We start from the raw sequence: 50,593 nt of genomic DNA on the forward strand, positions 1-50,593 counted from the left end.
TAAGTAGATTTAACTTCGCGTTCTTTATAAATTAGTTAGGAGGGCTCGAATGGAAATGTTAATCCTTTTGACAAAAGGAATATTCGATTTTTCACTAATTCGGATTACCCAGATACATAAGTAAATGAGACAACCTTAGTGAGTTACTGTTGTATGTTAATTTTGTTTGAAAGGGCTATTTATTTAGAATTCGATTTTGGGAATTGGATAAGAACTCTCCTCCAATCTCTATTAAAATTTTTAAGCTTGAGGATCGGATAAGAACTCTCCTCCGACCTTTTTTAAATTATTCGTTAAAATTCTAAGTGGGAATCGGATAAGAACTCTCCTCCGATCTCTTTAATATTTATTAAAGTTTTAGATTTGAGGATCGGATAAGAACTCTCCTCCGATCTCTTTTGAGTATTTATTAAAATTTGGGTTGAGAACAGGATAAGAACTCTCTTTCGATCTCTTTTAAATGTTTTTTTTTAATTTTAAATTGAGAACCAGATAATAACTCTCCTCCGGTCTCTTTTGAATATTTGTTAAAATTTTGGTTGAGAACCGGATAAGAACTCTCCTCCGATCTCTTTTGGGTATTTATTAAAAAATTTTAAGCTTGAGGATCGGATAAGAACTCTCCTCCGACCTCTTTTAAATTATTTGTTAAAATTTTCTGTGAGAATCGGATAAGAACTCTCCTCCGATCTCTTTAATATTTATTAAAATTTTTAGCTTGAAGATCGGATAAGAACTCTCCTCCGATCTCTCATATTTTAATGGGGGTCGGATAAGGACTTTTCCGATCGATTGAAGTTTGATTACAGCTACACATCATAAGAGCTTAAGACCAAGGGTTCTGATATTCACGGGTGCCAGGGATCGGAATAAGACTTCTTTTAACTCCTTGATACCTCGTGACTAGACAGGATCTTGGCGAATTTTACCGACCTCCTGAGTGGTCGCCTAGCCAATACCCTTTTGATACCCGATCTGTTCTATTCATTTAGCTAATATTTAGTTTTATTTCGCTTTGTGACGTTTTCCCAATCGCTTTCTATGTTGGTCTAATACTTTACTATTTTCCTGACTTGTTATCCAGACCGTCTATTATTTCAAAGAAACACTTAAAACACAGTTACCTACATTTTGTCTAACTACTTCTACGCTATTCGGGACCGGAACTCCTGTATTAAGAAGTAATAAAGGTTAACAAAAGGATGAACTGATTAACAAAGAAATAAACTCGAGAATGACCTTCTTCGCATTTTTTAACTTGGTGAAAATCACAAACACATAAATAAAGGAAATAAAACGAGCACTTGATAGAGCAGCAATATAAACACTCACCTGTAAGGAGCCAAATCTACTAAAATAACTACGGAATCACAAAATGTGATAGAATTTGCAGTTGATAGCCGGAGGACTAAGGTTCGCTTTGAGATGAAGGACACTTTGCCGAAATACCGTCAGGTTGAAATAACCGAGTTTGAATGAATTTAAGTTTGAACAGCTTGAGTGAAAATGAAGACAGAAAGTAAGAGTGTCACAGAATAATGAGCAGGCGAAAATGGAGAGTTTGATATTCAAAATCCTTTTGCAAGAAAACACTTTAGAAAACCGGTTTCAAAAGCTTTTTCTTATGAACGCTAAAAAATAGCGAGTAATGAATTAAGTTTGAGTTCTTCCACTATATTCACCGGTCTTTTTTTCTCACTGAGCAGATTTTCATGCAGTATTTATAGGAACAGTGCTTCCTGAACAGTCGGGATCTATTTTGAGGAGATGGAGGTCGAGGATTTCAAAGGACATGATCCGAGGCTCACGAATTAAAGAGAATCGAGCAGGCAGTGAGATCCCCTTCAGAATATTTGTCCTTTTCCTCTTCTAATCTGACGGTCCCAAATTCTATTGTCCGGGGCGATCCTAGGGCTAGGAGTGAAAGGCGCTGGTCTTGTCGTCTTCTTCTTCGATCCAAGGGCCCTGGACTCGTCCTTACAAGTCGGATCAACGGTGGAGATTGGAAGGTACAGCGCTGTCATGATATATTCTGGCACCTGTCAGTAATGCGGGCGATTCTGGGGCGTGCGGTTGAGATTTCACCTGCAACGCTTTAACTACCTCGGCTCTGATTATGACGACAGCGGTAGGCGTCTTATTCTCTTTGTTTTCCGCTCTCTCTTCCTTTTCGGTCTTTTCAACATGCTACTTTTCCGATCTCTCATACCGAACCCTTCTTTTCCGATCTCTCCTACTCTAGTCCTTTCATCCGATTTAGTTGAGTCAAAGCATTAATTTCCCTCAATTCCCGAAGCGACCGCTTCGTTTCTTGCTTAGCAATAAATGCTCGGATTTTCCTATATATATACCTTCAACCGGGAAGGCCTCCGTATTTGATTTTCTCCTCTTCCTTCTGACATGTCCTGTTCTAGCTGCCCCGGGAACAATTCCGGCCATGGTGGCCACCTTTGATCTTTTTCCGGTTGCCTTCTTTGTTCCTAGCCTGAAAATTTACGATCCCGGTGATCGAAGAATCGTGATGACCTTATCTGATGACAGTGAGAGAACTGGACTAATTAACCGATCTGGATCGAAGACCCTGATCGTACCGATCTTGAGTCATTCGACTGGTATAATCGGCCAACCGATTTCGGGCGAAAAGACTGCTAATATTTCCCTTAACACCGGTGACTGCTCCTTGGCGTTCATCTGGCTTTTCACCACACTGGGTGTTCCGACAGCGGCTCAGTTTCGAGCGGTAACTTTGATGATGACCTCTCTCATTCTCATGAGAGTCATAGTCCCCCCCATCTATGCTGTACATCTATCCGATGTCAACAGTAGGTCTCCTGGTCAAACACATCTTTTGACTCAGCCACGAGACTAGGCTTTGAAATAGGCCTTTTAGATGGGATGTTCCACCGATCTCTAAAGATTGCCCAAATGATGTAATTTTGCTTTCAATGTAATCCGATCTCTAGAGATCGCCCAAATGATGTAATTTTGCTTTCAATGTAATCCGATCTCTAGAGATCTCCCAAATGATGTAATCAGATCTTTTCAAAAATAAAATTTATTTTGACAACTGTCATTTTATTATTATTGCATTGATTATTTTCCGATCTCTGATGTGTTTATCCGATCTGGCTCCTAACTGAACAACCCTTAACTGATCCGTACTTCCAAACATTCGCTTTAATTAGCCGATCCCTAACTAGCCAGTCTCTCCTTATGGAATTTTGGAATATTCGTGAGACGTGTCAGAACAGCTGGCGAGTCCCACTAACCGATGCACTGCCTGGAACATCGTGAGCATTAAATGCTCGGACGAGTATAAATAGGGGTGGGGTTAGCTAGTTGCTCCCTTATGTCATTTTCAGTCTCTCGCGACAACTTCAAAATTCTCTCGTTTTCTCAAGCTCTTCCAACACCGATCAAGCTCCGGTAAGGGTTTTGATCCTTCTTTTAGTTTAAATTCTTTATTTCCTTTGAAAATGAGCGGCGCCGAGGGTCAGAGAGCGATGAGCCCTCCCTCCATTCAGTTCTCGTTGTCGTCTGATGAAGTAGAAGTGGTCGGGCCAAGCGCGCGACCCGAACCTCCTAGGGTCTCCGTTCCAGCTCGGGGGCAAGCAGCATCATCAAGGCATGTACCTTCTTTAGGGAGGGAAAATCTTCCCATGGACGAATTGCCATCGGTCCTTCAAGAAACCGATCTGCAGTCGTTCAGCCAGGAGTATAACATTCGGCCTGATTCCTACGAATTGATTAGGTGTCACGACGATCTTCGTGCCGATCACTTCTTTAAGGGGGAAGATATGATCATGGTCTACGAAGAATAATTAAAAGCCGGCCTGTGGTTCCCTTTGGACGACTTCTTCAAGGAAGTTTTAAAATATCACCAAGTGTGCATCGCCCAAGTTCACCCGAACTCGTGGTGGATCTTAGTAGCCTTCCGAGGCCTATGTCGAGCTAAGGAGCTCCGACCTACAGCTAAGGTATTCGCTGAACTGCACAGGCTAACTCGTCGAAAGGACGACGAGTATTGATTCTTCCAAGCGAAACCCCATTGTGGGCTTTTTATCGACCTGCCTTCCTCCCTGAAGAATTGGAAGAACCGCTTCTTTATCTTGAGGAGCAAAATTTCGAATGGTTTTGAGGGCTTCCCTCGGAGCTGGCTGCATCAGGGTCCCTTGCTAACGAAGTACATCGCCCTAAATAGGGAAGAGGGTGCAACGGTAATGGAGTTGAAGGAGCAGGCGTCCAGAGAGAAGTTCTCTTGTTTGGATGCAGTGACGGCCGAGCTGCACCATTGGACTATGCAGCTGGTCACCGGCCAAGATCGCGGGCTTCAGCTCTCTGACCTCGGCATCGGTATTTTCTATATCTCAGATCTTTGGACCTTAGTGATCTCACTGACCTCTTCTTTGTGCAGGTATAGCAAGCGGCGAAGCCTCCAAGGAGAGCCGGAAGTGGAAGAGAAGATCTCGCGGAAGGTATGGGAGATGAAGCATTCCGAGCTGCTTCAAACGCTCGGTCATGAACCCGAGGAAATACAGGAAGGTTCGTCTCGACCTTCTGAACCGCTGATCATAGAAGTGGTCCGGTCCCCTCCCCGTCAAGAAGAGTCGCCTCCACCTCCTCCAGTCGTTTCAAGTGCGGAAGGGGGTCCTTCTCAACATGCCCCAAGGACTCTCTCCCGCGGTGCACAAGTGCTGATCCATTCCTTGGAGAAGAACCAGACTGTTCGGGAGAATCCGGGTTTGGCTAAGGTCCTGGGGGCTTCTATCTGCCTTCGGGAGGATCGGGATAGGCTGTCCTCAGACAACCTTGATGATATCCTGACCCGATCTATGAGCTTGAACGTGGAGTGCTTGGTGAACCAGCACATCGTCCGGGAGAAGGCTCACCGCCTGGGTATGAAGGTCGAGAAAATGGGTCATGAGGTGTCTTCTCTCCGATCCCAACTTTTTTCCGCTCAGGACTACATATCTCAAATTGAGGGGCGAATGAAGTTCTATGAGGACAAGCTGGCCGATCAAGCTCATGTTCTGGCCGAGCGAGATCGTGTTCTTGAAGAAGTCCAAGCGCTCCGGGCTGGCGAAGTTGCTCACCTCACTGAAGAGCTCAAAGCAAAGGAGGAAGAGATAGTGACAAGAGAGGCCGGTGCTTATGTGAATGCCCACAGGGATCTCTTGGCCGAGCTCAGGAAGCGATATCCCAAGGAGGACTTCACTTTGATGGTAGACCTGGCTCCCCAAGATGAAGGTGAGGATAGCGAGGAGGAGGCTGAGGGTGAGAGAGGAAATGAGCAAAATGTAGATCAGGCTGGGGGTGATCCTCCAGCCGAATGACTTGTATAAATTCTGAAATGAAATGAAATGAAATGCCTTTTTGTTCAGTGAATGGTTGTGATCGGAAAATCTCTAAATTATTTAAGCACTTGGTTGTCTGAGCATATCGAAACAATTAAAAGTGATTATTAACCTAAGTGTGAGAGATCGGAAAACATAATAAGCATGAGATCGATAGGGAACCAACGCTAAACGGGACTTGATTAAAATTGGAAATTTGGCTTAAACACTTAAGATCAGGATCATCATTAAACCGGATCGGAACCTTAACCTGATTATTCCTAAACTTTTAAATGAGAGATCGGCAATAAGACTGGTGGCACGAAGGCCTAGTGTTAGTTGAACCTCATTTGACAAGGGAGATCGGAAACATAATTGACTGATTAGGGGACTTGACAATTGGTTTGAGAGGTCGGTGAGTGATTTGAGAGACCGGTAAAGCTTTAACTGATATGAGGACTTAGCATTGATTCAATTTCTCGTGAGGAGAGATCGGAAGTGTGGTTGGCTGGCAAAGGGAGACTTAGTGCTAGGGATCGGTTTCAAAGTTTATTGATCCTGGGGATCGGCCAAAATATGGTGTCGACACTATGAGTAGCTTTCCTGTAGCACCTAATCTAGGCATCTTGTTCGAGATCTTCACTCTTCCTATGACCTCAGTGGTCAATACCTATAAATCTTCTCACTCCCATGATACTTCAAATTTTTCAATCTCTTTTGTGTCATTATTAAAGTCTTAGACTAACCTCTATCCATCTTATGTAACTAGTCAGGTAGAGTCTCCTCCAAGGGCCAAGTGTATCATTTATCAACATTGGAAAGTAAACTGGGTCTCTCCTTCTAGGTAACAAAAGTGTTTATATTCCCTGACAACTCAATCCAATGCGACTTTATCAATTCTCACTCCTTCTCTGGAATGGAAATATCTAGACTTCTTCCTATAGCTTCTTAGTATGTGGCCTACTTCTGACACATTGGCACTCAGATCGAGGCTCTACTACTCCTTTAATCTATCATCTCATAATAACTTGTTTTAAACATCTTTTAGTGTGTTCCTAGCATACCTATTCCTCCTTATCCTCATCACTATAACTAGCTCTACCGAGCTTTCTTCCTATCCTTTGGATCTTACCCACTTCCTTTTCCTATTTCTGTTATTGTTGATATCTTTTCAACCTGCTGCACTTATTCCTAAATCTTAATCCTATTTCACCCTTACACCTTTTCCTTCAAGAATGTCCATCCCATCATCAACTTTAACTTTCACTTTATTTCTTAGTCTTATCTTGATTACTAGTTCTATTACTTCGGGAATTCTAACCTTACGATTTACTCCCACTAGCACATTCTTCACCTTTTGTAACACTTATAATTAACCATAGAAAATTTTTTTTGTATCCCCTTTCCCAACTTATCTATCAGAACATTATCATTCCCTACCAGCCTTAGTAGGAAATTGCTCATCCTGGATGGATAGGAGCCCCATAAAATATAAGTTTCATCTGAACTAACACAGCTGTGGGAAATATGTGTCATGCCTTAATTCCAAACAAGATACTTCATCTAGCTTGTCGCAATGGGATTTTGCGGTCGCCTGGACGATCACTCACCGAAGTGGGAAAGAGTGAGGAGTCGCCACCTTAGTTTTAAGGGAAACTAAAGAAAACCATTTGAGAAGTTAAATTAAAAATGAAACCACTTCAAAACAGAGATTCTAAGTTCGGGGTCCGTAAACGGGTGGGGAAGGTGTTAGGCACCCCACCTCGTCCCTTAATAAGGGTAAGTAGATTTAATTCTGCGTCCTTTATAAATTAGTTAGGAGGGCTTAGACAGCAATGTTAATCCTTTTGGTAGAAGGAATATTTGATTTTTCACTAAATTTGGATCACCCAGATACATAAGTAAATGAGACAACCTTAGTGAACGGGTGTGAGAATCGGATAAGAACTCTCCTCCGACCTCTTTTAAGTTATTTATTAAAGTTTTGAGGTGAGACCGGATAAGAACTCTCCTCCGATCCCCTTTAAGTTATTTATTTAAAATTGAGGATGAGATCGGATAAGAACTCTCTTCCGATCTCTTTTAGACGTTTATTAAAATTTGGGGTTGAGACCGGATAGGAACTCTTCTCCGATCTCTTTTAAGTTATTTATTAAAATTTTGAGAGGAGACCGGATAAGAACCCTCCTCCGATCCCCTTTAAGTTATTTATTTAAAATTTTGAGGATGAGACCAGGATAAGAACTCTCCTCAGGTCTCTCTTAAGTTATTTATTTGAAGTTTTGAGGATGAGACCGGATAAGAACTCTCCTCCGATCTCTTTCGATGTTTATTAAAATTTGAGGTTGAGACCAGGATAAGAACTCTCCTCCGATCCCTATTTAATGTTTATTAAAATTTTGAAGGAGACCAGGATAAGAATCCTCCTCCGATCTCTTTTAAGTTATTTATTAAAATTTTGGGAGGAGACCGGATAAGAACCCTCCTCCGATCTCCTTTAGAGTTATTTATTAAAATTTTGAGAGGAGACCGGATAAGAACCCTCCTCCGATCTCCTTTAGAGTTATTCGTTAATGTTTTGAGTTGAGACCGGATAAGAACTCTCTTAGATCCCTACCTAATGTTTATCAAAATTTTGAAGGGAGACCGGATAAGAACCCTCCTCCGATCTCCTTTAAGAGTTGACTTAAAACTTTTAGGCAAGGATAGGATAAGGACTCTTCCGACCCCTTCTATTTTGATGAGACTCGGACAAAGACTTTTCCGACCTTTAAAAATTTAACCACAGCTACGGGTCTTAAGAACCTAAAACTAAGAATTCTGACCTTCAAAAATGCCGGGGATAAGGTTTATGGATATCCTGTGGCTGAACGGGGAACACTAGACTTGATTCACTGACCTTTTCATGTAGTCATTTTACCAATATCTATTAATGACCGATCCACTCTGTTTCGTTTACTTTGGTCTTATTCCATTTCATGACATCTTTGTCGAATTGCTGTTTACGTCGGCCTAATAGTTCGGCTATCTTCCTGACGTGTTATTCAGGTCCTCTTTTAAAGGAGACCTCTAAGTTGCAGAGACCTACGTTTAACCAACCATTTTCATACTACAAAGAGTTAGAAAAGCGGTTTTCAGAAATGACGGAGATCAATAAAATAAACTGATCACTAAAAAAATGATTTGAGAGTGACTTTCTTTGGGATTGCTTGTGCAGAAATGGTCTAGATGTAAGAAGAACAAGGAAAATGCGGGAAATAAACGTAGACGCTTAATAAAACAGTAACATGAACTCTTATAACAATATTTTCTCTTGGGTTCTCTTGTACAAAATACCCTTGAAGAAAGTTGCAGATGTATGAAGAACAAAGGAAGTGCAGGAAACAAACGTAAACAGTAGTGTGAACTCTTACCTGTGAGGAGCCAAATATATTGAAATAACTGTGAAGTGGTAAATAGTGATGGCGGATTGATCAGCCTGAGAGTTGATGTCTGTCGTGAAACCGAGAGATGCTTTAGCTAAAAGGTAACAGGGTAAGAACCGGTGAAAGGAAGTTGAGCTTGAGCAGAGGAAAGGAAGCGAGATGATGAGAGTATGACGGATAATGAACAAACTGAAATGTAGAGTTCCAATATTCAAAATCTTTTTCAAGAAACCACTCCTGTTCACTAGTTTCAAAAGTATTTTTAATCACTACAAAGCAATGAGTAACAAATCGAATGAAGTTTCAGAGTTCCTCCACGATAATAGCAGCCTCTTGCCTATATTTTTTTTTGTCCGTCTTCTCTTTTGAACAGTTTTTCATGCAGGTATTTATAGGAATCGGGTGCTCCCCATGAAGGGTCAGGATTCATTTTGAGGGAGATGGAGGGTCAGGATTTTGAAGTACATGATCGGATGTTCAGGAATTAAAGAGAATCAAAACGAATGGCTGAGATCGCTTCTCAAAATATTTGTCCTTTTCCTCTTTTAATCCGATGGTCTTGAATCCTTTGTCCGGAACGATCTGGGGGCTGAGAGTGAAAGACGCTGGTATTGTCGTCTTCTCTCTTGATCCAAGGGTTCCGGATTCATCCTTACGAGTGAGATCAACGGTGGGGATTGGGATGTACAGGATCATGACATACCACGGCACTGTCGACGTGCGGGCGATTCTTAGGCGTGCGGTGGAGATCTCGTGCGCCACGCTTTAACTACCTCGGCTCGATTCGGCGGCGGTTATCGGAATTTGTCTAATTCTTTTTGTCTTCCGATCCCTCCCCTAGCTCCTATTCCGATCTCTACTGTGTTTATCCGATCTGGTTCTTTACCTGAATGACACTTAACTGATCCTTTATTCAAAATATTTAACTTATTATGCCGATCTCCAATTAACCGATCTCTGAACATTCGGATATTTGAGAGAAGTGTCGGAAACAGTATCGAGTCTCACCAATCGATGCGCGCCTAGAACCTCGCGAGCATTAAATGCTCGGACTAGTATAAATAGGGGAGGGTTAGCGGTTGTTCTCTCATTCCATTTTCAATCCCTGCTCACACAACTTGAAGTTCTCTCATTTTCTCCAGTTTCTCAGGCACGATCGGACTCGGTAAGGGCTTTAATCCTCTTTTAGTTTAAGTTCTTTGTTTTTTCCTTGAAAATGAGCGGTGCCGAAGGTCAGAGAGCGGCGAGCCCTCCTTCCATTCAGTTCTCATGGTCATCGTCTGATGAAGAAGAGGCGGTCGGGCCAAGCACGCAACTTGAACCCCCTAGGGTCCCTGCTCCAGTCGGTAGTCGTACCATTAAGGCGTCGCGCCCTTGAGCGAGGAGAATCTCCTATAGGCGAGCTACGATCGGTTCTTCGAGAATCCGATCTTCGGTCGTTTAGCCAAGAATATAACATTCGGCCCGACTTGTACGAGCTAATCAAGTGCCATGACGACCTTCGTGTCAATCACTTCTTTGAAGAGAACGACATGGTTATGGTGTACGAGGAACAATTAAAGGCCGCCTTGGTTCCCCTGGATGACTTCTACAAGGAGGTCTTAAAATTTCATCGAGCATCCATTGTTCAAATTCACCCCAACTCGTGGCGGATCTTGGTAGCTTTCAGGGTCTATGCCGAGCTAAGGGAATCGGACCTACGGCTAAAGTGTTCGCCAAGCTGCAGGCTAACTCACCGAAAGGGCGATGACCACTTTGGTTCTTTCAGTGAAGCCTAGTTGCGAGCTCTTTTCCGATCGCCTCGTCCCTTAAGAAGCTGGAAGAATCGTTTCTTCATTGTGAGGAGCAAAGATCCGAGCCGCTTTGAGATTTCCCAGCGGTGGTGGTACGGGGACCCTTGCTTAGAACCATATTACCTGAGCGAATAGGAAAGTTTGATAGGGATGGATCTGAAGAGTGAGGCTGCCACGAAAATGTATGCTTGTTTGGATTCGGTGTGTAGAAATGCACCATTGGACGGTTCAGCTGCTCACCGGCCAAGACCGCGAACTTCCGCTCTCTAACCTCGGCATCGGTATTTTCTATATCTCAATTCTCACGACCTTAGTGATCTCACTAACCTTTTCTTCGTGCCGGTATGGCGGGTGGTGAAGGTCATAGGAAGCGGAAAAAGGAAGAGAGATCTTCAGGAAAGTAAAGGAGATGAAGCGTTGAGCGACTCCAAACACACAGTCGCGAGCACAGGAGATACAAAGAGATCCTCCCCAACCTTGGGTCCTCGACCACTGAAGCTACCCGATCTCCTCCTAGATCGGAAGAGCACACTAATAAACTTGCAGTTGTCCCAAGCGCGGAAAGGGGACCTACTCAAGCTTCTGGGAGGACCTCCTCTCGGGGCGCTCAGATACTGATCGACTCCTTGAAGGATAACCGAACTGTTAAGGAGAACCCCGGTTTTGCTAAAGTCCTGGGGTCTACCATCTTCTTTCAGGAGGATCGGGACAGGCTATCCCAGAGTGGCCTTGATGACATATTGACTCGGACCATGAGCTTAAACGTGGAGTGTCTGGTGAACCAGACCATGATCCGGGAAAGGATTCAGCGCCTGGGTAAGGAGATCGGGAAGAAGAACCAGGAAGTGGATTCCCTCCGATCCGAACTCTCATCGGCTCGGGATTATATATCTCAGGTCGAGGGACGGGCAAAGCTCCATGAAGACCGGTTGGCGAGCAGGCCGTATTTGGACGAGAGGGACCGCGCTCTTAAGGAAGTCCAGGCGCTCCACGCCAATGCATCCTCTCAGGTCGCTCAACTTATAGAGGAACTCGAGGCGAAGGATAAGGAGCTTAAGGAGAGGGATGAGGAGATGGTGACGGGAATAGCTGAGGCCTATGTGAAGGCTCACAAGGATCTCTTGGCCGCACTCCAGGAGCGTTACCTAAGAAGACTTTTCTTGGATGGACGACCTGGCACCCTGGGGCGATGGTGAAGATAGTGAGGATGAAGCCAGGGTGAGAGGAGAGGGAGTGATCCAAATGTAGATCAGGCTGGGGGTGATCCCCCAGCCGAATAACTTTGTACAAATTATGACATGAAATGAAATGCCTTTTGTTCAATGAATGATTGTGATCGGAAAATTTTGAACCATTATTTGTCTGAGTATTTGATTGTATGAGCACAATGAGAACAAAAACTAAATGTGATTATTAATCTAAGTATGAGAGATCGGAAAGCACTCTGAACATGAGATCGGTAGGGAAGAAATGCGAGAGAACTTGACCGAAAATTTAACTCGAACACTTAAGATCGGAATCGAACCAACACTTTAGCTCTTAAACTTTCGGAAGGAGGTCGGCAATAAAGCGGTAGGAAAAGATCTAGTGCTAGTTCACTCCATTTATCAACGAGGATCGGGAATATTCTTGACAGGTCCGGAAATCCGGCAACGGGTTTGAAGGATCGGTAAATGATTTGAGAGATCGGCTGAGTTTCAAGGGATGCGTAGGACTTATCATTGATTCACGTCTTTGCGAGGAGAGGTCGGAAATGTGACCGCCTACCAAAGAGGATCGGAAACGTGATAAGCTACTCCGAGGAAACTTAGAACCGGGGATCTGTTTCAAAGTATTATGTGGATAGGAAAAAAAATGGTGTCTACAGATCCCCCTCTTTACGTAATTTCTATTAAAGGAAAAATTTCAGTATAGGAATTATGTAAAGATTACGACTCATATTTTGGACGATTAGGTATTTGATATTAGGGAACTAATGCACACCTAAGTTAATGACCTAGAATATTAAAATCAACTTAGATCTATAAACGGAGGTTGATATGAGAAATTTAAATTGCATGAAATTAAAATCAACTTAGATCAAGGAACCAGAGGTTGATAAGAAATGTAAATTGCATGAAATTAAAATCAACTTAGATCAAGGAACCAGAGGTTGATAACGAAATTTAAATTGCATGAAATTAAAATCAACTTAGATCAAGGAACGGAGGTTGATAACAGAAATTTAAATTGCATGAAATTAAAATCAACTTAGATCAAGGAACCAGAGATTGATGGTGGAATTGCAGGAAAATAAAATCAACTTGGATCAAGGATCCAGAGGTTGATGGTGGAATTGCAGGAAAATAAAATCAACTTGGATCAAGGATCCAGAGATTGATGGTGGAATTGCAGGAAAATAAAATCAACTTGGATCACGGATCACTCGATTGATGGTGGAATTGCTGGAAAATAAAATCAACTTGGATCAAGGATCCAGAGATTGATGGTGGAATTGCAGGAAAATAAAATCAACTTGGATCAAGGATCCAGAGATTGATGGTGGAATTGCAGGAAAATAAAATCAACTTGGATCAAGGATCCAGAGATTGATGGTGGAATTGCAGGAAAATAAAATCAACTTACAAAACAAGTCTGACTTTGGCATATGAAGTTATTCCCTGAAAGAGTGTACTCAACAAGATAACGAAGGCGGACGATTAATGGAGGAGGAGTTGCAAGACCTGACCTATGATCTCATTCTTTCGGATGCCCCTTTTCATTCCCGACTTTCTTCTTATTCTACGGAAAGCGCCCTTGCGGGTTTTCACTTTCTCTTCGTCCATTCGGCTAGAAGCGCCCTTTCGGGTTTTCGCCTCTAGTTGTTTTTTTTTTAAGGCCGTCATTCCCTGCAAATCTCATAGCAAAGTACGTGAGGTTATCAATTCTCGAATTCAAATCTTATGGCAAAAATTTAACTAATTAATAGCACATTAAACAAAGAGAAAGGGCAGTATTAAAAGCGGGCAGTCAGAAAAATAAGAGCGGAAGGAATAAAGTATAACTTTATTATGGTCTTGAAAACGAAGATAAACTTTCAAAGGAAAGGCCATAGGGATAGATCTCACATATTCCTTATGGTTAATTTTGAAGTCTTTTAAGCGCCATTATTTGAGTTCTTTGAAGCCGCATGTCGTAACGGTCTCTTTTCTATCCGTGGTTTCATGCCCCTTCCTTATTCCTCCACTTCGGTTCTTGGGGCCCTTTTGGTTTTCACCCCAAGATTTTTTTTTTTAAGGCGCCCTTCGGGTTTCATCCTTTCTCCTTTTCATGCATAGTATCTCTTGTGATGTCGGCATTCACAGTCTCGGGAATTCTTCACCGTCCATGTGAGTCAAGATCAAGGCTCATCCATAAAACGCCTTTTTAATCACATAAGTACCCTCGTAGGTTGGTGACCATTTGCCCAGGGGATCGTTTTGGTTTGGCAGTACTTTCTTCAGAACTAAGTCCCAGTTGAAATTCCGTGGCGCACGCGTTTTTATCAAATGCCACGCCATTCTTCTGCAGTATAATTGTCCGTGACATCTGCTGTTAACCTTTTCTCATCCAGAAATTCAATCGATCCAACCTTGATGGATCCATTCGACTCATCGATCCACGATTCCTTCAAAATTCTTAGGGACGGGATTTCAACCTCAATAGGCAATACAGCTTCCATCCCGTAGACCAGTGAGTATGGTGTTGCCCCGGTCGAGGTTCTTACGGAAGTCCGGTATGCGTGGAGAGCGTAGGGAAGCATATCATGCCAATCCCTATATGTGACTGTCATTTTCGGATTATTCTCTTGAGGTTTTGTTCGCGGCTTCAACCGCTCCATTCATCTGGGGGCGGTATGGGGAGGAATTGAGATGTCGGATTACGTATTGATCACGGCACGAATCTTGGACTGTTCGGAGTTCTTGGCGTTATCGGTGACAATTTCATTCGGGAGACCATGCCGGCAGATGATATTGTTTCTGAAGAATTTGAGAACCGTGTTCTGCGTGATGTGAGCATAGGATGTCGCCTCGACCCACTTGGAGAAATAGTCGATGGCTACAAGGATGAATCTGTGCCCATTGGATGCCTTGGGATTGATGGGACCAATCACATCTATGCCCCACATTGCAAAAGGCCACGGTGAGACGAGATTGAACAGCTTGTGAGGTGGCATATTTATCGGATCTGCGTAAATCTGACACTTTTTGCACTTCAGGAAATACTCGATGCAATCCTTTTCCATTGTGGTCCAAAAATACCCACGTCGCATGATTTGCTTCGTCATCATGTGACCATTGGCGTGAGTGGCACAATTTCCCTCATGCGTCTCAAAGAGGATTCTCTTAGCTTCTTTTGCATCTACGCATCTCAGTAATTCGCCGTTGGCGCTCCTCTTGTATAGGGTCTCTCCACTGGGAAAGTACCCTAATGCTAATCTCGAATCATCTTCTTTTCATTCTTGCTTGCCCCGAAGAAATTCTCGTTCTGATGAGACCAGGATGTCATGATACCAAGGCTTTCCGTCGGGCTCTTCTTCGATCATGAGACAATAGGATGGCTCATACATTATCTTAATATTGAACGTCTGAAACGTCTGTCCTTCTTCGATTTGAGCCATAACGGCCCGGAGTAGCTAAGGCATCCGCAAATTGATTCTGTCTCTACTCGGATGAGTGAAAGAGATTTCTTGAATTCCTTGATCATATCCATTAAGTGCTTCTGATAGGGGATTAGCTTTGGATCCTTGGTTTGCCATTCTCCCTTAACCTGATAAATTATCAGAGCGTAGTCTCAATACACATCCAAATTTCTGATTTTCATATTTATAGAGGCATGTAGACCCATCACACAAGCTTCATATTCAGCGACATTGTTGGTGCGGTCAAATCCCAACTTAGCGGTATTGGGAAGTGCTTTCCTTCTGGGGATACTAGTACGGCTCCGATTCCGTTCCCGGATAAATTGACCGCTCCGTCAAAATACATTTCCCATACATTGGCTGGTTCCCCTTCTTCGCAGTCTACTTCATTAATATGCTCATCAGGGAACTCAAAATTCAGAGCTTCATAATCCGGGATAGGGTTTTCTGCTAGGAGGTCAGCAATCACGCTACCTTTCACCGCTTTCCGGGTCATGTAGACTATATCATATTGGGAGAGTATAACCTGCCACTTGGCTATCCTTCCTGGCACGAAGGGGCTCTCAAATACATATCTGATAGGGTCCATCTTGGAGATGAGCCATGTTTTGTGATTTAACATGTAGTGCTTAAGGCGATTTCTTTGTCTGTGCCAACGCGACAAGTGTTTTCTTAGGACGAGTACCTTGACTCACAATCATTGAACTTCTTGCTCAGGTAATTAATGGCACTCTCTTTTCGGCAGGTATCATCATTCTGTACAAAAACACATCCCATGGTATTCTGTTGTACTGCAATGTACAGGATCAGAGGCCTACCTGACACAGGTGGGACCAATCTTGAGTGGGTTTGTGAATCGCTTGATTTTCTCAAAAGCCTCTTGACAAACTGAATCCCATTGAGTAGAGTTGTTTTTCCGGAGTAATCTGAAAATAGGCTCAGCTTTGGCAGTGAGATTAGAAATAAACCTCGAAATGTAGTTCAGTTTTCCCAGAAAACTGCGCACCTCCCTTTCTGTTTTTGGGGACGGCATTTCTTGAATAGCTCGAACCTTGTCTGGATCTACTTCTATCCCTTTCTCGCTTACTATGAATCCCAACAGTTTTCCCGATCTAGCTCGAATATGCACTTAGCAGGTTCACTTCAAGGTATTTCTGAGTCTTTCAAACACCCTCCTTATCACTGAACGTGGCTCTCCTCTCCCGGGATTTGATGATCATATCATCCACATACACCTCCACTTCTTTATGCATCATATCGTGGAATAATGTGACCATTGCTTGTGGTAAGTAGCCGGCATTCTTCAACCCGAAGGGCATGACCGATAGCGAGAATACCCCCATTGGGTGATAAAGCGCTTTTATCCTTGTCTTCCTCGTCCATTGGGATCGATTGTACCCTGATGCCCCATCAATACACGAACATCTGCCCAGACCCGCGGCATTTTCAACTAACACATCAAGGAGGGGGGGAGGGAAATCGTCTATCAAACTAGCTTTATTAAGATCCTGTAGTCAACACACACCACGACTCTCCGTCTTTCTTCATCACTGTGACGACGTTAGCCACCCATTGGGGATATTTGACAACTTATAAGAACCGTCATCTGTTTCTTGACTTCATCCGAACCTTGAGCGGTGTATCGGGATTCATTCTCCTCAGTTTCTGCTTCACCGGGATCGTTCCCGGAATTAAAGGAATCTTGTGCGTCACTATCTGAGGGTCCAAACCGACCATGTCATCATAGCTCCAAGAGAACACGTCGAGAAATTCCTTAAGCAGACCGATCATATCTCCCAACTCCTCACTCTCCACTATCTTAAGTTCCCTTTACTTCTTCCGTGCCTAAGTTTATTGTGCACGCGTTTCGTCTTCACAAGGCACGAGGAGGGTTCATCTTTTCATTGCTTTCTTACGTAAGGTCTTCCTCGAATTACTTGAAGTAATGGCGGTTATGGGGATTTCAAAATTAACGGAGGAATTTACGAGTCTATTGGATTATTAGGTGTTAATTGATGAATTGTCTGAAGGAATAAAGAATAGAACATGTTATAAGGATGGAAAGAAAAAGAGTATTGAATTAAAAATGCGCTATTAATTCATTAATATTAATGCCATAAGAAAAGGTCCATTTACAGTATTACACTTGTCACCATGGACAAAGTGATCAAGTGTAGATAACCAGAGGTACTTTACTCGAGATTGAGTACAGGATATCCTCCGTTGTCCAGTTGTCAAGCTCCTGCTCTTGACCATTGGCGAAGTTAGGGCCTCATACAAGGAATCGGTTGGATGACATCTATGGATGGATCATCGGTGATTCTTCCGTACTTGCGGATGTTGAATGACCGGTTTAGTGAAGATTTCCGTGATTCTCGGGACTACTTTCACCTTTCCTATCTTACGTCAAATCTCCGATCCCAAGCATTTTTCTCATCCGAATCGCCCATCCACGAGGGCATCCTCCTCATATCCCAAACCACAACGGCCTATCTTACGAATGGCGGTATAGGCTTGACAATCCCTTGTAAAGTGGTGCCTAGGCCTTTACCCTCTTCATACCCGCTTCTTGACATTACTTTGGCCACCATAGCCATGGCCCCCTCCTTCCCAAAGATCTTGCAATTCAAGGGCACGGAAAGAACTTTCCAATGACTCCTCATTTGCTTCCACATAAGGGAGTGATTGCGGCTTGGTGACTAGTATGGCCTCTTCGCCCTTCACCGTGATGATTTTGCCGTCCTTAATGTATTTGATCTTCTGGTGCAAAGTAGAAGGAACAGCATTCGCAGAATGGATCCAAGGCCTCCCTAACAGCATGGTGTAAGCTGGCTCAATGTTCATCACTTGAAACGTGATATTGAAAGTACATGCACCGACCTGGATTGGCAAGTCAACGTCCCCCAGCACCTCTCTCCTTGTTCCGTCAAAAGCTCTCACCACCATAGTACTTTGACGTATGTCTGATTGGTCAACTGGCAATCTAGGTGGACAAATGAATTCGAGGGTCCGAATTCCCAGTATACTTGTCAAAATCGGGGACCTTGAATTTGGGCGGCACCACCACATCGGGAACCAATCTTAGTGATGCCACGTCAACTGAGCCATACATATTCAGGCCCTCTATAGCTCTCAATCTCTCTTCCAGGCGGATGACTTCTCATTTTCTCTCATCTTACTTTCTCCTCCTGTTGTGTGAGGTGCTCCCCCAACTGGGAAATGAGGGGCAGAATGAATTGGAGGGCTCGGGACCGAAAGGGATGGTTCAGCATTCGGGATGGCTGGATAATAAGAGAAAGGAGGTTCATTAGTCATGACGACCGGATTGACAGTGACTGTCGGGTCCGGGATGGGGGATTGAAAGGTAAAAGAAGTTGAAGCTTGGTGAGGATCATTTGTTGGAGGTGGTGGAGGAGGTAATAGTAGGTTAAGGTCTGAAGCTGACTTATTTTGGGACATCTCCTTCATCAGCTTCATAAGTTCTGAAACCTGGTCTTTTAGTTCAGAAACTTGCCCCTGTAGGTTCTGTACTTGTTCCTGATCTTCCATTAGTTTTCTTGTTCGAGATCTTATTAAGTACACTCGCTGGGGTTGAATCGCGTGCTTGGTCAGACTTGCCTTGTTTGAAGTAATGTTTGATTTTCTGGGGGGAGTAAAAAGGAAAATTTTCAATGAATTTTGAATTAAAAATTAAAAGGGTCCTGGTGTGGACAAAGGATACGATGGCATCTGAGAGCCAAGACGAAATCTGCAGAGGGATAATTGCATCCCTTTTATCATGGCATCGTTCGATAGTCCGACGGTGAATGACTGGATTGAATGCTCATTTATGGTACTTGTCCATATGGCGCATTCAATTTTTGGCATAACCCTAGCGAGGGGGTTCCTACGGGAGTCATACTATTCATTCACAATTTTGCTAAACCATGGCCCGAACCGCCTCATAGGTTCAACAATGGTTTAGCATTCTGTTCTGGTCTAAAAAACTTCCTCTGCCGACTGACTCGAGGATGCCATGTTAAAAATGATGCTTATCCTTTTACAGACCTTATTTTGGTGATGCCTGTGGGAAAAATTCGTTAGCAAGATAAATTGGGGTAATTTTGAATCATCTTTGTTGACAAGGTGACACATACACATTTATCAAAGTAGGAAAATGTGTAGGTGTTTCAGTAGTATTCAAGATTACCCTTATAAAATGAACAAAAGGAAATCAAAGCAGAACAAGGTAAGAGTAAACATGTCCCTTTTTGTCCTATAATAGGGAGACTCCTGATATCGGATAAGCGCTACCTATTTGGGATAGTTCTATCTTATAAGGTAGCTTACTACGGCTTTCAGCTATCGTGATAGTTAAGCTCAGGATCTAATTTTCTAATAGCCACAGGTTCCCAAATTGCCCCTACTGTAAACAGTAGAGCCCCATTCTATCCCCATGATATTATCGGGAAAATTCCACGGATATCACGGTAAATAGAACGAGTTTCAATTTGAGCAGAAGCCTTCACGGATACTAACGGGGTAAAACCCACGGGTACCGCTACATGACCCCCTCATACTTTCCTAAAAGGGTAAGAAAGCCCGGGTTAGGACCATAGTGTGTGAGGACATTGTGTAAGTGTTCAGTGTGTGAAGGGACACCTTTACCTCTTCCCAATTCGGGGGATTTTATTTTTTCATTTTTCCCCTTTTTTGAAACGAAGAGCACTGTGAGGATAGGACAGGTAAAACAAACAAAATAGTTAGTAGCAATAATAATTAACGCATACAACATCGCCGAATGAGCCTATCTAACTATAATTTGATCGGGCAAAATTTGATCGGACAAAATTAAATCTACTTTTGGACCACTAGACTTGAGATACATCCCCAGCGGAGTGGCGCCAAGCTGTCGCAATGGGATTTTGCGGTCGCCTGGACGATCACTCACCGAAGTGGGAAAGAGTGAGGAGTCGCCACCTTAGTTTTAAGGGAAACTAAAGAAAACCATTTGAGAAGTTAAATTAAAAATGAAACCACTTCAAAACAGAGATTCTAAGTTCGGGGTCCGTAAACGGGTGGGGAAGGTGTTAGGCACCCCACCTCGTCCCTTAATAAGGGTAAGTAGATTTAATTCTGCGTCCTTTATAAATTAGTTAGGAGGGCTTAGACAGCAATGTTAATCCTTTTGGTAGAAGGAATATTTGATTTTTCACTAAATTTGGATCACCCAGATACATAAGTAAATGAGACAACCTTAGTGAACGGGTGTGAGAATCGGATAAGAACTCTCCTCCGACCTCTTTTAAGTTATTTATTAAAGTTTTGAGGTGAGACCGGATAAGAACTCTCCTCCGATCCCCTTTAAGTTATTTATTTAAAATTGAGGATGAGATCGGATAAGAACTCTCTCCCGATCTCTTTTAGACGTTTATTAAAATTTGGGGTTGAGACCGGATAGGAACTCTTCTCCGATCTCTTTTAAGTTATTTATTAAAATTTTGAGAGGAGACCGGATAAGAACCCTCCTCCGATCCCCTTTAAGTTATTTATTTAAAATTTTGAGGATGAGACCGGATAAGAACTCTCCTCCGGTCTCTCTTAAGTTATTTATTTGAAGTTTTGAGGATGAGACCGGATAAGAACTCTCCTCCGATCTCTTTCAGATGTTTATTAAAATTTGAGGTTGAGACCGGATAAGAACTCTCTCCGATCCCCTATTTATGTTTTATTAAAATTTTGTAGTGAGACCGGATAAGAATCCTCCTCCGATCTCTTTTAAGTTATTTATTAAAATTTTGGGAGGAGACCGGATAAGAACCCTCCTCCGATCTCCTTTAGAGTTATTTATTAAAATTTTGAGAGGAGACCGGATAAGAACCCTCCTCCGATCTCCTTTAGAGTTATTCGTTAATGTTTTGAGTTGAGACCGGATAAGAACTCTCTTCCGATCCCTACCTAATGTTTATCAAAATTTTGAAGGGAGACCGGATAAGAACCCTCCTCCGATCTCCTTTAAGAGTTGACTTAAAACTTTTAGGCAAGGATAGGATAAGGACTCTTCCGACCCCTTCTATTTTGATGAGACTCGGACAAAGACTTTTCCGACCTTTAAAAATTTAACCACAGCTACGGGTCTTAAGAACCTAAAACTAAGAATTCTGACCTTCAAAAATGCTGGGGATAAGGTTTATGGATATCCTGTGGCTTAACTGGTAAAACTAGAATTGATTAACTTAACTTTTAATGTAGTAATTTTAAATATATCTATTAATGAGCGATCCACTCTGTTTCGTTTACTTTGGTCTTATTCCATTTCATGACATCTTTGTCGAATTGCTATTTACGTCGGCCTAATAGTTCGGCTATCTTCCTGACGTGTTATTCAGGTCCTCTTTTTAAAGGAGACCTCTAAGTTGCAGCTACCTACGTTTACCCAACCATTTACATACTACAAAGAGTTAGAAAACTGGTTTTCAGAAATGACGGAGATCAATAAAATAAAGCGATCAATAAAAAATTGATTTGAGAGTGACTTTCTTTGGGATTGCTTGTGCAGAAATGGTCTAGATGTAAGAAGAACAAGGAAAATGCGGGAAATAAACGTAGACGCTTAATAAAACAGTAACATGAACTCTTATAACAATATTTTCTCTTGGGTTCTCTTGTACAAAATACCCTTGAAGAAAGTTGCAGATGTATGAAGAACAAAGGAAGTGCAGAAACAAACGTAAATGAGTGTGAACTCTTACCTGTGAGGAGCCAAATATATTGAAATAACTGTGAAGTGGTAAACAGTGATGGCGGATTGATCAGCCTGAGAGTTGATGTCTGTCGTGAAACCGAGAGATGCTTTAGCTAAAAGGTAACCGGGTAAGAACCAGGTGATAGGAAGTTGAGCTTGAGCAGAGGAAAGGAAAGCGAGAGATGATGAGAGTATGACCGGATAATGAACAAACTGGAAATGTAGAGTTCCAATATTCAAAATCTTTTTCAAGAAAACACTCCTGAAAACTAGTTTCAAAAGTATTTTTAATCACTACAAAACAGCAGAGTAACAAACTGAATGAAGTTTCAGAGTTCCTCCACGATAATAGCAGCCTCTTGCCTATATTTTTTTTTGTCCGTCTTCTCTTTTGAACAGTTTTTCATGCAGGTATTTATAGGAATCGGGTGCTCCCCATGAAGGGTCGAGATTCATTTTGAGGAGATGGAGGGTCGGGATTTTGAAGTACATGATCGGATGTTCAGGAATTAAAGAGAATCAAAACGAATGGCTGAGATCGCTTCTCAAAATATTTGTCCTTTTCCTCTTTTAATCCGATGGTCTTGAATCCTTTGTCCGGAACGATCTGGGGGCTGAGAGTGAAAGACGCTGGTATTGTCGTCTTCTCTCTTGATCCAAGGGTTCCGGATTCATCCTTACGAGTGAGATCAACGGTGGGGATTGGGATGTACAGGACTGTCATGACATACCCTGGCACTGTCGGCGTGCGCGATTCTTAGGCGTGCGGTGGAGATCTCGTCTGCCACGCTTTAACTACCTCGGCTCTGATTCTGACGACGGTTATCGGAATTTGTCTTATTCTTTTTGTCTTCCGATCCCTCCCCTAGCTCCTATTCCGATCTCTACTGTGTTTATCCGATCTGGTTCTTTACCTGAATGACACTTAACTGATCCTTTATTCAAAATATTTAACTTATTATGCCGATCTCCAATTAACCGATCTCTGAACATTCGGATATTTGAGAGAAGTGTCAGAACAGCTGTCGAGTCTCACCAATCGATGCGCCGCCTAGAACCTCGCGAGCATTAAATGCTCGGACTAGTATAAATAGGGGAGGGTTAGCCAGTTGTTCTCTCATTCCATTTTCAATCCCCTGCTCACAACTTCGAAGTTCTCTCATTTTCTCCAGTTTCTCCGACGACGATCAGACTCCGGTAAGGGCTTTAATCCTCTTTTAGTTTAAGTTCTTTGTTTTTTCCTTGAAAATGAGCGGTGCCGAAGGTCAGAGAGCGGCGAGCCCTCCTTCCATTCAGTTCTCATGGTCATCGTCTGATGAAGAAGAGGCGGTCGGGCCAAGCACGCAACTTGAACCTCTTAGGGTCCCTGCTCCAGGTCAGGGGCGGGTCGTACCATTAAGGCGTACGCGCCCTTCAGGCAGGGAGAATCTCCCTATAGACGAGCTACGATCGGTTCTTCGAGAATCCGATCTTCGGTCGTTTAGCCAAGAATATAACATTCGGCCCGACTTGTACGAGCTAATCAAGTGCCATGACGACCTTCGTGTCAATCACTTCTTTGAAGAGAACGACATGGTTATGGTGTACGAGGAACAATTAAAGGCCGGCCTTCGGTTCCCCCTGGATGACTTCTACAAGGAGGTCTTAAAATTTCATCGAGCATCCATTGTTCAAATTCACCCCAACTCGTGGCGGATCTTGGTAGCTTTCCGAGGTCTATGCCGAGCTAAGGGAATCAGACCTACGGCTAAAGTGTTCGCCAAGCTGCACCGGCTAACTCACCGAAAGGACGATGACCACTGGTTCTTTCAGGCGAAGCCTAGTTGCGGGCTCTTTTCCGATCTGCCCTCGTCCCTTAAGAACTGGAAGAATCGTTTCTTCATTGTGAGGAGCAAAGATCCGAGCCGCTTTGAGGATTTCCCCCGCAGCTGGTGGTACCAGGGACCCTTGCTTCCGAACCATATTACCCAGATCGAAGAGTAAACTTTGATAGTGATGTATCTGAAGAGTGATGCTGACAATAAAAAGTATACATGTTTGGATTCGGTGACTGCCGAGCTGCACCATTGGACTGTTCAGCTGCTCACCGGCCAAGACCGCGAACTTCCGCTCTCTAACCTCGGCATCGGTATTTTCTATATCTCAATTCTCACGACCTTAGTGATCTCACTAACCTTTTCTTCGTGCAGGTATGGCGGGTGGTGAAGGTCATAGGAAGCGGAAAAAGGAAAGAGAGATCTTCCGTAAAGTAAAGGAGATGAAGCGTTCAGAACGACTCCAAACACCTGGTCGCGAGCCTGGGGAGATACAAAGAGATCCTCCCCAACCTTCGGGTCCCTCGACCACTGAAGCTACCCGATCTCCTCCTAGATCGGAAGAGCAGCCTCAGATTCTTGCAGTTGTCCCAAGCGCGGAAAGGGGACCTACTCAAGCTTCTGGGAGGACCTCCTCTCGGGGCGCTCAGATACTGATCGACTCCTTGAAGGATAACCGAATCATAAGGAGAACCCGGTTTTGCTACAGTCATGGGTTATACTATCTTTTTTCAGGAGGATCGGGACTGGCTATCACAGAGTGGCCTTGATGACATATTGACTCGGACCATGAGCTTAAACGTGGAGTGTCTGGTGAACCAGACCATGATCCGGGAAAGGATTCAGCGCCTGGGTAAGGAGATCGGGAAGAAGAACCAGGAAGTGGATTCCCTCCGATCCGAACTCTCATCGGCTCGGGATTATATATCTCAGGTCGAGGGACGGGCAAAGCTCCATGAAGACCGGTTGGCCGAACAGAACCGTATTTCGGACGAGAGAGGGACGCGCTCTTAAGGAAGTCCAGCGCTCCACGCCAATGCATCCTCTCAGGTCGCTCAACTTATAGAGGAACTCGAGGCGAAGGATAAGGAGCTTAAGGAGAGGGATGAGGAGATGGTGACGGGAATAGCTGAGGCCTATGTGAAGGCTCACAAGGATCTCTTGGCCGCACTCCAGGAGCGTTACCCAGAAGAAGACTTTTCTTGGATGGACGACCTGGCACCCGGGGGCGATGGTGAAGATAGTGAGGATGAAGCCAGGGTGAGAGGGAGAGGAGAGTGATCCAAATGTAGATCAGGCTGGGGGTGATCCCCCAGCCGAATAACTTTGTACAAATTATGACATGAAATGAAATGCCTTTTGTTCAATGAATGATTGTGATCGGAAAATTTTGAACCATTATTTGTCTGAGTATTTGATTGTATGAGCACAGCAGAACAAAAACTAAATGTGATTATTAATCTAAGTATGAGAGATCGGAAAGCACTCTGAACATGAGATCGGTAGGGAAGAAATCTTGAGCGAACTTGACCGAAAAATTTAACTCGAACACTTAAGATCGGAATCGAACCAACACTTTAGCTCTTAAACTTTCGGAAGGAGGTCGGCAATAAAGCGGTAGGAAAAGATCTAGTGCTAGTTCACTCCATTTATCAACAGGGATCGGGAATATTCTTGACAGGTCCGGAAATCCGGCAACGGGTTTGAAGGATCGGTAAATGATTTGAGAGATCGGCTGAGTTTCAAGGGATGCGTAGGACTTATCATTGATTCACGTCTTTGCGAGGAGAGGTCGGAAATGTGACCGCCTACCAAAGAGGGATCGGAAACGTGATTAGCTACTCCGAGGAAACTTAGCACCGGGGATCGGTTTCAAAGTATTTTGGGGATCGGCCAAAATATGGTGTCGACATAGCTCATAGTTTAAAACAGTCGCAAGCCTTAGTAGCTAACTCAATTTAACTCCTGTCATTACTTTGATCGTCCTTTCATACTTAACACTAGGTATGCACTTACTGTCATTCTCATATCAGGAAATTGTATATGAATTGGTGCCTATCAAAATCTCAAATAATTAGGTCTCCTTGCCTCAGTCTATGTTCCTTATATAACGCTCTAGAATAAAAAACACGAGCTAAACTTGAAAAGAAAGAAAAATATTCTCTTATATTCAACTACGCTTGATTGTCCATATAATAATGTTTAACCTATGTTTCTTGGTTTTCCTCTCCAACTTTTATTATCTCCTAGCACAATTGTGTTCTACCTATCAGGTATCATCTGCATGAACCCTTTACCGTACCATTGTCCTTCCTGACATAATATTTTATAATTTATTAACTTTACTTATACTCGACCTATGATTCATATCTATCATCATTTATATTGTGCCCTTAACTTTTGTTGATTCCTGAAAGATTTCTCTCACTAATAAATTCTTCCAACACTAATTCCACCTTTATCTATGGTCATTAATTTGATCCTTGAACTTTCTAGTGATTTATAACCACCCAGACTTGTCACTTTTCGTTCTACCCCTACTATTGTCCTGTCGTTATTGGTTCACTACAAAGTGATTCTGTTGATTACACTAAAAATGTTTGCCTAACATTCATAACGAACCTCTAACTACCTTCTCACTATCTCAAAAGTCTAACCTAAAGAATATGTGTCATTATCTGTAATTCTTTCCACTCATCATACCTATTTGATCCCTTAGACTAACTTTTATTCAACTTACTGCTTACTAACTTCTCTTTCTCTACCTAATTAGGTAGTCCGCAATACCATCGCACATCTTCTAGCATTTACTCATTATTATTGTATTCCATACCTCCATCACTATTCTCACTAATGTGGTCCCATTTTGGGTTTTCCATCCTTGCCAATAATAACGGTTAGCCTACCCTATATCTTAACTTTGTTCCTTCCTTTTTTTTTATGCGCTCTTTAGGTTGTCCTTTCATTTATTTCCTTTGTCTTACCCAAAATAGAACTTGACTATTCTATCCCTGGTTCCATTCTTCTTCCTAACATAATAGCTGTACTTGCTAACTATATCTTTCAGAGTATCTATCGCGTTATCATATGTCTGTGCTACTCAGATTTGGTCCTTTGACCACTCTAGCTAGTACTTCCACTAGCATTTAGATTATATTGCATCTGCAATCAATTGTCCAAACTTTCATTCTGCACTTTCTTTATCCATTGGCCTTCTATGATTTATCTTTGCTAATTTATTACTCTTAACACTATTATAATTAGATTATACTATTGTTTTGAACAATATGAAGTTAGAAAGGAACTCAGGAAATTGCAGTCATACCTTTATCGTATGATTTCTATTCTTATCCTTTAGCTTACATAATACCCTTACTACCTCGAGAACTGATTCTGCAGTAATTTTATTTATTTGTTATTGTTATTATTATTATTATTATTATTATTATTATTATTATTATTATTATTATTATTATTATTATTATTATTATTATTATTATTATTATTTTCCATGTTTATTCAATTAGCCAAAACTTAAGATTCCGGGCACCCAAACCCGTCATCCAATTCAAAGAATTTACATCCATCATGATCTGATTATATATGATTTCTATAATGGAACTTGTATCCTCTGCAGGATACCCGAGCCAACTACTCTCTACCACACTCTACAGTCCCATCTGGGGCACTATTTTGTTGGTCACCATTATTAGTAATAACCTTCGATCCCTTCTGAAAAGATAGGACTATACCCTAACTTGCTGCAACAAAGGTACTACATTTACCACCTTGCCCAAAACCATGTCAAACTAATGTCTCTCTTATCATATCATAGCTCTGTAAATCATCAATTCATAGTTTCGACCTTCTCTAGGTAGTAGGGTTGTACTTTATTCCATACTGATACACACAAGGTATACTATTCTCACTAAGCTCTAAGCAAAATGTTTGTCATACTGCAAAAACCATCCAAATTCCATACCGAAGACTAGATAGTCTCACTCTATAGGTGTCACCTTTACTTTGCAACTAATCCGAAACCTCTGGTCTGATGGCAACTCTTACTGTAACTCTAGCTCATGCTAGGGTAACTAAGTCACTAACTCTAGTTATCACCCAACTGTGACCTTTCAATATTCTAACTCTAGACTCGTAACCAGGAGTTCCCAACTCCTCTGCAGATATAAAACTCTGTTTCGGCATAACTGTACCAAAACAGAGGCCATCCGCAAACACCCTCATTATGGAGTACCACGGGGATGCACGCAGCTCTACACAATAATCTCATGTTTCAGATGTCTGCGACTACAGAGCAGACATCGAGAACATTGTATAGTTACTATGATACATCCCGACAGACTAGGTCTCCCAATTTCTTATATCTCTTGAATTTTCTATTATCATAAACTTATTCTGATTGGGTCATCCACTGATGACTGCCAGCAGTGGTATCCTCATCCTTATCTAGGGCACTGTACTTTCAAGACTCACCTTTATGTAGTCGTGCCTTACACAAAATGGGCACACCATTTAAACCCATACAAACAGAAACATAGCATTTCTTGGAGTACGTATCCTCATGATGGACCTCACATGTCTACTAACTCTATTTCACATTTCTATGTACTCCACGAAAATCAAGACACTAATTCAGGCACTTTTATATTTCCCGAGGTATAACGCAGAATCTAGAAGCAAAGAATTACAGAAAAAGACAAAATAGAATCCTATACTCCGCATGTAACATCCTAACAAGACTCCTTTTACACTCCCAAGTATAGCATTTCCAATGAATCTAGAGCCTAAGCTCTGATACCAACTTTGTCACGACCCAACCTATGGGCCAGACCGGCACTAGGACCTGGGCTAGCCTAAAGCCCCCGAGGCCCGTAGTAAGCCTAACTATTCCTCAACCCATGAGTAGGCCCATAATTTAGGCCCAATATGCATATAAAATAATTTAAATTAAACTGTTATAATTTCATTTCGGGCCAACTTAACCCAGTAATTATCAAAAACTAAAATTATGGGAGCCCAGCTCAACCCTGTTACATCATTTACAAACTATTTAAAACTCATAAAAATTTTTCATTTATTAATACAAAAACTTAAATTCACACAGTCCCTGACAGGATTAATGCTACTACTAGTACATGCGGAGTTCTAAACTACAAATTAGATAATAATAATACAATTAAGTAATCTTTTCATAACCTATGAGGAAAGGGACAAGTTATTCTGAAAAATGTCTCCTCCTGTAGCCTGAAAAAATATGGTGAACAGGAGTGAGCGTTCGACTCAAAGAGTAAAATATCAATTTTAACCATAATCTCTATAACTATCTAAAGCTAATGCACTCTGTAGAGTGAAATGCAACATCAGCAATATTTTCACATCATAACAACAAAAAGGTAATTTGGAACACTCACACACCCAGTAATGTCAAATCATAAATATATGGGAGTTGATCCCCTATACAGCTCTCTTAAATCCAACCTGTGCCAGCGAAGAACTCAAGCCGGACTTTCGCTTAATAAACCAAATCAGGGTCCCAGCGAAGAACTCAAGCCGTGTCTACCCCGAAGGACCGGGTCCCAGCGAAGATCTCAAGCCGTGTCTACCCGTCCTATCCATAGCCAACACCACATCACACGCACACCAACGCACGCACACTGCTCCAAATTACCACAACAATATCCATGGCACTTTAACAGTTATGAATGCAACATAAATCGTGCCTAGAGTTTAACTACATAGATATATGCATATAAGTGATGCATGGGCATGCTTGAACATATAATAATATCAAAATTACAATTAAAATTAATATTTTACTCATAGTACACCGATGATTATTGTGGCTGCTGGATGCAGGAAAATAGCTGATCTCGATCACCTAATAATTAAATTATAAATTTATTAGTACTAAGTTAAGATAAAACTCTAAAGAGGCAATAGACAGCCTAATTCATGTCGAAAATCCGGCAGAGTTTCCCCTATACCTGGAACCTACCCAACCTGCAAAAAGGCTCAAATAACACTTCTAAATTCAACTCATATCTCATTATCATTATATGGCCCCTCCTGGGCCCTCCAAACCAAGCAATACTCAAAACCTTAAAAATTATGTTTTAGTCCCTATAATTGACATTTTGTAAAAATCTACTCAAACAAGCTCTAAAAATTCTAAAATTTTGTCCCGCGGTCCTTAATAATATTATAAGGCTATTGCAAAATGAATTGTAATTTTCTAATCACCCATGAATATTTTATTCAAGAATATTACTCAATTTCATAAGTTTCCAACAGCTAACATATTCTTAATTCAACCCCATTCAATATTCACATATTTAAACCTCCATCCTCAAGCTTCAACCAATTATATAAAATTTAAATATCTTAATTTCAGATAATCTTATATGCCCATATGCTAAAAATCTAACTAAAATCCATCTATATTTTTCAAAAATATTCTACAATCACTCAAAAATTCAACAAACACCATAGAATATCTACAAATAATTTTACTTTCATCATATATTTTTCTTAGAATTTTTCTCAAATTTTTTTTGTTTAAGAAACACTGCATTTATGCTCAACAGATAGAGAAATAATGAAAATAGTCTTATCCGAAGTTTATCTGTGTCTCAAAAATTTCAAAAATTTATGAGGAAGCCTTTGGAAGTTGAATCATTTCCAAAGCCCACTGGAGCCACCGCCGGAACCACCGCGCACGGTGGCCGGCCGCCGGTCGCTAGCGACATTTGCCAGATCTGATCATACCATTATGTTCATCTCCTCTTCCTCAATCCATATGTGGTCTCGAATCGTCGATCCAACGGTCGGATCGTCCTAGATCTGACGAAAAAGCTTGAAAAACCTGAAACTTCTCTCCTCCATATCTCACTCATCCGACCTCCATTTGCTACAAAATTGGTATCAAAAGAAAGCTCTCGGAACAAGCTTTCCAACGCCACCTGAATCGCCTCGATCGGACGTCGGATGAAGCTGGAATCGCGCCGGAAAGCCGCTGCCCACTGTGCGCGCGTTTTCTCTCTCTTCTCCCTCTCTTGCCGCCGTTTCTGGTGGTTCTGGCCATCGCTGGAGGGTTGCCGGTGTCGCCCAAGGTGGGGGGGCCGCCTCGCCTGCCGGCCATGGCGGTTGGAGGCTTGCCGGCCGGAAGAAAAAGGGAGAGGGAATGAGAGTGACGGGAGGGAGAGTTTTAAGGGGCGGGGCTGCTGATTTTCTGATTTTTTTTTTTTTTGAGTTGTTACAAAATCGGTCCCTAAAAAAATTCTTTTATTAATAATTTATACTAATTTTATTTATTTAAAATATAAAAAGAGTAACCTCCAAATCATGAAGAGACAGAAAATTAAAAGAGAGATGGGATATCAGCATTTCACCCATAGACGCTTATCAAGAAAAAAAAAAAATCCGCCATTGGCATCTCTTGACACCTCTTCACTTTGATGAAGAAAGTGAAGAAATCAAGTGCATGGCCTGTGAAAGACTAATTATTGCTATTGAACCGTCTCATGGTTGCCTTTCATGCAAATATTTCCTCCATGACCAATGCCTCAATCTAACTCGCTGGTGTCACCACACATCTCACAATTCTCACCCACTAACCCTCCTTCCTATCCCAACATACTCTATGGGTCCTATTCATACGATGCATGTGGGGTTCCTAGAAGCTCCTTCAGCTTTAGCTGTGCTCCATGTGAGTTTGATTTGCATACCCATTGTGCCAATTTACCTAGCACAGTCATTATCGATGCACACCCTCATGAGCTTAAACTCACCTTTGATATTCCTTATGGTGGGAATGGGAACACTTCCATTGTGTGTGATGAGTGCGGTGGAGTGGACAAGAGTTTTTGGACCTACAAATGTGTTGATTGTGCGTTTGATTAGCATTTGAACTGTGTGAAGACTGATCAAGGGACAGGATTAAATCAAAACCAGCTAGAGACACAGGAAATGGTGGGTGGGCAACCAAAAAGAGCTAATGATGCATTGGATCCAATTAGGCAAGCAGCAAATCAGATGATGGAAGATCAGCTTGAGATGATGAGATTGCAAAATCAGTTGAACAGAACCAGATTGATGGCATCCGTAATTCTAATGACGTGGGCATGGCGTTGACTTGATTACGTCAACTAAATTTCAATATAGTCATCTTTGTTTGTCTTTGTTTAGTTTGCATGACTTCCAACAAATTAAACGTCAAACAAGGCTGTAAAAAGACATAAAAAGGGCAATAAGCTGCGCTCAAAGTATTCCCTTAACCATGCTGGCTAACCTGCAAAATAATAATAATAATAAACACCCTAGCCCAACTGACTTAACTGACTTAAATAACTTTCATCCTTAAATCACCTGATCCAAAATGGTTAATCAAGTTATTTAGTAGCTAGGACTAAGGATTACATTAACCCTTTATCTTCTTCTTGCTCCAGTGAATACTAAATAAAATTTCTAAGCAAAGTTATGTATGCAATTCCTAATGTATTAGCTCTGGCAATGCGGATTCTTCCTATCAAAGAAATGCTTTCTTGACAAGCAATCAATTGAACATCTATCTCACACTCTGATTGTAAATGATTTATCCCACATAATCCTTGGCTCTGCTGAAACCAGTCCGCATTCATTTTGCATCCTTGCAATTGAAGGACCTGCCGCCCAAGATAGTAAAAACTTGCAATTCAAACGAAAATTGTACCAAATCTCAATGCTGATATGAGCAAAACAAATGTTTTGAAAATTTATAAAGATTTAACATTAGTCTCACTCTTTAACATTAGTCTCACCTTAGAAACATAGGTTTGCACACTTCCCTGTAAGCGAGAATTGAGGACAAGAAACATATCTTCCTATCATCCATTCCATTTGGAGAGGAAAATGACATGTTCTTTGGCGATTATTAGCGAGTGAGAGTATTTATGTCAAGAGAGAAATCATATCCACCGCCCAGCGCTTTAAAAGTAACCTGAGGTGGTTGTTCATCGCCATGTTTCAGTCTTTTAAGGGGAGGCTCCTCCTCCTCCTCTAGATGGATACAACACTTAACTATCCCATTGTAACTGCGTCGTTTTTTAATATCTTCAACAAAAAATTGAAAGACCATGCTATTCTGTATGAAATTAAGAGAAGAACGCCAAAAGAAGATGTGTTCTGAATGAACAACCATTCTATCTGTCCTATCGTAACCAACAAGAAAATTCTTTTCATCCCAATAGTGATCAAATTGATATTGGCTATGTCCAGACTCGTTTATGAAATGGACTGTGCATCCAATTCTTTGGAAATGATAAGGATGACAAACTTTGGGATCAAAAACAGCACAAAATGTGAAACAGGTAGATTTCCCCTGCTCCAGTTGTCTAAATGACAAAAAGAAAGAAGATCCAGAGTCATTCTGATACTTGATCCATTGTGGCACTTCACTTCCAGGGAAACATAACGCCTGTGCTACATGAAAATCTTGTTACACATTTACCATATATTATGATAAACTCTACCAACAATATGAAAAAAAATAAAAAAAATAAAAAATAAAACACTAAAAGGTCTTATGATACAGAGAAAGAAAGAGAGATATACCACTTCCCTCTGCCAAGGAGTTGCCAATAAATGGTCCACAATTTTACTACATTCATCCCCATCCAAATTGATGCAGTTGCCAAATTGTAAAGCTTTAATACTCTGGAGTTGGAATAAACAGGATGCTGATTCAAGACAAGTGCAATTATTTGCAGATAATATGCTGAGAGATGGAAGCTCTGGCAAATATTTTAGTCTCATGCAATCACTTAATTCAAGTTGAACTAGTCTTGAAAGTTTTTTGATGGTATCTGGTATTGTCTCGAAATTATTTCCACCAATGTACAATTCTTTCAATGACACTATATGGCAAAGAGTGCTAGGAAATTCTAGCAGGCCACAAAAATCTAGATTAGCCACCCCTAGAAGAGGAAACCCTGTCAAAGATGGTAGTCTTTTTATACGAGCAGATGCCGTGTACGCCCCAAAGATTCTAAATTCCCAAAGCTCTCTGGCGGTACATGCAGAACTACGTGATCGAAATGTCAACCACGTAAGTTGTTTCAGATTGCCAAAGCTGTCCGGTAATTCTTTTATACGATTACCATATGCCCAAGCACCTTTAGAGATTCTAAATTACCAATGTTTTCAGCGGACCTGCAGATTTACACAATTGCCAAGAAATAAGGTGCAAGATTTTGCAGATCGCAAATGCTACAGTAATTCTTTTATACCGATACCAATGGCATAAAGATTCTCTAGAGACTTTAAATTCCCAGTTTCTTTGCGGACCAAGGAGATTCACGCATCTCTCAACTGATAATGTCGCAAGTTTTTTCAGATTGCAAATGCTGTCTGGTAATTCTTTTATAGCAGAGCCATCTGCTAAAAGCCTCTCTAGAGATTCTAAATTCCCCAAGTTCTCCGGAAGTTCCTTTAGGTTCCCACAGCGACCGATACGAAATTCTCTGAGAGATTTGAGATTGCAAATGCTGTCTGGAAGACTTTCAAGCCCCGTCGACCAACCCAAATCCAACAAATAAAGATGAGAGAGACCCCCAATTGATGAGGGCACTTGCTCTATTGCATTTCTACCCATATTTAAACCCCTTATATCACATGGAACCACTGGAAACTCTATGATTTTTGGGCAATCCTGTACGAAAAGAACCTCAAGACTTTTCAAATGAAGCAAGCTCGGTAAATCGCAAAGACTTGCACAACTTGTTAGACACAGTGAAGTAAGTTTGCTCAAACATTTTATAGATGGGGGAATTTCAACCAAACTTGTACATGTATACAAATCAAGAACCTCAATATTTGGGCATCCAGACAAGTCTGGAATTCTGATTAGATCCTTAGAGAAGCTGAGGTTAACATATTTCAAATTTCCAAGATGCTGTAATGAAAATGTGAAGATACGCATATTAGGGAGATGGACCAAATTGAACACTTTGAAAGTATATGAAGAAGTATAGAAGACTACCTGAACTCCATTCCAAAGTTCCCTAATTTTGCTATTAGTCAGGCAAAGATCAACAAGATTCTCAGCACATGAACTCAATGGCACATATTTCAAAGGGCATTGATACCGGTCACGATAACCTTAGCTCATCCGGAAGAAATTTGAGTCCTTCCGAGAAGTTTACTCTGTTTGGTAGTCTTGAGCAGAGAGAACTTGAGAAACTTGAGATTGTACGTTCTCTCAAAGACCGTAGGACTTAGTTCCACCTCTCTGATATTGGACATGTCCAGCGATATACCTTTATTTGCTCCAGTCCCCTGCTTAAAACAACCAAAGAGTAAATTAGATTCAAATATATGAAAAAGGTGCACACTAGATATTATAGGCATTTCATGCCAATGTCAAAAGAAAGGGAAAAAGGGAAAAAGAGTAAATTCTCAAAGAACTTGAAAAATATATCCAAGTATTTCATTCTTGCCTCAGCTCTTGTCAACAGGTAATATATATCCTTAGGATGCCACAGTCTGCTACGTTGTCCAATCTGTTTTTCCTCGCAAGTAATATCCTTGCCCATTTGTTGCAGCAAGTCATGAATATGTAACTTGTTATTTGCAATAGAAATAAGAGACATATCAGCTAGACGACTGATTCCAATTATTGAGCCAGGGGTACCCAGTATATTTTCAACACGAACTTTATCTTTCCCTTCGAAGAAGCACACTATGTCAAGAAAAATTTCCTTGTCATGTGCAGATAGAGCATCATAACTTAGTCTCAATATTCTCTGAACTTTTTCATCAGATGTACCTTCCAATTTTTCTAATTCATCTGCCCATTCTTTCACACTTCTACTATATAAATTGGAACCCAAAACTTTAATGGCTAATGGATTGCCTTGAGCATATTTAACTGCCTTCTTTGAAAACACCATATATTCTTTTCCTACATTATCTTGTTTGAAGGCATGGAAGCCAAAAAGCCAAGAAGCTTCACAGTCATTCAATTTCTCAACTTCATATATCTGAGCCTCCATGTTCCTAAGCAGCTGTTTATCTCTGCTTGTTATAATGAATTTACTCCCTGGACCGTACATAGCTGGATTTCCCATGGAACGTTCTATTTGATCTGAATCACTCACATCATCAAGAGCAAAGAGAACTTTTTCTCGTGACAACCGTCTCCTGGTGGACAGACCTAAATTACAAGTTTCCCTTCCTAATACTTGAAAAAGGATTTCCTTTAAATCTGACATCCGTCCGCACTTTTCAAACTTTTCACGACATTTGCAAAGCATCGCCTATTGAATTGACCGAAAATCGATCAAATAATTTTTCAGCAATGGTGGTTTTTCCTATACCACCCATCCCCAAATTCCTAAAACACGCATGGACTCGGGCATAATAAGGATTCAGCATCCTTGACACGGGAATCAATTCCTACTAACCCTTTATCATAAGAATCACTTGGAACCCCATCATTTAATTTTTCTGAAATGTGTTTGACAATTTCCTTAATTAGCTCGGAGTCAGGCCTGGACAATTATGAAATGCAAAATGATCAACCACAACACATGAAGAAATTAAATGACTAAAAAAGAATCACCACGATTTAAAGGTAAATTTTAGTGTACATTCCATAAATTATAGATGTGTATTCCTATATTAGTGTAGGGGCACATACTTTGTACATTCTAAAATTTGCCTGATTTAAATGTTTTTTCTTTTATATAATATTGTTTTAATTCTTAGGTTATAATGATTGAAGAACATATAATTACTTGCACATACAAATGGCAATGGACAGAGCACCTATAAAAATTATATTACCCAAACCTGATTTTTATTTTTAATATTTAAATTTATTTCAAATTTAATTAAAATTTATTTTAAATTACTTCAACTTCTAATTATTAATAACAACATAACTTCCTAATTCATTTGATTTTATATATTTTAATTAATAATTTATATAAAAAAATATTTTTTTATTGATGTTTTATATAAACAATTAGAAAATAAATAATTAATAATTTACATAAACAATTAGAAAATAAATAAAAAGTAACTTACTTAATGTTATGGGAAACCAACCCTGCCATCCCAGCAATTTCTCTCAAAGCTTGGCACCAGCTCTCCACCTTGTCTAAAGAGTTCTTGAAATCTTCCCTATGCTTAGCAAGTGCAGCTCCAAAGTTACCTGTAAGTTCTTGAACATGGGTTGGATCTACACAGTAGAAAACCGGTAAAACCAATTGTCTCATGTCTTTCTTGCACTCAAGTATCTTCATAAGTTCATCCATACACCAGGGAGAATAAGCATAATTTTCAGAGAAAATGACCACAGAAAGGCGTGATTGTTCAATTATTTCCAAGAGGGAGGATGAGATCTCTTCTCCTCTATCAAGTTTTTCATCCACAAAGGCATTGACTTCGTTTTGGATAAAAGCTTCACGCAAATGGCTGAGAAAACCAAGGCGGACATCGTCACCTCTAAAACTAATGAACACATCGTAATTCTTCGATTGAAGAGGGATCAAGGAAGAAGAAGAAGAAGAAGAAGAAGCCATAATTCCTGATAGAGAGTAACAGGGAAAACAATATATTGTATAAAGGAAAGAAGAAGAGAATATGAGAAATTTAAAAAAGCACCCATTCGGCAGATACCCATTGTTTGGCTTAATCTAAACAACGTTTACTTACCCTTTGTTTGGATTGATCTAAAATATTTCTTATTATTTATTTAATGGTAATTAAAAACTATTTGTAATTATTTATTTAATGCTATTTTAGTGAACTTCAGTGACCGAATGGTCAAAGGAGAGGAAACGCCATAAGAAGGAGACAATCTCTAAGCCATATGATGATCTGTAAGCCATATAACGAAGATAAAAATATTTTTTTATATGACCAATTATGAGAAACAATCAAATAAAGCCCTTAATTAGGAAGTAAAATTTCTTAGAAATTGCAAAAAAAAAAATTTATATATGATTTGCATTACCATGTAGGGGAAGTAATTCACTTAAATAAGACTTTGTAAGTTATACTATCATTTATTAATTTATTTTTTAATTTATTATACTTTAAATTATATTGGGAATATTATCATTTTTTATAATTTAAAATAATTTTATTTTTTAAAAAATTAATTTATATATTAAATATATTTATATCACACTTTTTAAAAAAATAAAATTTTTGAAAATATATTTTTATGCAAGTGTATTTCCCAGTAATTACATCTGTTAATGCTTTAATAAGATATTCCTCTTTGTCTCTCTTATTTAATTTCAGGGCTAAAATGGATGATTTTAATTCTAAGATTTAGAGAGATTAAGATTAAAATGGGTTTCTTTGGTCTCATTTATTTGATATGGTTTTAATCAATTTCAACAGTTAAATTATTCAGTTTTGATAAGAAATCAAAGTAGCCGATACTGGTCCGATTCAAATACAATTTTATTCAATTCAAATATACCTTATTTTAATTTGATTTTTATTTTAAATTTAATTATTTTAATTTTGATTTCAGACCAAACTATGCCCACCTTTAATTACAATGTACTTTCGCTTTTGGTGGCTTACAGTTCATTCGGCGACTTAAGAACTCCAGCCGTATTAATTAATTATGATTTCTCATTAGTTATTATTGTTATTATTTTGCCAAATGCCTAATTCCACTCTTTTATTATAATTTAAATTATTATTATTATTATTATTATTATTATTATTTTTGTTATAGTAAGCATAAAAATTTAAAATTTGTGTGGTAATCTATTGTAATGAACAAAATAAAAGAAAAAATTTCAAAAGAGTAAAATACAATCATTAAGAACTCTCAAATCTTATTGAACTGTGTCATCCGCTATTGTCACAGACCTTACTTTGTATTTTAATTGGGTCATAACGTAAAATTTTCAGATCGGACCACGATTCAAATCCATCAAAACATGTTCAAAAATTCAAGTCATATAATAATAATAATAATAATAATAATAATAATAATAATAATATTATTATTATTATTATTATTATTATTATTATTATTATTGAGTTAAAGAACTCTAACATTTAATTGCAGTAGATTAATCTTTTAGAATATCAATTAATCTTACTTTTAAAAGTTTCACATTTTTTCTTTAATTTGAAAAAATAAAAATTTCAAATCATATGAAACTTTATATAAAAAAATATAAGAAACTACTTGTTGATATCATTTTAATATATATATATAAGAGATTCAAAGCAACAAAAAAAAAAAATAAAAACATTCTTATGAATTTTTTTCTCAAATAACAAATTAATATATTTTAATAATTTCAAATTGTCTTTGAGAATATGGTTAATTTTACTTTCAAATTGGGTAATATTTTAATTATTAAATAATTTAAATTTTCTAACTTAAATTTAACCGTAAAAACTGAATATTATTCAAAAAAATTTTTATTTACTTATTAAGCATGTAAGTTTCATTGGAAAATTTTATTATTATTTGTTATTTTAAATTTACTTTCTTTTTAATATAATTTTAAATGATTTGATTTTTTATTTCTTCCTAAATTAAATAAGAAAATAAATAAAATAGAAATCTTAATTTTTTATAAATTTAATTTAGAACCAAAAATAAATAATGAGAGGATCTTACTCTTCATAGAGTGGTTACAGTTCAGGAACCGTAAGTTACGATTCTTGAACTGCTGATTCAAGTTTAAATCAAATCATCATGGGATAATTTGAGAGACGATTTATGAATCACAGTTTCAGTTCGAGACCTAACTTAAAATCGTTCAGAGGGCGGTTTGAAAAAAAAATTAGTTGAAAATAGTTTGCAGGGTGGTTTAGGAGTGATTTGATGTTGATTTGGATAAAAAAAAATTGGAAAAAATTTTATTAATTTAGAATTAAGTTATATTTGTAAAAATATTTTATTTTTTTCTTAAAAATCTTCCGCTTAAAATAAAATAAGAAAAAAATAATAAAATTAATTTATCTTTAAGGAAGATTTAATAAGAAATGACTTCTACTTAATTGAAAAAAATTAAAGATAAAATTTTGCTTACGTATCATCCTGTGATTTAGAGGAATCAAAGTATTCAGTTATATTTTGCTTGTCCTTTTTTCTAAAAATTGTAAGATAAAATTTAATAATTAAGAACAGTATAAAAGAGAAAAAGAATTAAAATAAAGAGTATTAGAAATTTTATCGATGATGTAAAATAGTAATAGAATAATTGATATAGTATTGAAAATTTTAGTGAGTATATAAAATAATAAAGTACAAAAATTAAGAGAGCATTGAAAATTAAAGAGAGTGTAGAAATAATTATCAAAAGAGTTTGAGAGAAGTTGAGAGAGTATTGAGAATTAAAGAAAGTATAGAGCATAATTATATAGAAAATTTGAAATTTATATAGATAAATTAAGAGTGGGATGGGTTATTTATTGAGTTTTTTTTTAACCATCCGTTTGGTCAAGTATAAAATCGATGATTTAATCTAGTCCAAAACTGCCAATTCAAAATTCCTAAAAAAATAAACCTGAAACAAACTGCAGAATGATGGTTTCGGTCTGATTTAAAATCGATCCAAATTTCAATTTATTTTAATCCAATTTAATTGAGCCAGTTCAAATTTTGTTTTGGTTCAAATCCGGAATGCCGCCACCCCTAACTCTTCATTCTAATATTTCACAAAAATCATTTACCAAAATCAGAATTTGTTGAAAAATCACTCAATTTAAATGCATTTGCATTTATTTACCTGTTATCCCCTTTTTCATTGATTACCTTGTGATAGGATCAAGAAATTGAAGTTTCAAGATTAAACGGCAAAGAAATAATGAATAAGCTTTATTTAGTGATGTTAAAATTAGACTTTTGAAAACATGAATGAACTTTTAATTAATAATATTCAAGTCGTTTTCAAAAAATTAAAAAATTATAAGTTTAAATATCAATAAACACATTAAGTAAAATAATAATAATAATAATAATAATAATAATAATAATAATAATAATAATAATAATAATAATAAGTTTCGCCAATTAGATACCCTTCTCTGGTTTTTTGCCTTGGTCGTCGCATGGCAAAGCTGGTGTGATGTATTGTCGTTACTTTTGTTTCTTGTTTTCGTTTCTCTTCTATTTGACAATTTCAAGAAGTTTTCATTCCGTTGTATCTTTCATAAATTTAAAATATAAAATATATAGTTAAATTTATTTATTAAATACATAAATTTTATATATTTATAACTTAAATCTATAATAAATTAAGTTTAGACAATAATTTCTCTTTATTTAATAGTAATAAATATCACAAAAATATAAAATTAAAGGTTTATTTAAATACTTATTAATAAAAATAAAATATAAAATTCAATTAATAATACTCTATCATAGTAAGCATTTTTAGGTATAAATCTTTTAAAAGCTATGAATCTAAATCATGGCCAACTTCATTACCTATTTGAAAAAGAGTTCAACATAAAATTACCAATACAAAAAAATCTGAAGAAAATTAGAAGAAAAATCTCTTATTGGTACTGTTGAAATTGCTTCTTAGAAAAAGGTTGGGAATGGGAGAAATCACATGTCCAAATGCCATTATGTACAGCTCTAAAAATTATCATCAATCATTCCATTCCTCCATACCTTTATGTTTCAGCATAAAATGCTGCTTTCTTTGAACAAGCAAGCCTTCATGGGTCACTGGAAGCTGCACATACTGCACATCTTCAAGCTTCAATTTTAATGACCTTGACTTCAGAACAAGCCTGTTTAGTTGTAAACTGCATATGAGTTCCATATAAAAATTGTAAACTTCCAAATCATGAAGAGACAAAAAATTAAAAGAGAGATGAAATGTCAACATTTTAGCCATAGAAATCTCTTGATACCTCTTCACTTTGATGAACAAAATGAAGAAATCAAATGCATGGCCTGTGAGAGACTCATTGCTAGTGAACCATCTCATGGTTGCCTTTTATGCAAATATTTCCTTAACTTTAATTTTTATGTAGCTTGAATTTTGGATATGTCATTCATAGACCCGAATTGTAACCTGATCCAAAAGTTTCATACTGTAACCCGATTGAAATAAAAAATGATATTTGTAATAGTAGTTGGGCCGATAAGTATAAGGCAATATAAATATTATAATATTTTGCCCTTTACGATAGATTTGTGAGATATTTAGGGAAACATAGATTTTGAGAATTCTAAGTAATTGTATGCTTTTTTTTTATTATCATAGAACTTTTTCTCTTATTTTGCCGTTAAAAGTAGACCTTACAGTTGAATCACGTAAATCCTATATTTATTTTTTTTTCTCTTTTTTATACTATATGATTATGCAATTGCGTATGTCTTAGATTTGTACGCTTGCTATAATACTCCATGACCAATGCCTCAATCTAGCTCGCTAGCTTCACCACCCATCTCAAAATTCTCACCCACTAACGCTCCTTCTACCCCAACATACCCTTGTGGGTCCTATTCATGCAATGCACTTGGGGTTCCTGGAAGCTCCTTCAGCTTTAGCTGTGCTGAATTTGAGTTTTATTTGCATACCCATTGTGCCAATTTGCCTAGCACAGTCGTTATTGATGCACATGCTCATGAGCTTAAACTCACCTTTGATATTCTTTACGATGGGAACATTTCCATTGTGTGTGATGGGTGCGGTGGTGGAGTGGACAAGCGTTTTTGGATCTACAAATGTGTTGATTGTGGGTTTGATTGCCATTTGAACTGTGTGAAGACTGATCAAGGAACAGGATTAAATCAAAACCAGCCAGAGAGTGGGTGGGCAACCAATAAGAGTTAATGATACATTGGATGCAATTAGGCAGGCAGCAAACCAAATGATGGAAGATCAGCATGAGATGATGAGATTGCAAAATCAGTTGAACAGAACCAGGATGATGGCAAATCTGATGACTTGGACATGGCGTTGACTTGATTTCATCAGCTACATTTCTATGTAATAGTCTTTGCGAGTCATTTTACAATGTATGCTGGTAATAAAAATAAGACGCTCAGTTCATACAAGCAAATGAGTTGCATTTTATTCTAGTAAGGCTTAATGGCAAAATAAATTAGTAAAATAAAATAAATCTTTTTTATTTATTCAATTTTATCAAAAACTTCTATTCTTTAATAATTTGGTCTTAATTTTAGAAATTAATTAAAATTTTGTCCAATCAATCAAAAGTAAAATAAAGAAAATCACATTTTATCACTAATTTGAGTAAAAAAATTAAGTCAAAATTAGCAGCAACTCATTCCTCAATAGTTGCAATTAAACACTTTTTATTCAAATCAATGATAAACTATTATTTATAGTTTCAATTTTAACTAATCTTGATTGATTGGACATAATTACAATGCATGGACATTTTAGAGAGATAATTACAAGTTAGGTGCATTAAGGATAAATAATGAAAAGTGTTTGTGAAAGATGAGGATATTAAAGAAAGATGGAGAAATTATTTTAATAATCTCTTTAACAATAGTCAAAGTGGTAATAGCGTGAATATAGACTACAGAGCAATAAAAAATAATGTGAATTATACTAGAAGGATTAGATTTTAAGAAGTAAATGAAGCACTTAAGAGAAATAAAGTGAGTAAAGCCTGTGGACCCGATGGAATACCAATTGAAGTCTGGAAGTGTTTGGGAGATATGGGAGTGGCATGGTTAACTAAATTGTTTAATAAGATTCTAAACTCAAAGAAAATGCCTGATGAATGGAAGATGAGTATTTTAGTACCTATTTTTAAAAATAAGAGAGACATACAAAGTTGCTCCAACTATAGGAAAATTAAACTCATGAGCCATACTATGAAGTTGTGAGAGAGAGTTGTGAAACATTGACTACGTCATGACACTTCTATCTCTCCTAATCAATTTGGCTTCATGCCTGGTCGTTCAACTATGAAAGTGATCTTTCTCATTAGAAGCTTGATAGAGAAATATAGAGACGTGAAGAAAGATCTATACATGGTTTTTATTGATTTGGATAAGACTTATGATAGTATTCCAAGAGATGTCTTATGGAGAATGTTAGAACAAAAGAGGGTATCTATCAGGTACATACAAGTGTTGAAAGATATGTATAAAGAAACAACTACTATTGTGCGCACAGTGAGAGGGGACACAAGAGATTTTTCTATCTTAATTGGATTACACCAAGGTTCAGCTGTAAGCCATTACCTTTTTACATTAGTTTTAGATGAATTGACAAAACATATACAAGAGAATATCCCTTGGTGCATGATGTTTAGTTGAAAGCAATTCTGTTTGATATTTTATTCATAATCTGATCTCTTTATAAAGAGATTATTACATGATTTCATATGAAAATTTTTACTATTTAGAAATTAACTTTTAAGACCATAATTTAAGATAATGACATAAAGTAATATGTTACTTAGGATATTTATTTTTGCTAATAATTTGTTGTTGTTGTTACTGCAGCTGAATCCACATTTGACGTTAATTTATTTGTTGCCATTCTTATCGCCATTGACTAGAATTTCTTGTGGATCACGTCTTGCATAACTCTTGCCTATAAATGCCTTTCGCAAGCTTCTCTCAAAATATTTGTTTTTATTTATGATAGTGGAAGATGACATGCCCATAGATGTAGCGCTATGTTGAGAGGGTGAATCACGTAAATATTGGTATTTTGTGTGTTTGTTTTATTTTTTTGCAGTTTACACGCTTCCCCAGTGTACAACAAAATTCAACAATCATATATTCCAATAGTCATTTTCTCTAAAAACTGAGCATTTTCTACGTGGTGTATGGATAAATTGGTGAAAATAATTGAATGCAAGGAGAAGATGGGGCAGATAGCTTTTTACCATGTATCCATCTCATGTTCAAGAATTGGGAGAGAGTTTTGAGAAGCACTTGATAAGGATAGACAACAATCTAATGTTTGGGTAGCTAAGGTGGAGAATTGGACTCGAGCTTTAACACAAGCAACTAGCTAAGGTGGAGAATTGTGCTCAAGCTTCAACACAATCAGTAATGTAACACCCGCTTAGTTTGCATGCTTTCCAACAAAATCATGTCAAATAAGGATATGTAAAGCTATCAAAAAGGGCAATAACCTGTGCTTAAGGTATTCCGTTAGCTATTAGAATTTTAGGCTCCACTCTATAGATAGCCACAATATGCAAGTATGCGATTGTATCTTTGTTTAATGATATGAATGATCGACTATCTTTGGCTAACTTTGCAAAATATCGTAAAAATATATATATATATATATATATATATATATATATATATATATATATATATATATATATATTAGAAAGAGCATTATATACATGATTGCTAAATAAAATTTCGAAGCAATGCTATGTATCCAATTCCCAAATATATAAGTTCTGGCAATGCGGATTCTTCCTATCAAAGATCAATTAAACATCTATCTCACCCTTTAATTGTAAATACCATATCCCACATATTCCTTGGCTCTACTGAAACCAGCTTTTTCCTTTTGCTGCTCTTACATAATGTGATAACCACATCCATCTTGCATCCTAGTATAACATGCCACCCAAGATTGGTAAAAATTTACAATTCAAATTGTACCAAATCTCAATGCTGAGATGAACCAAAAGAAATATTTTGAAAGTTCATAAAGATATAACGTAGTCTCACCTTATAAAGATATAACATTAGTATCAATGTCTTTGCCACTTGGAGAGGAAAACGACATGTTCTTTGCCACTGATTAGTGAGTGATGGTATTTATACCAAGAGGGAAATCATATCCACTGCCGAGCACCTTAAAAGCAACATGAGGTGTTTGATCTTCTTCATGTTTCAGTCTTTTATAGGGAGGCTCCTCCTCCTCCTCTACATGGATACCTGATGTGGTGAATCCGCAAGTATACGGGTCGTATCAAGTAATAGAGTGATAAGTAAAGTATCGTTCCCACGAGGAATTATGTTTGAGTACTAGACTATGGTTATTTCGATTATTTAGACTAATGACAATTTATAAGAACTAATTTTACTAAATGCAGCAATTTAAGTAGAAAATAAAGAAAATAGGTAATGGGTAATGTAAATAAAGTGTTAATCTAAGCAAAAATTAACTAAATTAATAATGGGTAAGCAAAAACAAAGACTAATTAATAGTAAAATTGATTCCAAAGTTGGGGTTTATGAATTAAGTCTATTGGGATTTGTCTTAGATCATCCAATTTTAAAAGAAAATAGAGTTTGAAGGTGATTGATTCTAAAATCCTTTGATATCTTTTTCAAGCAAACCAAAGAGTATTTTAAGAAAACCAAACCTACTTTCGTACGATATTTGATTAACTTAAAACCCATTAAGTTTTGTAATCAATCAATGAATCCTCTTAAAACCCTAGTTTATTTCTAAATCTAGGGGATTTCAAGTTCTAATCCTTGATTATCTATCAATGATTTTCACCTTTCGGTCCTTCAATCAAAGATTAAAAACTAGACCCAATGGGATCCAACATTAGGTAAGTCATAAAGCACACAAGGAAAAGAATCAAAACTCATATTTATATAAATCTAGATAAAACCCAATCCAAATCCACAAATAGATTCAAAATAGTGCAACCCAACTCTGAAATCTTAGAAAAACTATTCTATCATGATAAAATTTACAAGAGGAAATGACAAAACTAGCAAAAGAAACATAAAAATAAACTAAGAAATAGAAAAACCCAGGGGAAGGAGAGCCCAAAACTCTGAAAAACTGCAGGTGGACATCACTTGGCAGCAGCTCTCCAGCAGAAATGGCGTGCTCCTTCTCCTTCTTATTCTTTCTTGCGTTCTTTTTTTTCTTTTCTTTGTTTCTTCCCGTTTTTCTCTCTTTTCTCTCCCCTTGCAAAAGTTAGGAAATGATGAATTTATATGGTCCCAAAAAGTTGCCCTAAAAGTAAATAAGAGCCAAGGAGTTGATAGGAAATGAGGTGTAAAATTATCCAAGTCAGCAGCACTATTCACGTTCTGGGCAGTCTACTTAGGGTTCGGCTTAACCCTAAGCAGCTTCTTAGCAAATTTCAGCCTCTGGTCGCTTATGCGCTAAGGTTAAGCAGACCCTCAGCAAATCTCGGCAGACTTAGAGTAAAATAGACTTTTCTGCTTATGCTTGACTTGTGCTGCACCTTAAGCACTGCCGCTTTACCCTGAGCAGGATCTTAAGCAAAGTGTCAGGCAAATTTCACCTAACTTGCTCTTTCAAAGCTTGATATCTTCAACTTTCCTCCATGCTTAAAGAATTTCAAATCTCTTTAAATTATTTCCTATTGCACTCATTGATCTTCGATTTGCCACAAAATCCTATCAAAAACAACAAAATTACGAAAATCAAATATAAAGTATCTAAAGTTAACAAATAAGCTAAAATAAAGCTAAAAACATAAAATATACTAAAATATAAGGGCAAAATGGATGCAAAACTACCCTAAAATGCCTATATGAAATGAGTGTAACAAATCCCCCAAACTCAAACATTTGCTTGTCCTCAAGCAAATTAAAACAATTAATACAATTTGGGGTACCTTACCTTAAATTTATGAAAATTACTTATCCAAACTCTCAAGCTTACTTTTAGCCACCAACAAACCATATACCCACTTTCAAGATGCAAAGAATTCAATCCTTACCAAAGTTATCACCGCTTAGCCTTGGGTCAATTATCCATATCATCAAGCCCAAACCAATCAATCACAAAGAATAATCATGCCTAAGTAGACTGTAGGGTAATCCATAAACTAAAGTGTCTCAAATAATGATGGAAGTAAATGAATGTATTAGTGATATCACAATCCCATAGGCAATTCTCCTATTCCAATCTCCACTAATGTAGCAAAACACTATCAAAAGATCAAAAGGACTTTCAAGGGTTGTAATGGGGCTAAGGGGGTGATAATGTGGCTAACAAGGAAAGGATAAAGGTAACAAAATATGAGAATAATCAAATTATTAAAAGATCAAGATACACAATTTTTTTTTATTTTTTATTTTTTTAGATGAATCAATTTGGGAGAAGGAACTTTACAACTATTCACCAATGCTAGCATATAATTTTGAAGCTTTTGGAGGGACTACATAAATGACATTGACTTTGAATTATAATTGTCCCTTTCAATTCACCCCCAAACTCATTTTTTTGTGTACTTGGGTGGTGAATTACTTTACATACCATAATTGAATTTGCTAGCCTTTTTATTTTAGTCACTTCTCCCAACTAATTGTTATATGTATATTTTTTTTCTTTTTTTTTTTTTGTGTGTATCTATCACTCAAAGAATTATTCTCATGGAAGGTAGGTAAGTGTTTGGGTTTATGGCTAGGCATTGATGTGGGTTTCAAAGAAATAAGAGGGATAAATGTAGGCTCAAATTGGTTTCAAAGGAAATTTTGAAGTGAGGTTGGCTAAGGCTAAAATGTGGGTTTAAAATTTAAAGAATGCCTAGATCATTTCTTTTTCAAGTGCATGCTATGATTTCGCCTTGAAAGGATTAGAAAGATTGTTCTAGGATTGGTGAGACATCAATTAGCTACTTCTCACCCTTGAGTTTTCTCTAAGCACTCAAAGTCAATGCAATTGATTGGGTGGCCCTTGGCTAAGAAGATATAAACTAAAGCAAGAATCTAATAACTTTGCACCTATCTAGAACTTTCAATCCATCAAACCCTTCTAAAAGTAAGCTCAATTGCTCTTCAAAGCAATTCTCAATCCTCTAAGGACAAGGTAAAAAAAAAATTATTTTTTATGATATGCATGATCCTAAAATGAATGCATAAATCAAAATAAAACTAAGTGTAATCTATATGAAAACTATATGCAAATGTATGTATATGGGTATAGACATGTGTGTGGTATATGTATAAGTGTGTGGATTATCTATATATGGATGAATGAAATGCAATAAATGAATGAAAGAAATTTTTTTTTTTTTTTAAATTTTGCAAAAATTTTGCCCTCACCCCTAAACTCAAATGAAACATTGTCCTCAATGTCTAAAATGAATGCAAAGATGGGCAAAATTGTGTAAACTAATCAATTAATGAAATTTATACAATTGGGGATTAAATCAATATAAGGTCAAGAATTCCAAAATTAGCTCAAAGTGATATTAACAATGAAGCTTTAGAGAGAAAAAAGTGAAAAGGTATCCCAAATGTATGAATTTACACTGCTTAAGATGTTGCTTAACCTGCTGCGTAGGGTAAAGCGAAAGCATAAGCATTGGCAACATACCATAAGCATAAATGGTAAAAGGGTAAGCTGTTACCTCCAAATGATGTGAAACAGATGCGGCTCAAAGAAAATTTGTGCAACTCATCAATGTCAACAAAATTAGGATTGAAGAAAAGATAAAGTGCAAAAATAATGTGCAAGAAAATGAAAAAGTGTAAAGAAATAAAATCTAACATTTAAATAAAGGATTAAACTAAAAAGCATTCACAGAATAACTATGTCCATAGCAGAAAATAAAATAAAAGTTTGAAGATTAAAATAAACAAAGTACAAAATAAACCTAACACAGAAACTAAAACTGAATTGAAAAACTAATACTGTTACTGCTATTGCAACTGCACTAAAATTAATACTAAATTGCTGCTACTGTTCAAGCTCTGCTGTCAAGGCTTTGTTCTTTGCATCGAGTGCCTTCAGGTTCTGCAATAGGTTCATTGTGGTCTGAAGCTTCAGAAGCAGTTTCTAAATTTTCTATGAGGTCTTTCATTTCTTGAAACATGTAGAATGAGAGTTGTGGCTTATTGGGAGTGTGGGCGAGGGTTTTATAAAAATGGCAGAAGTTTTGGGCTTTTTAAAATGTGGGACAGACAACTGATAATCTGGGCTGTGCTTGGGGTTAAGCATAAGGTTCAGCAGAATTTGCTTAAGACTCTGCTTGACAAGCAATGTCATCAGCAAGTTTCGGCAGGTTTTGGGAAAAATTGTGGTTTTGCTTACCAAAAACAGTCCAAATGCTATGGAATGCTGTCATGACCCTTAGCAATTACCAAATACACACAAACACCATAAATTTGAGGAATTTAAGCTCATCATCTCTTAGAAGTCATCAAACACTATATATTTTCATTTAGCTTATGCAAGCATTTTTCAATTTAGGCATCAATTTTGACTACCTTTGTGCACACTTAATGAAATGATCACCTTTCTCTACTTATACCAAAGGTACATTTTAGCAGCATTTGAGACAAGTTCCAAACATTCAAGAATTGCGGAAAAGACATAGAAATTGACCTTTTAAGCAGCATGAACAGTAGCATGAACAGTAACAAAAATCTGCAGACTGCAAAAACTAGCAGCAATTCAAACAAAAACATGTAAATTCCTAACAAACTACAAAATTATATATACACTAAAAGGTAAAACTTAACAAACACTATTTTTGCACTTCAATAAAGCTCACATCAGTCCTAAATATCAAAATTGATCCTCATTCAAGTTGTATATCACAGAATTTACACAAGACACAAAATTAAACATGTGCTATCAAGTAGATTGCAATATCAGCAATTTAGCACAAGTTTAAAGGTGTTACTGTTCACAAGCACTGGATAAAGTGCAGAATGTTGCTTATACTTGCTTCCCTTCAATTCTTTCTTTTTGCTACAATTGTTAATTTGCCCCATCTTCATAAATGACCTACAAAAGATAAGCAAATGTCACTTTTGAGTTTAATGAGGGTAAAAACTAAAAATGAAAATGAAAAGAAATGGAAAATTAATAAACTATAAAAGGATATGCTTGGGTTGCCTCCCAAGAAGCGCTTATTTAAGGTCATTAGCTTGACCCCCTC

The 50,593-nt window shown here is 38.2% G+C and overlaps 1 protein-coding gene and 2 pseudogenes across 1 annotated transcript; 2 read left to right on the top strand and 1 right to left on the bottom strand.

Annotated features, from left to right (window-relative positions):
• Positions 1 to 30,415: 30,415 nt before the first annotated feature.
• LOC131182057 (protein VACUOLELESS GAMETOPHYTES-like) lies at positions 30,416 to 31,897 on the top strand (annotated as a pseudogene).
• A 121-nt stretch (positions 31,898 to 32,018) lies between these two features.
• LOC110660907 (disease resistance protein RPV1-like) lies at positions 32,019 to 37,534 on the bottom strand. Its single transcript, XM_058150687.1, has 9 exons — positions 36,830 to 37,534; positions 36,144 to 36,291; positions 35,239 to 36,057; positions 34,945 to 35,077; positions 34,782 to 34,900; positions 34,030 to 34,694; positions 33,356 to 33,926; positions 32,563 to 33,218; positions 32,019 to 32,427 (listed from the first exon to the last, which is right to left on the bottom strand). The coding sequence occupies exons 1-8, from the start codon at positions 37,324 to 37,326 to the stop codon at positions 32,676 to 32,678; spliced, it is 3,495 nt and encodes a 1,164-aa protein (XP_058006670.1). The 5' UTR covers positions 37,327 to 37,534; the 3' UTR covers positions 32,019 to 32,427; positions 32,563 to 32,675.
• A 4,079-nt stretch (positions 37,535 to 41,613) lies between these two features.
• On the top strand, positions 41,614 to 42,728 carry LOC131182297 (protein VACUOLELESS GAMETOPHYTES-like; annotated as a pseudogene).
• The last annotated feature ends 7,865 nt before the right edge of the window (positions 42,729 to 50,593 follow it).

This window comes from Hevea brasiliensis, chromosome 8, assembly GCF_030052815.1.
Source record: "Hevea brasiliensis isolate MT/VB/25A 57/8 chromosome 8, ASM3005281v1, whole genome shotgun sequence".
NCBI classification, from domain to species: Eukaryota; Viridiplantae; Streptophyta; class Magnoliopsida; order Malpighiales; family Euphorbiaceae; genus Hevea; species Hevea brasiliensis.

Bases quoted from the DNA above. Each gene is read 5' to 3' on its own strand.
- LOC110660907 (XM_058150687.1), bottom strand. From the start codon at position 37,326: ATGGCTTCTTCTTCTTCTTCTTCTTCTTCCTTGATCCCTCTTCAATCG. The intron at 36,058-36,143 runs GTGTTTTAGGAA...TCAATTCAATAG, and splicing joins TATTATGCCCGAGTCCATGC to GCGATGCTTTGCAAATGTCG. The intron at 34,695-34,781 runs GTAGTCTTCTAT...TTTTCATTACAG, and splicing joins AACTTTGGAATGGAGTTCAG to CATCTTGGAAATTTGAAATA.